This window comes from Spermophilus citellus, assembly GCF_964194105.1.
Source record: "Spermophilus citellus genome assembly, chromosome: 11".
In the NCBI taxonomy this organism is placed as follows: Eukaryota; Metazoa; Chordata; class Mammalia; order Rodentia; family Sciuridae; genus Spermophilus; species Spermophilus citellus.
The window spans coordinates 56421904-56493992 of record NC_138192.1 but is presented as its reverse complement, the minus strand read 5'-3'; the positions used below and the strand labels follow the sequence as shown (position 1 = coordinate 56493992).

Genomic DNA, 72089 nt, shown 5'->3' with positions numbered 1-72089 from the left:
CAATAGACATGTAGGCTGTTTCCAATCTGGGGCTATGCTATATAATACTGTTATAAACCTTCTGTTCAGTCCTTTTATAAACTTAAGTTTTACTTAAAATTTGTTTCTTATAAATGGCATACAGTTGCAAATAATATTTTTGTTTCCTATATATAATGCTTTTTTTATAGCTAGTTTTAGGAATTTTTATTATTTTTGTTTTCGGTAGTTAGACTATAATATTCTCAGGTGTGTTTTCTTTATATTTATTCTGTTAATTTTTACCTAGTTTCTTGGATATTTTTTTAAAAAAATTATTATTATTATTATTTCAGTACTGGGGATTTTAACCAGAGCCTTGCACATGATAGGGAAGCTCTCTACTAATGAGCTATAACCCCATGCATAATTTTGAAAAAAAACTTTAAGCTTATAAACAATAAAAACTATTTTCCTTCCTCTTTTATGTTGGGACTGCTGTTGACACTATCAAATTGATATTTTTTAGTTTTTAAATTTCTAATATTTTCCACTTGGTTCTTTTCTACAGGTTTCATTTCTCCAAAGAATTTCCCCATCTATTCATATACATTATCCAACCTCTCCACTAAATCTTTGAACATATTTATCACAGTTACTTTAAAGTTCCTATCTTTGAGTCTACAATATCATCTTTGCACTTCCTCTCCTGACTATATCTTCTCCAAATCTTGGGTCACATTTTCTTGCTTCTTTATGTGTCTTGTAATTTTTTTTATGTAGGAAAAGACATTCCCCCTCCCCCCCTGGAAGGCCCAACTTTATTTATTTATTTATTTATTTATTTATTTATTGGTTGTTCAAAACATTACAAAGCTCTTGACATATCATATTTCATACATTTGATTCAAGTGGGTTATGAACTCCCATTTTTACCCCGTATACAGGTTGCAGAATCACATCGGTTACACATTTTGTGCAGAAACCCAGGAAAAACTGAAGTAAACAATATTGCTCCCTGTGTCAAGTTGGTGGTCTGGTTGCTGAGTCCTTCTAACCTGGGGATTTCTCCCTCTCCCTCTGCTCTGCAAGTAATGAATGCAGCTATGGGTTTCAGCTCTTACAGGATGGGCTTATCATTTTTGGGAACTTAGTTAATTGAGGCTTTGGGAGATATACTTAAAATCCTTTGATATGTTTTAAACACCATGATTTTGTGACCAATGTAGCTTTCACTTGCCAGAAGTGTGGGTAAATATTCATCAGTACTTTCTAAGTAATTAATTTAAAGTGGAATTCTCTATTTTTTTTTCTTAACAGATTTTAATTTTGTAAATGACAATGTGGACTTATGTAGTTCAAGAATCAATTTTTCTTTCTCTTTAAGGGATCGAGAAAAATTGTGAAAGATTTTGAAATAGTCAAAAGTACTGCTGGTATTTTCAATGGAATGTTAGGAATTATCTAGTATACTTCCTAAATTTTTGGATTTGATGAGTGTTTTTGTCTTTTATTTTTTAGTTTTTTTCTTTTTTAGCTACTTAGTTGTTTTTAGCTATTTTACAACTTTTTTTTATGGCTTTTTAAGTTATATAAATCTGAAAATAATGCAACTTATTCTTATCTATAGAGTGTAAATTAATTTTGGTCAATGTACACACATACACACACACACACACACACACACATATTTATTGTTCTGGGGATATTGGCTAGTTTTATCTATTAGTTACTTTATTTCAGCATCCTGATTGCTTTTGTCTGTGTTTGCTCTTTCAATTGGCCTTTTTTTTTTCTTTAAAGAGAGAGTGAGAGAGAGAGAAGGAGAGAGAGAGATAGAATTTTTAATATTTATTTTTAGTTTTTGGCGGACACAACATCTTTGTTTGTATGTGGTGCTGAGGATCGAACCCAGGCCGCATGCATGCCAGGCGAGCGCGATACCGCTTGAGCCACATCCCCAGCCCTCAATTGGCCTTTGTACTATTTTATTTTTGGTACTGTGGATTGAACCTGGGGAAACTTTGACACTGAGCCACATCCTCAGCCCTTTTTATTTTTTGTTTTGAGATAGGTCTTGCTCAGTTGCTTAAGGCCTCCCCTATTTGCTGAGGCTGGCTTTGAACTTGTGATCCTCCTGCTTCTGCCTCCCAAGTTGCTGGGATTACAGGCATGTACCACCATGCCTGGCTTGTCTTTGAACTATTTTTTAGTTTTTGTTTTGGGAGGGGAACCATGGATTGAACCCAGGCCTTGCACATGCTAGGTAAACTTCCAACCATCAAACTACATTCTTAGCTCAGTCTTTTAAAAAAATTTATTTTGAGACAGTTCCTTCTAAATTGTCTGGGTGGACTTGAACTTGTGATCCTTTTACCTCCCCTTTTTGATTATAGATGTGTGCCACCATGCCTGGCTATGTTTTAGTTTTAACATTTTTAAAAAAAAAATTTTTACTGAATCCCTGATTAAATCGTGAGTTAAATAAAATCTTTGATATGTTCATTTTACATTTAGTTGATTTTTATGATTTTATCATTTACAAAATTTATTACTTAGCAAGGCGCATCATCCTCTAGTATGTCATCAATCTGGAAACTTATATTTTCTCTGCTGTTCTAAGTCATGAATGTGCCCCTTCGTTGTGTTGCTTTTTTCTGGGCCTCTTAGGCACAGGACTTCAACAGTGTTTATTCCTCTGATTATGCATCAGATGAATGTGCACAAAACATGGCTTCCTTTTACTGATGTATTACTTCATTTTCCACAATGCCTCCACTTAAAAGGCTTTAGACTCTACTGAAGGATTTCGTTGGTAGCAGGCATCTATCATTTGTAATTAACCTGCGTTTTTCAGACACATTCATATTTTAATAGTGAGAATCTTTCCTTTCCTTTTTTTTTTTTTGAGAGAGATTTTTTAAAAATATTTATTTATTTTTTTGTTTTCGGCGGACACAACATCTTTGTTTGTATGTGGTGCTGAGGATCGAACCTGGGCCGCACGCATGCCAGGCGAGCGTGCTACCGCTTGAGCCACATCCCCAGCCCCAAATCTTTCCTTTTCAATGAAGAATGATAACCAATGTCCAACTTCCTTGCTCCTGGGTGCAGATGTGAGATATATTGTACCAATCAGATGCATCACATTAAACTGGCTCAGACATTAGTTTCCTGGTGAAAGAGACAGAACACAGAGCATCCATTCTGTAGGCATGAAGTGAAGCAGAAGCTGTATTGTGTTGGGGCTGGCTGCTGTGACCAATTTCTCAGTGCAGCAACAGCCTGTTTTACATAGGACTGAAGGGAAGCAATAAATCATTATAGTAACACCCTTCAATGAATCATGCCTTTCTCTATATCCTTGTTATTTTTGGATCTGAAATGTCCTCCAAAAGCTCATGTGCTGAAGGCTTTGTTCCCAATGCAGCAGTATTCAGAGGTAGGGCCTTTGGGAAGTGATGGATCATGAGGATTCTGACCTTATGAATGGATTAATCCACATGGACTCATAGCTGAATGGGTTATTGGAACATATTGGAGATTTTAGGAAGTGGGATCCAGTTGGAAGAAGTAGGTTGCATGCCCTTGAAGGGTATATTTTGCCTCTAGCCACGCCCCCGCTTTGTCTCTCTCTCTCTCTCTCTCTCTCTCTCTCTCTCTCTCTCTCTTTCTCTCTTTCTCTCCTTTCTGGTCACCTTGAAGTAAGCAGCTCTGCTTCATCATGCACTCCCTGCTATAGGGGTTCTGTCTCACCAAAGGCCTTGAAACAACAGAGCTAAGTGACCATGAACCAACCTCTTAAACTGTGAGCCAAAATAGATCTCTCCTCCATGTAATCTATAATCTCAGGTATTTTATCACAATGACAGAAAGCTAACTAATATAGTCCTTATGTACAGTCTAGCTGCCACTCAATTTGAGACAGATGAGGAAGGGCCCAACCCTCTCCAGAAGATGTCTTTCTGCTTTTTCCTGCTTGGACATAAATTGTTTTTATAGACAACAGAAGCTGCCTGGGGCCAGCGAAAGTGGAAGCTCTCATGACCAGTTGCCCAGCTGACACTCACTGCTGCTTTCCCAGGTGTAGCCAGCTGGCACCACTGGGGCTGCACATAGCACCCATCAGGGTCATTATTCTTGTAGTGACAGCCACTGCTGCTTCTGCAGCTGCATGGCAACAGTTAAGGTTGTCATCATTGCCATGACAACCACAGTTTCAGCTGCTGCTGCTGCTCTGGAGGACACCACTGTGGCTGTTGCTGCCCCCCAATGTCCAGATCCAGCTGCCACTCCAGGAGATATTGCTGTAGCACTGTTGCTTCTGTGACATCAAGGCAACCGCTGTAGCTGTCATTGTTGCCATAGCAACTGCTGCTTTTGTTGCCATTGTTCCAAGGCCACCTTTTTAGCTGCAGCCATTTTGGATACCTGTGTGGCATGGTGCCGCTGGCTTCCCTTAGGGCTGGCTGGGAATTTCCTTATAGATTCCTTGGGTGGTGGTAATGAACATCTCTATCACCCCATGACAACTGAGTGCAAAGGGACCCAGCAGACATGCACACATCTCCATGACTAGCACAGCTGTGCAGAAATTATGTGGTCTACAGCTGACCGTGCACCTGCAAGTGCCCCACTCTTCCTGCCTAAATAAGTTTCCCTCCTCTCATCCTCAGAGAGCCAATCTGGGAATTTTGTCCTACATACAACCTCCCTTGTGCTGCAGCATAAGCCCCAATAAAGCCTCCTTCAGATGGTTTTACTTTGTCTATTTATGATTTCTAGCTCAAATTGAGCAGGATAAGCTGGTAGCACAAGACCTGGTGACACTGAAAGAGCTGTTAGCACTCAGAATTGAGTTAAAGGGACCTGTGTTTACCATTTTGTAATTTCTGTCCAAATTGAACTCTGAGTTAATTGGTAACAAATTCATCAAGAATTGGAGTCTATTTCTCTATCTTTTGGAACTTGGGATGGTCTTGACTACCATACTTTGAAGATGTACTCCTGAGGGCCATTGCCAAGTAGAAATGACGCATCGAAATTTCCTTGCCAGTGTACCCCATGTTCAATGGACTTGCCTTGGAATTTCGCTGTTGACATTGCATGTAAGGTGACCTTGCTCGAGGACCAGGGCGGATCCGGGTTTAGAGCTGATCAGGTTTGAGGAAGTATCCCGCTCCTTGAGTTTAAGGCGTTCCCGGTTTAAGACAATATGGGTTTTAAGGAAGTTGGAGGTTGAAGATTATTGCTGTTGGGATTAGGGTGTTCCCGCTGCTTGTTTTCGTTGAGTTCTCATGAGATTCAAATGGGATTTGGAAAAAAGCCTCGTGGAGTAGGTGAATTGGGCGGCAGCAGAACTTGGATTTCCCTAGAACGTGTGTGTAGAGGCCGGTGTGAGTTCGGGAATAAAGAATTGCTGTTTGAATCTACAAGGTGTGTGGTGGCTCGTGATTCTTGTGCCCAGCGGAGACATTGCCAATGTACAATTTAGTTTGCTGAAGAATGATGGACCATGTGGAGGAGAACAATGCTCTCCAGCCAATAACCAATCCTGAGGTCTTGGAACATGAGTGAGGTCATCTCAGATCTTCCGGGCCACCCTGGTTTCCACCTGAACGTAACTATGACGAGCAGTCCAGAGGTCATGTAAGACTATCAGAACCATTGAGACTGCCAGCCAGCAGAATCAGACGAAAAAATAAATTATTGTTATTTCAAGTTGTTATGCCAGATTCATGGGACCCCAGTAGACCTCCAGGAGCCGAATCCGATGCAATCACACAAGAGTCTTTATTGCAAGCTCGAGCCTGGACTCACAACTGTTCCGGATGCAGTGGTCCCAGGGAATGAGTCCCGGTGCTTTGTTCAGTAAGATTTTATAGGTTTTGGGGGGGATACTCTATGCGTCACAACATCACACAGCAAATCATTCCATACCGCGGGAAAATCAACTCTTAATATTAATTAGCACCTTCAATGGCGGGGACAAGTTAGGTAGGGGTGATTGGTTAGTACAATAGGGGGATTCGTTTGAACTGATTGGTTTAGGCCACGAGGGGTATATGTGCTAAACTACATGGTTTCCCAACACGTTATCAACCACCACAAACTATTTGGGGGTCATTTGTCATCCCAGGTATTTTCCCTGTTTCATGCTGATTGGAGGTTGCTAGGGGGGTTGCTATGGGTCTTCACCTAGCCTCAACTGAGTCAGGGGCACCTGGCGCCACAGACCTCTCCTGTTATTTACAGAAAACAACTCAGCAGGGTGGGTATGTGCTTAGGAGTGCTCTGTGGGTTTTCCCAAGGACAAGGGTCACCCCCCAACCCCTTGGACAGGCTTTGCTCTGAGGTAGAGGCTGGTTTCTCAAAAATGGAGTCACATTAGTTTCTCAAAGTCACTGTTATGGTTTGGTTATGAGGTATTCCCCAAAAGTTTCTGTGCTAATGCAGGAATGTTCAGAAGTAAAGTGATCGGATTATAAGATCTGTAGTCTAATCAGTTCATCCTGGTTTGAATGGCTGGGTAGTAACTTTAGGCAGGTGGGGCATGGTTGGAGGACGTGGGTCATGGGCTGTGCCCTAGAAGAGAGCATCTTCTGTATTGTGTCCTCCCTGCCCCTACTTCTGCTTCCTGTCCCTTCCATGAGCTGAGCAGCTTTTCTCTGGTGGGTCTTTCTCAATGCTGTTCTGCCTCACCTTAGGCTCAGAGTAAAGAAGTTAGCCCTCTATGGACTGAGATCTCGGAAACCATGAGCCTCAAATAAGCTTTTCTTCCTCTAAGTTGTTCTTGTTGGGTATTTTGGTCCCAGTAACACAAAAGCAAACTAAAACAGTCACTAAAAATAATAAGGTGGTTTTAGGTGGTTTTGTTATGTAACGATAGATAACTGAAACAGAAATTGGGATATTCCTGCAATAAAAAAACTGAACCTTAACTTTGAAATTAGGCAGTGAACAGAGACTAGAAGGTGAGAGATTGTTAGGGCAGGCTGGAAGGACAGTGAGGATAATTGCTATTGAGGGTGTAAAATGACAACTGATTTAAAGTCCTAGTGGAAAAAGTGATGCTATCACCTGCTGTTACTTGGAAAAGGAAAAAAATGTACCTAATAAAATTATAATTGGCTTATGAAAACAGGAAGGTGCCAAAAGGCTTCCTTTAACTTTGACAAGAAGGTATTATAAAATAAAGGACTAAATAAGGAACCATTCTCTTTGCAAGAAGAATGCAGAAGAAATATGGGATCCCAAGATTTATGGTTGAAAACCAAGATGGTTTCTTAACCCTAGCTTCTAGAAGGGAAAACAAAACAAAAAAGCAGGTCAGAAAGAGTAAAGATAAAATCAGAAGGTGCCTGTAAGACTTCTTGTTAAGAACCCTGAAAGCTTTTATTATGGTTTATGGTAGAATCTCAGCTAGAAAAAAGGTTTGAAAGACTCTTAAGGGTGTTGTTCCATTGCAGCCTCACGTGACACCATAAGGAAGGAAAAATCATTTTCTTAACTGGTGCTTGTAATATGCAGGGCCTTTCCTTTCAACATGCTGGCATTGGTGTAACTAACGCACATCACGTTGGTGCCTTTTATGTGTATCTCCCCTCTGATCCCTCCACTGACCCAAGCCCAAAGATTTTTGAAACAAGAAATGACCTCCTTTATATATATATATATATTTATTTTGCTTTTCAAGTCACACATACCATTTTTAGGTCTGTGAAAATATTCAGGTGAATTTTTGAAATTTAAGCCTGTAAAATTCTTTAAAAATTTTAGGCAAGAGATCTGTATGTATTATATACTATTTATTACTGCATTAAAAATTATCTCAAACTTAGCAACTTATATCAACAAACATTATCTCATATAATTTTTAATTTTGTTTTTTCTTTTTGGTAACGAGGATTGAACCCAGGGATACTTTACTGTGGAACTACATCCCCACAGCCCTTTTTATTTCTTTTTTTGAGACAGGGGTCTGTCTCACCACACTGCCGAGGCTGGCCTTGACCTTGCAATTCTCTTGCCTCATCTTCCTGATTAGCTGGGATTACAGGCTGTGCCACTGTGCCAGCTCTCATATAGTTTTTAGAAAATATAGAAATGCCTTCACTGGGTCATTTTGGCTCAGAGTCTCTGACAAAGTCGAAGTCAAACTGTTGGCTGAGGCTGTAGTCATCTCAAAGCTCAACTTGGGCTGCAAAATCTAATGCCAAGGTCACCTGCATAGTTGTTGATTGGTCATAGACATACTCACTTTTGTTGTCTGCTACTGATCACTCAGACCAACCCTGGCACAATGTGAGCAGGAACTACACAGGTGTGGGAACCAGGAAAGGGGGAGCATTGTGTGATTTTTTTCCCCCTCTAGTGACATTTATCTGCCTTCAATATTAGTAATTGAGGATCATATATAGACTGTTGGTTTCTTCTTCTCATCATATCTATATCCCAAACTCCAAAATCCAGCATAAATTCAGACCCTTGTTTCTTTCCTGAGCATTGCTGAATAAAGAAAATAATCATGATGCTTGGTGCCACTAGAAGTTTCTGGACTTCTAATCTTTCTTTGGTTCTTGTTGTTTCTCAACAAAACTTTCACTAAGCTCTGTTGAGCTGCTTTCATTCATGCTTCCATCATGGCTCCTCTAAAATTCTCCTCAAGCTTTCTATTTCATGCTTCTGTAGATAACTTGGCCGCCTACATAATATAAGCAAACAAAAACCGATAAACAAAACCAGATTATTCAGAAGTAAATTTCATCACTTTTCTGCCCAGGTCCCTTTCTTTTTTAAAAAAATTATGAATTACTGCTCATATTTCTGCTCTCCCTAGTAATTAAATCTAAAATCAGAAATTACATATCTGAATGCATCAGCAAGTTTAATAATCCAGTATTCCCAGTGAACAAAGTCTTATTGTCGACTGCATCATTGAATCTCATTACTATAGAATCAACATTTCCAAAATGAAGGAACCAGCTCTGCCAAATACCGTCACTTACCATAACCAGCATATTTCCTTAAATTAGAATTGTAAACAAGTGGCCCAAGAAGCAGCTGCATCTTGTTATTGAGTGTGTTTTGTCTCAACAGCACAGTGATTTAAAATTTTGAAATGTGTAAGGCACAGTGACACATACTTGAAGTCCCATCTATTTGGGAGGTTGAAGCAGGATGATTGCCTGAGTCCAGGAGTTCAGGCCAGCCTGAGCAACACAGGGAGACTCTGTCTCAAAACTAACCAACCAACCACTACCAGCACTACCACAAAAATTTTGCAATGTCCAGAAGTAACCACTATATTCCACTATACTGATTTTTTCTTTTTTGTGTGTGTATATTTGTGTGTTACTAGAGATTGAATCCAGGGGGATTCTACTATTGAGCTACATCTCCAGCCCTTTTTATTTTATTTTGAGACAGGTCTCACTAAGTTGCTAAGGCTGGTCTTGAACTTGCAATCTTCTTGCCTTAGCCTTCCAAGTTGCTAAGATTATAGGAATGTGCCACTGCAACGGGTCACTATCTTGAATTTTGATAAATCTTGCCTTTGCTATTTATTGTTTTGTTTCCCCCCTGGAAAATAAAGTGATTTTGTTTTACAGGATTTTTATTTGGTTTGTTCTGGAATTCACTGAATTTCTTTAATTTGAAGGTTTATAGTCTCAATAAATCTTTAAAGAATTAAAACATTTTTAGAATGTGGATAATTTTAGATATTGGATGTATAGCTGAGTTTGTCCACAGTTCCCATGGCCTTATGTAGACCTCCCAACTCATATGCACTCCTCCCTGCCAGCTCCTGACACTACGGGGGTTTGGACACTTCTTCTCTGAATGAATTTCAGTTTGTCTTTGAATTTTTTTAAAAAGGAATTTACTCTTTTGTTTTTTTCCTCCTTTTGGTAGGAGATATACCCTCCTGTTGTCCTCTAGAGAAATCCCATCATTAGTTATCTTGTCCCAAACCTGCCCTGTCAATTTCTCCTCCACAAGTGCATGTAAGCATGTTGACTTCTTCACACAACTCTAAAAGTCCTCCTTTGCCTTTGACTTCTATTTATTGCTTAGTTCCTTGCTTCCTATGGTAGCCAAACATCTTTCTCTTCCATAGCTCATATCACTGCAAATTGGAATCTGCTGAAATGTTCCATGTTTTAATTTTAAGTCAATTAACCACAATAAACCATATTCTTCCTACTTATAACTTTATTTTCCTTGTTCTGGTAAAAAATTATAGAAGTTGGATAAATTCCCTAGATTTTCATTAATTTCCCCCCCATCTGTAAGAAAGAAAATGAACCAATTATCAAAGGCTGAAAGTGCAAACTATTAATTTTCCTCCAGGCTTCTCATCTTCAGAGTACTCAGATATGCCTTATAATATTTTCTTATTTTGAAAGCAGAATACAATTTATTATTCCCTAAGACTAAATGGCATCATAGTGTAGTAGTTACTTGATTTCAAAGTTTGGAATTTCAGCTCTGACACAAGCTGCTCATCTTCTCTGAAATTTACTTTTCCCCTCTGTGAGATGAATGTAAAAAAATCTAATTTAGTGGTGGTTTTGAGAAGCAAATGAGATAAGTGTTGTAAAACCCTTAACTTAGCACAGTCTTGGGCATGTAACAATATGAACTTATATTTATTCCTCATCAGTTGTTGGTATTATTGTAGCTGTTGCTATTTTTATTGTAGCTACTATAATTATTGTTATTATTAATAGCAGTAGTGTTTGATTCTCTTCTTACCTTTTTGTTCTTTCACAATTTTCTGTTAGGGCTTTTTGTCTGGTTATATAATAACAGCTCATATCCTCTGAGTTTTGTTCATGACTCACTTTTCTTGCCCTTCTACATTTTTGCTTCAATTGATTCCATCCTTTTGGAGAATATTGACTGCCAATTGTATGCAGCCCTTTCTGTCAAGTTTTGGATGTACACACCCAGCTACCTATCAGAGGCCACACATTGGCTATTTCCTAACAAGTATAAATTTGCTTCTTTCCAAGCCTACTGCTGTTCTTGTGCCCATATAGAGGTAATAGTACCAGTAACACCAGATGTCCACATCAGAATTAGGAATAACCTTAGCCACTTTTAATCTACTTATCAATTCATTACTCATGAACTCAAGATACTCTGTGCTAGAGAATATAACTATGACAAGATTTCAATCCTATGTCCTTACAAAACTCATAGCCTAACAAGTTCCAATTCACAAAGTCCTATTATTTCTAAACCTTAACTATTCCCAGAATCTACTCTTCCTTCTCTTCTCTTACTCCTTACCTTATATAGTTGGTCTTCCCCTGACTAGTTTGCATTCCTCTCTTTTGGGTTACTGGGGATTGAACCTAGGGGCACACATCCCCACATCCCCAGCCCTTTTTATTTTGAGAGAAGCTCTTAGTAAATTGCCCAACTAACTTTAAACTTGTAATCCTCCTGCCCCAACACCCCAAGTTATTGGGATTACAGGTGTGTACCACAGTGCCAGGCCTCAGGTTCCCCCATTTTTTATTTTTCACTTTGAGACAGGGTCTTGCTAAATTGTCCAGGCTGGACTTCAATTTACCATCCTCCTGTCTCAGCCTCCCAAGTTGCTGGGATGACAGCCGGGTGCCACCCGTCTTCTTTTAGTTTTAATTAAAACTTTATGTGTATGGTAAAATACACATAATAAAACTTACTTTCAACCACTTTTAACTGTACAGGTCAATGGTATTAAACACATTTGCATTGTTGTGCAGTCATCACTACCATCCATCTCCAAATCTTTCATTTCACAAACTGAGACTCCATGCTTATTAAACAATTCCTTATTCATCCCTTCCCCAAACTCCTGGCAAGCACAATTGTGCTTTCTCTATAAATTTAACTTCTTTAGGTACCTCAAGTAAATGGAAACATACAATATTTGTCCTTTTGTGAATGACTATTTCACTCAGAACAATGTCTTCATTTACTCACATTGAAGCCTCTGTCAGAATTTCTTCCTTTGAAATAATAATAATAAGGCTGAATAATATTCTACTAAATGCATATGTCATGTTTTGTTTCTTTGCTCATCTAAGTAAACTTATTTGGATGATAATCCTATAGCCCACAGTCTTATTAAGAGTTCAGACTGCTTTGCAGACCTGGAAAAGTTATCACTGTACTGCTTGAAAGTTTCCCAACATTTCCTGATTTTATTTGACAGCCTATACTTTGGGATGCTTTTTATTCTCAGATATATCTGATGTTCTCCCAGGGAGCAGGGCATCTTAGGGCCAGCACTATGGTTAGATAGGAAAAGTGCGATAAAAGTCATAAATAGGTTCACATTACCTTACTCAACACGTATTTACAGGTCTCTCCTGTGTGGAGTGCACTGCCACAGTCAATGGGGGTTACCCACTCCATCCACACTGGCAAGATGGCCCTTGGTGGCGAGATTGGATGAAAAGTACTCAAACAGTGGGCATGGCCTCCCTTACATCCTAGCCCAGTAACTAAGATAGGTGCCTGGGCTTTTCACTCCCATACAGGAATGGCCTAGAAACAGCAGAAGATGGACAGGAGGCTCCTTCCTCCTCCCATCCACCTCATTCATCTCACTCAGGTCATCCCAGCTCCCTGTTTTCAGCAGCTTCGATTAGAGGGAATGTTGTAAATTAGCGGTGGAAGAGGACCAGAGAAGATGCTTCTAGTGTTCTTTCTCTGCACTACTTAAACCCCACGGAGTCTCACATTACCATCACAGTATTTTCAGTATAAAGGATCTAGCCAAGGTGACAAGGGTGCAGCACTGTATGGACTGACGTAGAGAAAAGGAATTTCCTCCTTTCAGATGCTTTTGTGTATGTTATCACTGTCGTCAAAGCAGATAGAAAGCCGAATTGTCTCTGAGTCACAACCCTCTCAATTGTACACCCTCTCACTTAAATCTATCCAGAGAACTGATGTAATTTCTTGGAAAATAGTGACTTTTTTTTGTGTGTGTGTCTCCCAACAGTATTACTTTGGTTTATTACCAGCAAGGCAGAGATTGGCTGTCATTTTTATTAGCATGGATTAAATATATTTTTTTCCTAATAATTCTCTTCTGGGATTCTTTTCAATTATGTTTTTGTCATAGTAGTGCGATCCAAGAAGTTTCAGACAATGAAAACAATCCAGAGATTTATAGTATAGGAAAGATTTTCTACTTTCTCCCCAAAGCGAACCCAATGAGAATGAAATATGAGAAAGTAAAATTTTTCTACATTTTCATGTCTCTACCATGGCAGGGAAATTCCCCTGGTAAACTAGTTGTCTTCTTTCTTCCAGAAAGAGGTTTATTATAAAAAGTCTTATGAACTGCCTCTGGGAGTTGATGAAATTTCCATCTCTTTGACTCAGCGTAACTCAGTGGGAGGGAGTCGATTCTGAAGAGTTTTGGTGGTGATGATCTCACTGTTTTTGTATTTCATGTCTACACTTAAGTTTATATGCCAAGGTTGATTTCCCTAATGGAAAAGATCCTAAGACAAAGTTTTTCTCACATTTTCATGTGTCCCTTTTCCCTCCCAGACATGAATCACACTCTTCGTACTCTGGCATGTGGCACTTACAAGTTAGCTCAACCCCGGCAAGATGGTTCGCCTCCAGATCCTTACTGGCACTTGTTATTTGTACATCCAAGGGTACAACTGGTAATGAGTGTGCTTAACTGAAACCCTCAGTCAGCAGGACAAGATTCCAGAAAGGGACTGGATGGCCACAGCCAATATGTGGGTTCCTCTATTCTTCTGTCTCCCAGGTAGAGGCCAGGAGATAACCCACTTAGATATGATGATCTAAGGGGTAAAATATGGATGTGCACTCCTGAAGTGTCTCCCTCGGTGGACTACGGGGGTGACACTGAAGTCTACTCTTGAAGTTAGTGTTTTAGCTCAACAAAACTCCATAAGACTCTACTTAAACCAGGTTCTTAATCTAAGTTCCATGGACTCCCATGAGTCTATGACTGGCTAAGAAGATAAGTAAAACATCTGAAATCTTATGCAGAGTTTTGTGTGTTTCTGGAAAAAGAATCCCTAGTTCTCTTCACCTTCTCCAGATGTCTGTAATGCTCTTGCTCTTTGAGTGAGCTGGGATGATGGCACTATAATATATGCAGTTTTCAATTATTTAGTCAATCAGTTTTTATTGAGAAATATAGGGTAAGTGATCACCTGAGAAAGGCACCATAATAGGGTTCTCAAAACAAAACAAAAACAAAAACCAAACAAACAACAACAACAAAACCAGAGCCAGTAGGGTACACATATGGATGTATAGAAAGAAATTAATTATGAGAGATTACCTTACATGGCTATGGAGGTAAGAAGTTCCATGATTTTCCATCTGTGAATTAGGGGTTCTAGAAAAACCAGTGGTGTAGTTCTAGTTCAGACCCAAAGTCTTGAGAACCAGGAACTCTGATGTCTGAGGGCGTGAGAAGATGAATGTCTCAGCTCTGGAGAGGAAATTCACTCTTCCTCTGATTTTTTTGTTCTATTTAGGCCCTCAATAGATTGGATGATGCCCATCCATACTGGAGAGAGCAGATCTGCTTTGCTCAGTCTATTGATTCAAATGCTGAACTCTGTCTGACATATTTCACAGATATACTCAGAAATAATGTTTTATCAACTAACTGGGCATCCCTTAGCTCAGTCAAATTGGTACATAAAATTAACTATCATTAACATTTTTGGGAGAAACAAATATACAGTATAATTCTTATTTTGGAAAAGATTATCATCTTGGAAGGATGAATTGTGTATTATGAAGATGGAGATATGCCTAGTAAATGGCATGGATATAATATGCTAAAATAATTTGAGGGAAGGATCACTAGTGGCCCCTGAATTGTTGGAAAAGGAGCTTCAGTTGAGCCTGGAGATTCATCAGACAAGGCTGATATTGTTGTTCAGCAGGTATGTTCTGGATGTTCATACCAGTTGTTAAACAAGGAAATATTTTTGTAAGTAGCAGCACTCTTCTTTCCCACTGCCACCCCAGTGCCACCATTGTCCTGGCTCTCTATGTCCCTCCATCAGAAATTCCCAACTCTTTTCCTCTCAGTTTTCCTAGGATCCAACAACTGAAGAAGTAAAACCTGGATTCCCTGGGACACTGCTACAGAACTCTGGCTAGAGCCATTCTGATGGCTCAACATCCTTGTTGACCAGTTGTGCATATTTTGACTGTCACCACTGCCCTTGAAGTGTGTGGTGTGTATCTGTTGAGAGTTCACTTGTAGGGCTGTGTGACCGACATGATGGTTAGGAAAGGAAGGAAGAACATCACCAGAGAGGAAACAGTGAGAGGGAGAAGAGGCCCCATTTATTCTTGAATTTGATAGCTGGCGAATTCAGCTGGATGTAGAGAAGGGGAGTGATGGATGATAAAAGAACTCCAAGCTCCAGCCAGCCTGTCATGGTAACAATTTGGCATTGGGAGTGTGGGAAGGGAAAGTACATCTAAACGCTGTGGAGTTTGGACTATGTATTGGATGTCAGTAGTAAATGCTTAACATGTGGGATGACATGATGAAAGTAGCATTTTTTTTTTTTTTTAGATGAAAAATCTGGCAGGAGTATGCAGGATGAAAGGAAAGAGAGAATCATTAGCAGGGTAGATTCCAGATGTCAGTTAACCATCATGAATAATCCTGTGGGCATGAAACCATCAACTATGAATTTTCATGCAATAGGATGTAGGGGGAAATGGATGTTGATTAGGCATGAGGAATAAAACTGGGTGGAATAATTGAAATTGATTCTCAAGAAATCTGGACCATCTGGTCACCATGTTCTCAGGAAGAGTGCAGAGAAGCTTAGTGGCCACAAAGGGGCTCTGGGAAGGGCAGGGAAAATCACATTGCTTTGTCAAGGTAGTAGGATGGATAAAGATTGCCCCCAAATCACTCCATTACCTGTCTCTCTGATGTATAGTTGACATAAATAATTCAGAGAGAGAGAGACTGATAGAGAGAAATAGCTTAGACTTATTGTTTGACTTACTTGCTTTTCCTCCTTCTAATTCAATTCTAGATCAGCAACCAACCAAATTTTGGCAGCCCAGAATTTGTCCCTAACATGCATTCCACAGTTCCAGGGGACGCCAGGTGGCATTCTGCAGTGCACATCCAGTGTCATTTGGTATGATTGCCTTGGTGAACCAACTCAGGACCTAAATTTAATTGTTATGTAGTTATTTTCTCCTATCCAACAATCTCCCCTTTCATGATCATATCTTAAAATCAGAAGAAAACACATTAATAATATTGTTAAATTTTTCATTTTCTGTTCAAAAAATACTTTTATGTACATTAACTCATTTAATCCTCATAAAATATCCTATAATTATTAGGTAAATGGGTGGTGCTATTAGGAGGTAATGGAGCCTTTAAGTGGTAGGGCTTAGTTATATCAAGTTACATCATTGGTCATTGGGGTTGTGCCCTTGAAGAGAATATTGAAAACCTGACTCCTTCCTGTCTCTCTCTAGTTCCCAGGTATCATGAAGGGAACAGGTCTCCTTCCTGACATAAGATACTGTGCTACCACAGACCAAAGCAACTGGATAAAACAACCATGGACTGAAATCTCTGGAACTATGAATTTTAAAAAAACCCTTTCCTCTTTTTAAGTTGATTATCTCAGGTATTTTGTCACAGAGATGGGAAGCTGAGTAATACATTTAAACGTGAGGAAACTGAGAAACTGACCTTCAGAAAGCTAAAAGGAAATATAATCAGCAGTGACGTGTTCATGAGCACCTGGTATGTGTCAAACTCATTACATATCCCATGTTCACAGAACTAGTAAGGGTCAAAGTGAAGACTGACTTTGGTTCTCCTGGCGATTTTGAGATACTATAATTTCCATCACAAGTCAACCTGTCAGCTGTGTTTATCCACCCAAGAAAACGTTGAGTATTGGCACCAAATTTAGAGTTCTATTCTTTAAAAGGTTGAAAAACAGCCTAGGCCAACATCCCAAAAGGCAACAGTGTTTCCATTCCAATTCATATAGTCACAAAATGATAAGATCTGAAGGGCACATTTTTGTTTTATCTTCACTGGGGATGAAGCTTGTTTTTATTTATAATTTCCCTGGAAGAGTTTAAGTCCTTAGAGGGATAAATTAACACTGGCTTCATATATCAGACATCGTCCAACTGCCCCACGCTGATATTTTGTTATTAAAATGACTCTTGTGTGTGAGATCATTCTATCCTGTTACATTGCACACCAGGACAAGCTGCTTAGAACAAATGAAAATGAATAATTAATGCAGGAGAAAAGAATATTCCTTTTAAGTTCCCAGATATACTAGTCTTTTTTTTTTTTTTTTTTTTTTTTTGGTTTGTTTTTTGTTTTTTGTTTTTGTTTTTTTTTCCCTGGATTCTCCTTACTTCCTTTTCTGCTCTTCTGTGTCATTTTGAACCATTCACCCTCACAGTTTATTCCTTCCTCTCCATTTCAGAGTAGCTGAAGTGGTGACCCAGTTACAGGCAAGGAGCCAGTGCTCTCTGAAGGAGATGGCATGGGGGACTAGAACAGATATTGTTCTTTTTTTCCGGAAAAGGGCACCTTGGACTCCTAGAGATACCTCACTTTCTATCAGTGGGCCCGCTAATCAGGTTGGTAACTGGAAGGCCCTTAACTTCCCAGGAGAGAGACAGGACGGGGAGAGCTGGGTATCCAATAGAACCTTCCCACTGGAGTGACCATTTGTGGTCATTCTTTGCTTTAGTGCACTGGTAAGTCCAGCCTTGTTACTCAAAGTGTAGTTCAAATCCAGCATCATCAGCGTCAGCTGGGAACTTTAGGTATGCAGAATCTTCACTCTGTATCTACAAAATCAGAATGTATATTATGACAAGATATCCAGCTGAATTGTGTGGACTTTCAAGTTCCAGAAGCCTTGTTCTCCAGGATGTCTTCCTGTCTAGAAACATGTCTTTTCCCCTTTCTTGTAACTATGTGCACATTTCAAGGGAAATCAAGAGAGGCCACATACTAAAATAAGATAAATATTAGTGAAGCTGTGTTCTTACACGTAACTTGGCTGGATAAGACCAACTAGAGGGCTGGGGATGTGGCTCAAGCAGTAGCGCGCTCGCCTGGCATGTGTGCGGGCCGGGTTCGATCCTCAGCACCACATACCAACAAAGATGTTGTGTCCGCCGAGAACTGAAAAATAAATATTAAAAAAAAAATTCTCTCTCTCTCCCCTCTCTCACTCTCTCTTAAAAAAAAAAAAAAAGACCAACTAGAAAACAAATCTAACTTAGAACAAAAAATTGAGTTGTTTTGCTTGTTATGTTTTTGACATTCTGAATACATGAGTGACTTTGTTGTAACCATTTGTTACCTCTTTTCAAGTACTGTTCAAGACAGGGAAACAAACAGAAACAACTTACGCAAACTCCAACCCCAATCTTGCTTCTTGGCAATTTCTAGAACACCCCACGTAGCCCCTCAGGCGGAAACAATCTACACATTCTCAAATCAAACACAATGATAAGCCAAGCAATGGCACAGCCAGTTACTCCGGAGTCTGAGGCAGGAGGATCACAAGTTTGAGGCCAGCTTCAGCAACTTAGTGAGGCCTGTCTCAAAATAAAAAGGGCTGAGAATGTAGCTTAGAGGTTGGGTTTTCCTGGGTTCAACCTCCTGAATCACAAAAATCAAAACCCACAAATAAAAACAAAGACATTTAAGAAAAATATTTTCTTCTAATGTTTCTTTAACTGTTTTCACTGTAGTTTTGCAGGCTTTCTTAAAAACTGAACTTCCTGCTGGTCTTGGTGTTGCACATCTGTAAACCCAGTGGCTCGGGAGGCTGAGGCAGAAGGATTGCAAGTTCAAAGTCAGCCTCAGGAATGGCAAGGTGCTAAGTAACTCAGTGAGACCCTGTCTCTAAATAAAATACAAAATAGGGTTGTGGATGTGGCTCAGAGGTCAAGTGGCCCTGAGTTCAATTCCTGGTACCAAAACAAAAAACAAAAAAATGAACTTCCTGAAAAGCTGTGTTGATTCATTTGGATGCTTCGCTTGATTGTCTATCGGAGTATTTGGTGATAACAATAAGTACTTAATATTTCTATTTTCCCAACCTTTCAGGACTATATTATCTTTAAATCTTGTGACCCTTAAGATTCTTTGAACAATGATTTTTAAACTCAAACCAAATAGTTAAGTTTATGCTAGCATCAATCATGCTATGTGAATTCTGTCATAGCAGACTTCAGTTTGCAATTAGATACATAAAGCAAAAAATCTCAGCAGTACTCTCAGATTTCCTTAAAATAATATTAATATAATGTTGAATTTTCCTGCTAGATAAATGGGCTTGAATATTTATTTCTGAACCTTCTGTTCATGAGCAAAAACACTGTGTTATTCCCTTTTATAGCATTTTTATTTTTTAATTTATTTTTATTTATTTATTGCTGGTCAGTTTTGTTTTTATTGCTTTGTCTTTATCCTCCCCCTCAGAATGATTCTGCAGGAAAAGGGATTAGGGTCAGGAAAAGGTATGGGTCAGGGCAGGCTAATCTCCTCAATAACAGTACAAAGTGCATTAAAGCATCAAGAAGGGCTGAGAGGTCTACCTTATGCAGGATTCTGGCACCCTTCAGGGGTAACAAATGCCTAGTCCCCTCATTATACAAAGCTATTCATTTCCTAGATTATTTTTTTAAAAATCAAGCTCATCAAACCTGTGCTTCAACACCTTAGGGAAAAAGAAGCCCCACCTGTGATAAAGACTGGGCCTCCACAGCACCAGAAGCAGCCTTTCCCCCAGAATGAAGCCATCCCTGTGGGGCTCCGCTGAGGAAGGGCACTCAGCATAGGGCCCAGAGGGGAATGTGCTTAGCAGGAGGAGGGAGGCTGGTCAGCTCACCCCACAACAGAAGTAGCTCCTTGCTGGACAGGAAGGGAGATGGATCTGGTAGTGCTCAACAGTCAGGGCCAGGGAACGGGCCCTTCCCAGCCCAGGCCCTTGATTTCACAGGAAGGGCCTGTCATGTTTCTGAGTGCTGGAGCAGACAACCAGGCAATTGCAGTGTGGGGCTGCAGAGGGCAGGAGACAGGGCCTCCTGTGCCCCATCTCCTTGAAGGTCTTATCACTCACGATGGGCAGACTGGTGGTCGAGCTGCTGGTCATCGTAGGTGCCATAGCGCTTGACGTGGATGCGGCGCACACGATCCCGCAGTTCATAGGCTTCCTCATCTTCACTCGGGGGAAGCCTGGCTGCGGCTCGGGCTTGTGGCCTCCAACAAGGAGTTGTCAGGGACTTGGGGGGGGGGGGGTCTCGTAGAGTAGGACATTGAGTGCCTCCTCATAGATTCGGGCCTCTGGAAATCCCACCTTGGTCTGCTTCTTCTCTGTGGCATACACGATGGAGGTGCAGCACACCTCTGCCAGCTTATGACCCTGGTCATAGAAGGACCAGCAGCAGATCTCGTCACTGATGACATCCTTGATGAAGAGCATGGGGCCACTGAAGCGCAAGGACAGCTTGTCAAACAGCTCTATGTTTTTCAGCAAGTGGTCATCGGAGTTGCTGGTGTAGGAATACTTGTTGTTGCTTCTATTGTACAGCAGCTGCACCACGGGCTTGGTGGAGGATTTGATGAGCCTGTCCTCCTCCCTCAAGGATGTGATGATGGGGATGTGGACACAGGCTGGTAGGAGTCCTTCTTGTCCTGCAGGGCAGTTTGGCACATGTTCACCAGGCCCTGAATGAGGTAATATTTTTCTTCAGCCATCAATTCTTTGATTTCTTGCAGGTTTTGAAGGAGGGTAATAGTGTCATCTTGGAGGTGATTCAAAATGGTGCCAAAGTGCTTTACACATCTGTCTATGAGGATCCAGCCTTTTTTTGTCGGTCAGCACCTCCATGCGCCCACTGAACATGGCCTTGAGCATGATGTCATGCCGGGTGAGTGCCCGCACCGTGGTGTAGTACAGGGAGCCGACTACATTGAGCTGCACGTACTTGTTGTCCAGCCCTCCTCCCTTGAAGCCACTTAGCTTGGGCTTGGCACCTGAGGCTGGGCATAGACATGTGTGCCCCGACATCTCCCGCTGCAGGTAGATCACCACACAGCAGGAGGTAGGCTTGGAAGGCTCCGCAGTGGTGGAAGTGTTCACAAGGGAGTGTCCTGGGGAGGCCAGAGCCTCATACTCTCAAGGCGTCCCCAGGGGCTCTTCTTCCTCTCAGCCGAATGGCAAGCTGACTCCTTGCCACCCCTAACCTGTAGCCGCCTGCCCAACAGCAATCCCGGGCTGGGAGCTCACATCCTGCTCCAGCAGACTCCTCCCAGTGCAGCCGCCCATCCCTGCCTATCTGAGCATTTTTAAACACAATATGTCATTCTCTATATACTTCAATACAACAGACTTTTCTGACTGGTCAGTTATGTTTATATGATAAATCAGTGACTAAGGCAAGATTCATTAAGATAAAATCCTTCATTCTGTAACTTTATGATTATTTTGTTTAGATTTATTTATAAGTGACTGATCTATATTACAATATTTTATTTGCTTATAAAAACTCACTTAAACATGTGAATATGAAAACCTGTACAGGGGACTACAACACTGGGCTCACAGCATTTGACTCCTTGCTGATATTTAATCAATAGATGTAAATATATAGCAACCAGTAGCTATACTAGGAAACTGCAGGTGACATGTGGAAATTTTATAAAAGGGGGGTGTCTTTGCCTTAATACTACTTCTGTAGGTAAGGAAAATTAAAACAAAAAGACAGAAAGAAAGAATATAAAAGGGTTGAAATGTGTTACAAAAATTAAAAGAACAATAAAACCACCCTCCCCATAGTATAAGCTACCATTTCCTGAAGGCTTGCTATGGAGGGGTAATGTGCTTAGTTCTTGATGTGCAGTCCTACCTCATTATGACAGCTGAGAAAACCAAGACTGGGGAACTTTTAGTAACTTAGAATTGGTACTTATAGCCACATCAGACATCATTAAATCCATGCTTTTAACTATCTAGTACTGCCTGCCTGGTAAAGAGTATGTATTTTGTCAGGCATGGTGGTCCAGGCCTGTAATACCAGCAACTTAGGAGACTGAGGCAGGAGGATCACAAGTTCAAGGTGCACCTCAGGAATTCGGAGGGGAGGGGGGAACTAAGTAACTTAGTAAGACCCTATCCCAAAGTAAACAATAAAAAAGTGTTGGGAATGTAGCTCAGTGGCAAAGTACCCCTGAGTTCAATCCCTCATACTTGCCCTTCCACCAAAAAAAGGGCACCAAAATAGACTTGTAGTGCAAAAACAGCATTAAAAAAAAAAAGAAAAAAAAAAAAAAAGTAAGCACCAGTATACTGGCACTCGCCTATGATCTCAGCAGCTCCAGAGGCTGTGGCAGGAGGATCACAAGTTCAAAGCCAGCGTCAGCAACAATGAGGCGAGGCACTAAGTAACTCAGTGAAACCCTGTCTCTAAATAAAATACAAAATAGGGCTTGGGGATGTGGCTCAGTGATGAAGTTCCCCTGAGTTCAATCCCTGGTACTTGGAAAATAAAAGGCGGGGGTAAGCATTTTCCTTTATCATTTGTATATTCCCAAAGCAAACTTCTTGAAAACTAGACTGGTGTTACATGATCACTTTGAATCCCTGAAGATCTTGTATAATGCTGATCATAAGTGTTTCAACTTCTCCAAGGATGAACTGCAACTTTTTGCAAAAGTGTGCAAGCTTGGTATCTTAGATCTTTTCTGAAAGGAAGGGCAGAAAAAAAAATGATATCAGATTGCATTTCCCCAATTTGCATACCCATTAAATTCTTGGTGCCTTGCAAGTTATTTCATGCTTTTTTGGACCTTTCAGTCTGCTATAACAAAACATCGAAAGTTGGTAGCTTTTATAAACAACAGAGCATTATATTGGGTATGATGGTGCACACCTTAAACCCAGCAACGCAGGAGGCTGAGGTAGGAGGTTACAAATTTGACACTGGTCTTGACAATTTAGCAAGATGGTCTGGGGGGGAAAAAAAAAGCCTGGGGATGTAGCTCAGTGGCAAAGCACCCCTGGCTTTATTCCTAGTAACACAAACACAAAAACATAAATTTATTTTTCAGAGTTTTGAAGGCCAGAAGTCATGATCAAGTCATCAGCATGTTCAGTCGTGGTGGTGGTGGGGCAGCAAATTCTCTTCCTGGTTCATAAATGGCACTTTCCCAATGGGTCCTCACAACAATGGAAGGGACCAACAAAATCATTTGGGCCTGTTTCATAAGGGCACCTATCCATGTGGACTCCACACTGTTGACCTAACCACCTCCCATGGGCTCCATCCCCAAGACCATCATCACATTGGGGGTTCAGATTTCAACTTATGAATTTCAATGGGACACACTTGAGTCCATTGCCTTCTGGGACTTTACTCCCAATGATTTCATCTCAGTCCACCTCCTCTACCTTTAATTTTTCCCTCTTTTGTGGAGGAGACATCTTAAATTTCCTCAGGTAGAGGGGATTAGTCTATTCCTCAGGTTAATGGTGAGCTGAGTGGGGGATGCTGGCTTTAGGGGCAAGGGGGAAAATAAAAACAACTAAGGAAAGTAGAAAAAAGAAATAGAAAATGGACCGGTCTTTCAAAATTACTTTCCTTGTAAAGGTTTAAGCAGAGAGACCTCCTTATCATGCTGGTTAAAACTGGCTTGGTTTGGAATTTGGCTATTTTATCTTTCTCTTAATTTTTTGGAAGTTCAGATCAACAACTTAGTTTTTTTCTTGGTGATGTAGAATGTCATCAGGAGTAACTCCATTTTCCCCACATGGCCTCCTCTAAATTTTATTTAACAAATTTGTTAATGCTCCCTCTAAAAGTCCAGGGTAAAACAGAATTAATATCTCCCACCCCCCCAAGTTGCAACACATGGGGTTTTTATACTTTCTATCCAGGATAAACACAAGTCCTTGTCACTCAACATTTTTTTTTTTTTTTCACTTAGACATGCCACTTTAGACTGCTGTCCATAAAAATCCTTTTTTTTTTCTTTTTTTTGGTACCAGAGCTTGAACCAAGGGGTGCTTAACCATTGAGCTACATCCCTAACCCCTTCTTATTTTTTTAAATTTTGAGACACAGTCTCACTAAGTTGTTTAGGGTCTTACTAAGTTGCTGAGGCTGGCTTCCAACTGGCAATCCTCCTGCCTTACATGCACCATGCCTGGCTCAAGATTCTTGATGGGAAGGAATTTTGCTTCTGCCTGTTATTTTGGACTACCACATTGGTTACTACATACAACTACATGTCACCATAAACAGGAATTGATTGATGCCTTGAGATAATTTTGATTCATCTTCTTTCCCCACTTCTGTGTATGAGCGAGTGCAGCTGTGGGGTGGGTTCTTTGTGTAGGATTAGGAAATGGCAGTTTTTGAAAATTAACCAGATGTTTTTATTTTCAAAGGAAAAGTTCACACCTAGTGAAATATTTGTTTACAAGCTTCACAACAAAACAAAAGATTATGAGAAAACTTTCAAGGGACTTGGGTCATAGAAACCAACTCAACACCACGGCTTTCCCAATTTCATAGCCCAGGGGATGTGGCAGAGACAAAGCATCACTCACTGTAAAAACTCATAAACTAAGGTTACAATGTCTAATAAATAACAATTATAATCTGGAAAGATTCCTGCTTTGACTTTGGTTTCTATCCATTTTTTCCAACAGTCTGTGCTGTAAAATACACTTAAAAAATGTGTTTTAAAAATCATGTCCTAAAATTAGTGTTTTAGAAACTTTAGGAATACTTGTTAGGAGAATGTTGGCGTAACAAAAACAAAACAACCATGTCTCAAGAACCGAAAGTGAAATTAGTTCTAACTTTTTGTTTCTGTTAGTGGATAATCACGGGAGCCACAAGCTTTAGTGTTCCTAGTCGTGCTTAAGTTTTAAAGAAAAGTCTTTTCCCCCCTTTCCTGTTCTTTCTTTTTTTTTTAAGGAACCAAGCGGTTTGAGTGAGTGGCACCTACTCGAGGGCACCTAAGCTGTTTCGGGGCGCTCCTGCAGGAGATTGCGCCAGTTCCAGCACCCAGTGCGTCGCCGCCCAGCCGCGCTGGGCAAGGGCGGTTTCCCGGAAGGTCAAGCGCGCTGGAGCCCGGGGGCGCTGCGCTTGGCTGGTGGACGCTGGTGAGTGGCGCGCCCAGTCCCTTGCTGCTAATCCCTGCTACCAGCAGCCCTGGTGGGAAGGGAGGCGGGTTCCACCGCAGCGACGCGCGGGAATTGGGGAGAGCCAGGGTTGGGATCCCCGCGCTCAAGAGCGCTCTCCGCACTTTGGGTGTTTGGGGCCACGTAAATCCCTGCGGCGCACCTGCCTCGAGGGCCATTTAGCCTTCTCTGCGCCGTCGGGCCCTCAGACCCGGGGTCTGTTTGCTTTATTTCATTCGGGAAATTGAAACTTAAAATGATTTATGTCTCCCTACTGTTTTCTTGGAGGGTCTCCAGGAAGAGTTCTTAGGAAAACGGATTTCTATTCTTCTTGGCAGAGTTCTGCACTCATGCCTCACTTTTCAGAACTGGCAAGGTTTTCTTGTAGGAGGCATCCAAAGGAGAATACTATTGTAAAATCAAAACTATAGGGGGCCATTATTTGGATTAAGCTCATGCACTGGGCCCCAAGAGACCAGACTAAAAAATCAATATGGAGTAACCCATGCTAAAGTTCCATGTCACTGAAGTAAAACTAAGTTGTAATTGTCCTTCTGAGAAAGATAACAGCTAAGTTTCCTAAGCCAGGCTAGTTTCAATTAGCATGATAATGACTTCCCTCTGATTTAATTCATACAAAAAAAAAAAAAAAAAAAGTAACCTGAAATAGCCTGTTGGTAACCAAGCAGTTATTTTTCTATTGTTCTGATTTCCTGTCTGTGCCAGCCTTACAAAGAAAGTAACATTGCAATGACCAATCTACTTTTTTGTACAACCCCCCCCCCCCCCACTTCTGCTTTTTAAAACTTTGTCTGCAAAACCAACTTCTACTCAGCCGATGGGAACATTTAAATCTATTTATGAAATAAAGTGTTGTGGGATTCTCCAATAGTAAAATAAAGCCAAGTAAGAGCTTTAAACTGTTGTACTTTTGTCCTTTGACACTATGTTCCAAGTATATACAACATGCATACATTGTATTTCTTCTTCTTGCTGCTGGGCCTGAATATGCAAAGATTCCATTCAAAACCACTATGCAACACAGTGATATGATATTTTAGGGAAACGAGATGATGGTGGTTTGTATTGGTTTTTATTTCACCACCATAATGAATTACATGGATTTAGTGGTTTATCCCTCTCCCTCCTTTTAATTTTAGAATTCTGTAGGTTAGAAGTCCTATGAAGGTCTCACTGGGCTAAAGCCAAAGTATTGGCAGGGCTGCTTTCCTTTTCTGGAGGCTCTTGGGACCAATTTCCTTTCTGAGTTCTAGAATCTGCCCACCACACTTGACTCAGTTGCTCTTTCTCCATCTTCAAAGCCAGCAACTTTTGCATCTCTGGCCATTCTTCAGTCCTCACATCTCACTGGCTCCTCTGTCTTCCTCTTTTACTTTTAAGGACTCTCTGGATCACACTGGTTCCCAGAGATAATTCCGGAAGACTTCCATATTTTAAAGACAGCTGATTGGCAACCTGAATTTCATCTGCAGCCTTAAGTCTCCTTTGCAATGTAATCTAACATTTTTACATTTTGGGATTAAGATGTGGATATTGAAAGGGTCATTATTCTGCCCTCCACATGATTGCACAAAAGGAAAGTATTACCACACATCTGACTCGCTTCAAAGAGGGATATTATTCAGGTGGTGAACATGCCTAAGGAGTTGGGGGGACCATTTACATTGAGAACCTTTAATACATTGTAAAAATGATTTTTTTTTAGGGGGGGACACTTTACTGGGGATTGGACCCGGGAGCACGTTAACACTGAACAATCAATATTCCCTGTCCTTTTAATTTTATTTTGTTTTTAAAATTTGAGACAGGGTCTAAATTGCTGAGGCTGGCTTTGAATTTGTGAACCTCCTGCCTCAGCCTCCAAAATTGCTGGGATTACAGGCATGCACCACCAACAATAATAATTTAAGAAAGCAATTAAATAACAGTGCAGTTTCTGTCTTTTGGAAATATAATAAGAGAACTTCACATGCATTCGAGGTCTGTGCAGAACAAATATGCAAGATACCATACACTTCCATAAATTGAATATTTTCATTGTGTAAAGTTGTGCTTTGAATGGATTGCAAGAGAGAGTGAACATGATTCCTGTCTTCAGTCACAGAAAAAGACAGAGATACAAAAATAAATTCAAGTACTCCTAACCAAAAAATGAAGTGGGGGAGGGGATGTAATATTTTGGAGGAATCAGACAAGTCTTTAAGAACTTTGGGGAGATTTGGAATGGACCTTGAACAGCAGAATTTCTTTGGGTTGAACTTAATTAAGGTTGGGAGGGGTGGAAGGAGGTGATATAGTGGAGACAGAGGAGGGGACCTCCTTCAAGGAACCCTCAAATGTGGTTGAGGAGTTGTTTAAATATGGTAAGTAAGTTGGGGTCAGATTGTGTTAGACTTTGGGTGAACACCATTAGGAAGATTCTGCAATTGTTTATGCAACAGTGATATGTATATATATATTTGTGTGTGTGTGTCTGTAGTTTTAAAAAATGTATATATTTTTCATCTTAGACCATCTCAAACTTGCAGAAAATTTTGAAGTACAGTAGAACAATTTTTGTTTGCCCTGAATTATTTGTAAATAAATTTCCAACTTGATGATCTATCACTGTGAAATACTTGGGCATAGATTTCCTACCAAAAAAATGTGCTTTTATATAACCACAATATAGTCATCACAATCATGAAATTAATAGTGATATTTCTACCATCTAATCATCATATTTAATTCAGATATCCCAGTTGTCCCAATATCAGAATCATGGACTGCGTATTTAGTTGTGATATTCTTTGGTTTCCTTTAGTCTGGAAGTTTCTCTGTTTTTCCTTGATTTTCATGAACTTGACACTTTTATTTAAGAGAACAGGCCAGTTGTATTGTAGAATGTGCCTAAACTTGAATTTGTTTTCTTTTTTGTCTTAGATTGAGAAGATGGCATCTTTAGCAGGAATATCATCAAAATCACACTATGACTTCAGGGCATCTGTTTCATGTTACATGATATTGATTTATCACATTATTTAAATTATCTCAGTATGGTGGCTTTTGCCAGGCTTTTCTGCTGTGAGTTACTTGTTTTTTCCCCTTTGAAAGTAGTATGTATTTTGTGGGGAAGTATTTTGAAACTAATTAAATATTTCTGTCTTCACCAAAATTTCATTTTTTAAATTTATTAGGTTTCATCTCACAGTTTTGTTTTTTACTCAGTGGCTTTAATCATGACTACCATTATTTGTCTTAATCCCTAATTTATTCCCAGATTTGGTCAGTGAAAACCAACTAAAGCTGGATCCTGTGTCCTTTTGACATGTCCTCATCATTCTTTAATCATTTCCTTGCTTTTTGGCATCACAAGATGTCCCAGGCACATTTTGTAGTTTTTCTGTTCCAATCCCTGGAGCAGTCATTTCTCCAAAGAGCCTTGGCTCCTCTGAGTGGAGAATAGCATTAGAAATCAAAGTCTGGGTGCCTGGCAGATGTCACCATAATGAGATGATCAAAGTAAATAGGGGGATTAATCAAAGTCATGTAACGTGTAATAGGGTAAACTGCGATCACAGAGTGACAGAAGATATTCCAAGCTTATCTTATATATTTCCTGTCCTAGGACTAAAATCGACTATTGATTTAAGGAGCTTTGGTTCATTTTATTGGAGATAGTATTAGAAACCAAGATTTGAGTGCTATGTGACCCTCTATTTTTCTTATATTCCTGTATTTGCACTGGGTAAACTAAGGCAAGACTAATTTTTTTGCTAGTCTTCTCTTAAAAAAAAAGCTACACACACAGAGTCTATATATATATATATATATATATATATATATATATATATATATATATATATATATATATATGGATTGAATCCTGGGGTGCTCTATCAATGACCCAGACCTTTTTATTTTTTATTTTGAATCAGGGTCTTGCTAAACTTAGCTGGCCTTGAATTTAGAATTATCTTGCCTTAGCCTCTCTAGTTGCTGAGATTACAGACATGTGCCATGGTGCCCTGCTGTCTTTTATTTTTAAAAAGCAATAATGTTTCTTTTTGAAAATACTAGGAATTTAACTACTTATAGTCTTGGAAAATGATACAGCAGACTGGCTATTAAGGTTCATCTAAAACCAGAAAGACAATCATGATTTTTTTTTTTTTCTTTTTCTTAGAGAGAGGAGGGGGGGGAGGGAGGGAGGAGGGGGAGAGAGAGAGAGAGAGAGAGAGAGAGAGAATTTTTTAATATTTATTTTTCAGTTCTCGGCGGACACAACATCTTTGTTGGTATGTGGTGCTGAGGATCGAACCCAGGCCGCACACATGCCAGGCGAGCGCACTATTGCTTGAGCCACATCCCCAGCCTTCATGATGTTTTTTGTATCAAACAATCTAGCAAGTTTTCATCTTAGTAATCGTACAGACTAGTCTTCTTGACTTTTTTTTTAATACCATTTACTCCTTTGCTAGAGTGACAAAACCTATGCCCCCCCCCCCCTTTTCTGATACTAGGGGTTGAACCGAGGGGAGATTTATCACTGAGCTACCCCTCTAGCTCTTTTATATTTTTTATTTGAGACAGGGTATCACCAAGTTGCTGGCCTTGAACTTGTGATTTTCCTGCCTTGGCCTCCCAGTGTCATGAATTCCAGGCATGTGCCACCACACCTGATGCCTATAGGCCTTTTCTAATAAAAAATGAAGTTTTTTAAGTGTATAAAAATACATAGACTAGGGCTGGGGATGTGGCTCAAGCGGTAGGACGCTCGCCTGGCATGCGTGCGGCCCGGGTTTGATCCTCAGCACCACATACAAACAAAGATGTTGTGTCCGCTGAAAACTAAAAAATAAATATTAAAAAAAATTCAAAAAAAAAAAAAAAAGAAACACTCCTGAGATTAAAAAAAAATAATAATACATAGTCTAACAAAGGAAACCGATTTTTTTCTTTTCCATTTTTATTGGCTTATTATAATTGTACATAACAGTGGGATTCATTGTTACATGTTTGGCACAATGAATAATTTGGCCAATATCATTACCTCCTTTTCTCCCCGGTACCTTTCTTCTACTCTAATGATCTCCCTTTGATTTTCATGAGATCTCCCCACCCCTGCCCCTCTTTTCCTTTTTCTTCTCTAGCTTCCACCTGTGAGAGGAAAATACTACCCTTGACCTTCTGAGTTTGGCCTATTTGACTTAATATAATGTTCTCAAGTTCCATCCATTTTCCTGAAAATGACATGATTTCGTTCTTCTTTATGGCTGAGTAAAACTCCATTGTGTATATATACCACATTTCTTTCTCTGTTCATCCATTGATGGTCACCTAAGCTGGTTTCATTGTTTGACCATTGTGAATTTTGCTGCATAAACATGGGTATGCATGTATCACTATAGTAGACTGAATTTAACACTTTAGGATAAATACTGAGAAGTAATATAGCTGGGTCATATGGTAGTTCCTTTTAGTCTTTTGAGGAATCTCCATACTGATTGAATTTCAGGGTTGTATACATTTATAATACCACCAACAGTGTAAAACTGTTCCTTTTTCTCCACAAACTCTTCAGCATTTATTATTGTTTGTATTCTTTTTTTGTTTGTTTGATTGTTTTTGGTACCAGTATTGAACTTAGGGGTGCTTAACCATCGAACCACATCCCCAGCCCTTTTTATTTTGAAACAGGGCCTTGCTACATTGCTGAGGCTGGCTTTGAACTTATGGTCTTCCTTCCTTAACCTCCCAAGTTGCTGGGATTATAGGTGTTTGCTACTGTGACTAGTTACTGTTTGTATTCTTGATGGCTGCCGTTTTAACTGGGGTGAGATGAAATCTCAGTGTAGTTTTGATTTGCATTTCCCTAATTGTTACTGATGTTGAGCAGTTTGTCATGTATTTGTTGTTCATTGTATTTCTTCTTAGCTCATTTGCCCATTTATTAATTAGGGTACTTGTTTTTATGATAAGTTTTTTAAAATATTGTATACCTATTCCGGATATTAATCCTGTCAGAAGCATAACTAGCAAAGATTTTCTCCCATTCTCTAGGTTCTCTCTTGACATTCTTAATTAAGAAAACCAATTATATTGAAATATGGTTATCAGAATATTTAAACAAACTTTTGATACTAATATGTATTAATATATTACAGTATTTCACAAGATCTATCAGTGAGTTTAATAACTACTGTAGAAGCTGTGTTAAAAATGATATTTCAGTATATTTGCAACAATTATAATATTCTATGAAACTATCTGTACTTTCTACTAGTGACTTTGTTACAGTTGGTATGAACACTACCATAATTGCCTATATTTATACTTGAAAAGAATGTTAATTTTCAGTTAGTTAGAGGTTTTAAAAACACATGTAAATTAATTGACCCCAGGGAGCGTTTATTAAAACTCCAAGTGAGATCACCTGTGTAGAGAAAGAATGCATTGGGGGGCCTTTAGACCTGGTTTACTTTTGGGAAATACAGTAGCGAGAATTAAATGTTTAAATCAAAACCTTTAGAAAGGTTGGAAGATCAAAATAGTAGTCTTTTAAAATGGAGCATAATATTGTAATTGGAATGTGAACTGTAAGGAATGTTAATACACATTATTTTTCTATATATCCTTGAAAGCAAATGATTTTAAGAAATTTTTATATACTTATAGGTGTGAAAATTATTTGAAATGTAGACTCTATAAAAGTTGTTATTTCTTTCTTCTTCACCTTGTATGTGTATGTACTATTTAAAAAGTATTTTAAATTAAATTTCTTCTCCTCCTCCTTCTTCTCCCCCATCCCTTCTCTTTCTCTTCCTTCATTTTTGTGGTGCTAGAGATTGAACCCAGGGCTTGGTGCATGCTAGGCAAGCATTCTACCACTGAGCTACATTCCAAGCCCTGAAAGTTTTTTTTTTTTTTTTTTTAATCTTTGATAATTAGAAAATCATGGAAGCTGATAAAGACAACAACAAACAAGTTCTCAAGGAACATCAGACAAATGAAGAATTGATGAAAGACGACCAAAATGAGGTAAAAAGGAAAATAACTAGATATTAATAAAAAATTTAATTTTTAGTAAAGCACTTTTACATGTCTTTGTCCAATATTACCTTGCATTTTGGAAGCTATTAGGATCCAACATTTTTGGAAATTTTTTTTTTTTTTAAGTTTTGTTGTGTTATTTAAGCCTTGTAAGAAGGTTTGTATTTCTAATCTTTTGCTTACAGAGTTTACAACAGAATGTAGCTGCTTTCTCATGCATTCCCTCATTTCTTGGATTTGCACCTGGAAGTTCAAAGATTAATTAGCAATTATCTGATCTAACCAAAGAGAGAGCAGAGGCCCAGGTAGTTTAAGCCTGTTACCCAAAGGCTATGTGTTTGACCTTTTAAGGCAGCTGTAGACTATGGGAATCACAGCTAACTTATTTATTTATTTATTTTTTAAAAATATTGCCACAGATTAACAAGTTGACAGTTTTGGTGTAATTTAAAAGTCTTTTAGTAGTCACAAATAGCAAGGAAGCGAACTAGTCTCAATCCCTGCCTCAATTATAAAAATGTCTTTGACTTTGGTCCTGGCTGAAAAGCAGTTTCCTTATTCATATTATAGAGATAGAAAAATTGAAAATGTTAGCAGAATCACTGGTGATAAGGTAAAATATACAACGAAGATATTATTCATGAGAGCACAATTAATTCTGAGAGTATCTGTTACCTTTCTTTGTCTTGCTCAGGTGGGGAAATTTAGCATTTTTAATTAATTTGGAAAAATGAGCTCATTTTAAACTTTATGAGTTTTAAACTAATGAGCTCTATTAAACTTTGCGGGTACCATCTGATATTTTTTTAGGGATTAATTGATGAAATTACAAAGGAAAATATCCATTTAAAGGAGGAGATTCAAAAGCTTGAAGCCGAGTTACAAGAGGCTGCCGGAGTCTTCCAGGTACTCTATTTTGTGTTTCACATTTTTTATGGACATGTACTTTAAGAAAAAGTGATGTAATTACACGAAGTTCATTTTAAAAACATTCAGAGCACCAAAACAATGTAAATGTTCTTCCAAAATAGGATAAATTAATAAATTAGGGTATATTCACACACAATTGAATATTGCACAACATTGAGAATGACCAGACCACAACTACATAAAATAAGACTGATGAATCTCATAAACATGGTGTTGATCAAAAAAGACAGTGGAAGGTTGTTAATTAACTTTTTTTGTTTTGTTTTATTTTGTGGTGGTGGGGTTGAACCCTTGTGCATGCCAGGCAACCACTTTACCAACTGAACTATATCCCCAGCTATTGTTAATCAGCTTTTAATTCTTGTCACCAAAATACCCAACAAGAACAATTTAGAGGAGGGAAAATTTATTTGGGCTCCGAGTTTCAGAGATTTAGAACATAGTGGGCCAACTCTATGGCTTTGGGCCTGAGGTGAGGCAGAATGTCAGGGCAGAGGGCATGGTGGAGAAAGCTGCTTACCTCATGGAAGCCAGGAAGATGAGAGAGGGCAAGGGGCCTCAGGAAGATGCACCCTTCCAGAGCACAACCCCAGTGACCCACCTCCTGCAGCCATGCCCCACCTGCCATATGGTTACCACCCAGTCAGTCCATTCAAACTAGGATGGGCTGTTTAGTGACAGCTCTCACAATCCAATCATTCTTGCATTATCACAGGAGCTTTTGGGGGGATACCACATATCCAAACCATAACAAGGGTATACCATTTGTTTCCATTTAAATAAAGCACAAAAACAAGATGTTCAGAATTAGGCTAGTAGTTGCCTTCAGAGGCAGGTAAGACCCTTGTGGAAACCCAGGAAGGTTTCTGGGGTGTTGTCATGTTCTGGGTACCAGTCACACAGTGTGTCAGCTTTGTGTGATTTTTATCCTGATATATACTTAGGATTCATACACGTTTCTTTTTGGGTAGTGGGGACTGAACTCAGGGGTACTTTATCACTGAGCTATATCCCTGGTCCTTTTTATTTTGAGGCAAGTTCTCACTGAGCTGTCCAGCTAAGCTTGAACTTTTGATCCTCCTGCTTCAGCCTCCCAGTTGAGATGATAGGTGTGTGCCATGGTACCTGGAGGATATATGCACTTTCTGTTACTTATATACACTTTAATAATACTTACAACCTCCTCCCCCCCCAAAAAAAAATGAACAAGATTTACAAAGTCAAATAAAGTGATAGTTATTACCTATCGCTTTTGGATCAAATACTTGGTCTTCTCACTAAATCCATTTATCATCTTCCTCATCCAAGGTGCTAGTAATTTGACTGAATTTTAGTTTAAAAAGTTGGACTTATATTAATCCTCACCATTTAAATTCTTTCCTAAATTTTCCTGTAGTTAAATTAGATGTACCTTTCACTCCTTGTTTCTTCGTAACAGCCCTGATAGTTAGAAAATTAAAACATTATCACTTTGTTGTTGAAACAGGAGTTAGGGATTTGAGTACCTGGAAGTGAAGTTGCCCCTGCTCATGAGATGGGTGAATTTCAGCAGAAGATGTTAGGATTCTGGTTACTTCTCAGACTGGGGCCAGATCAAAGACCTTTAGAAACCAGCCAGTCCAGTAGACCCACTTTGCAAGGACCTAAGTTGAAATCAAGAGAGCCTAAGTGAGTTGTTCTCTGTCACAATAGAGACTAGCCAGGACTAGTACTGGGCTTTCTCAGTCACCCTGGAAAGCTCTTGCCTTCTCAGGGTATACTGAGAAACCCTCTCCCCCCACTTCTGCCCCATATTGTAGGGGTGTGTGTGTGTGTGTGTGTTGATGGGGATTGTACCCAGGACTTTGCCCATGACAGGCAGGCAGGGACTGTAACACTGAGCCATATCCCCAGGTCACCCTTCTCCCCACAGCCCTATTTATTTTATTTTTGAGACAGGGTCTCACTAAGTTTCCCAGGCTGGCATGGAATTTGTGATTCTCCTGCCTCAGCCTTTGGAGTAGATGGGATTACAGGCATGAGCCCCTGTACCCCTGAATACAGATATGCAGATGCAGATTGTCTTGGTTAGCCTATGGTAATCAGATTTATTTTTGGTCCTGGAGATTGAATTTGGGGGGCACTTTACCACTGAACTATACTCTCAGACCTTTTTATTTTGAGACAGTGTCTCTTTAAATTGCGTCAGGCCTTGCTAAATTGCTGAGGTTGGCCTCAAATTTGTGGTACTCCTTCTGAGTAGGTGGGATTATAGGCATGTGCCATGGTACCTAGCCAACAGAAATTTTTACTGAAGTTAGATGTAAAGATTAAAATAAGTGTCAGGTTAGATCAAATGACTCAGTGAATGTGTCTAATCTTTAGTGATACACCTTTTATGCAAAATAACCATGAAAAATAGGAATGTAAAATAACCAGGGGAAATAGAAATGTAAACATTTAACTCATTTGTGCATTTATGTGTGTTGTGTATGTCTGTCAATCCCAGTGATTTTGTTTTTTATTTTTATGATGTGAGGATCCAACCCAGATCCTTGAGCATGATAGGCAAGAGCTCTACTATTGAGCCGAACCAGCCCTTGTTTAATTAATTAATTATTACTGTGCTGGGAATCAAACCCAGTGCCTTGTGTATGCTAGGCAAATCCCCATCATTTTAAATAGTTAATTATAACCACCTAACTTTATCCTTCAGGTTGCAATTCTCCTCTTCCTCTTCCTCTTCCTCTTCCTCTTCTTCTTCTTCTTCTTCTTCTTCTTCTTCTTCTTCTTCTTCTTCATTGTTGTTTTCCTTTGTAATGCTGGGAATTGAACCCAGGGCCTTATGTATACTAGGCAAGCACTGAGCTACATCCCCAGTTCCTTTAATTCTTGTTGTTAGTATCCCTTAACTTTTTTATAAGTCTATGTTGTGGTAATGTTTAAAAGTTGATAGGTAGGTGTGGGGAAATATGGAATTTAAATGTGATAAATTTCATATCATATGATTCAGTAGTCTTTCATTTTAGATGAAAGTCTCTGGGTTTGTCATAAACATAACCACAGTACACCCAGTCCTATATTTCACACTTCTTTGCAGTGAAATTAAACATGTTATCTAATGATTTCCTTGTGAGATAGTGCATTATTGGCACAGTTATTTAGAAGGTCCTTGTCTACATGAATGATGTGGTCTTTAGAGTGGAACACATACTGACCAGTTTAAACATTGACTAGAAAAAGTGAGAGGATTATGTATTTATAATTTCATTTGTGAAATTATATTAAAGGATCAGTATTTGATTACATTACTGAGTACTTGCAGGGGAAAAAGCAATTACTAAAGATGTTAAATAAGTCTACAGTCAATATTCTATGAGGTTCTAAAATCAGTGGAGAATGAATTATTGACTGACCAAATCTTTTGTCATTGGTGGGACTAAAGTTATTTATTATCTTGATTTTAAGCAAACATTTCTATTTGAATTAGATTAAAGAGGATATTCCAGAGACAAAGATAAAATTCACATCACTAGAGACTCCTGAGGATGTTAGCCAGTTTTCAAACATTTCCTATTCATTTGAAGTGAAATCACAAGTGCCTTATGAGCTACATAAAGGACAAGCACTTATCACCTTTGAAAAAGAAGAAGGTATGACTACTCTTCTTTTTTTTTTTTTGAAGAAAAATAAAAATAAAAATCTTTAATAATTAAAAGTAAAACCATTTTTTTCTGATATCTAACTCTATTCTGCATTTTTGGATGTAGTTTCTTTTTCTCTTTTTTTTAAAAAAATATATGTTCTTTTTAGATATAGATGATAGTAGAGTATATTTTGATATATTTATATACATGGAGTATAACTTATTCTAATTATGATCTTAATGTTGTGGTTGTACATGATGTAGAGTTTCACTGGTCGTGTATCCATATATAAACATAGGAAAGTTATGTCTGATTCATTCTACCATCTTTCCGATTCCCATTCCCCCTCCCTTCCTGCATTCCCCTTAAAAAAATATATATGACCATGTTATCTTTGGAGAGCACTGGAATTTTGACAGGTCTTTCCAGATTTTGAGATAGTGCATTATTGGCACAGTTATTTAGAAGGTCCTTATCTACATGAATGATGTGGGCTTTAGAATGGAACACTGTGCAATACTGACTAGAAAAAGTGAGAGAATTATGTATTTATATGTTATATATTTATTTCTTAGATATTTGGTTATTGTTTACAATGTTTCCATATAATATTTTTTCTCATCCTTGTAGTGACACTCTGAAGCAGATATAATATCCCCATTTTATAGATGAGAAAACTGACTATAAGACATTATGTGTGTTAGTTAGCTTTTCATCACTGTGATAAATACCTGAGAGAAATCCACTTAAAGGAGGAAAGGTTTATTTTGGCTTATAGCTTTGGAGGTTTCAGTCCACGATCACTTGCCTGTGTAATTTCTCGAGGACCAACATTCCTCTGAGCAGGTTGGCCTTCATTCTGGTATTTGTGAAGTTATAGGGTGGGACCTGGTGGTCTTCAGGGCCATTCAATGTTTATATTCCGACATTCTAAATCATAACCCCTATCTCCTGACTCCCGGTCCTACCATGGTAGCCTAAAAATAAATGTTGACAGGAAAGACTTTCCAGAAGGTTGGTGAATGCTCAGATGAAGCCCTCTTCCCCAGTGAGCTTCTGTTTACCCTGGTGCCACCACTGCAGCTGAGGAGAGGTGGAGGCCAGGAGCCACATTGGCAGTGGACAGTGGTAGTCGGGATGGAACTGGCAGACATAAATGAGGATTCTGAGCCAGGTTTCTGCACAGCCTTTACCTGGAAATGCTGGGATTAGGATTTTCTTCAGATAGAGCCACATCGCTGTTTCTACTGTTGACATGGCTCTGAGCCCCTGATCTCCTGGGACAGTGCTACATTTGAACGTAATGAATCAGGAGTTGGCCTTTGGCTGTTCGAGTCATAGAAGTTGAGACATAAGTGGTCTCTCTCCACTGTGTCATATCACCAGATGTTGGGAGTTTCTTGGGGGGGGGGCGTGAATGGGAAAGAGGATCATCTGAGTATTACTTCATTGATGTTTTGTGTAATTGTTGCCCTTAGCAAAAAAAAAAAAAAATTATCCAAGTTATAAAGTCATGTTGTGGTACAGTGAGTCTGAATTCCCACAAGACAACGCCCTGCCTTCTAGTCCTGTTTCTCTCTCCCTCCAGCTGTGCTATCTGGCTGTCATAAACATAGTGAGGTTTATGAGACAGAGAATGAACATCTCTTGTCTTCATGATAAATTAGAACAAGCAGTTCCAAATTGTAACAACTGAAGTGTTATACACTCATGCCCCACAATTAAAAAAAGAAATACCTACTCACATACATTTTAAATTTGCATATAGTTGCTCTTTGGATTTTTAATGTTTTCGGCATAATTATAGTACTGAGCCTCACCCATTTGTGTGAAAAAATTAGATCTGACGGCTTTGTGATTGGTATAGTGGGGTTCTCTGATTTTCAAAGGAATGATTTCAAGAGCATTTTAGTGAAATGAAATGCCTCATTAAATATGACAAAAAAATAAAAATCACCAACAAAACAAAATAAAACATTCTCACTCTGATAAGCAAGTGTACATTGTGAAGTTATAGGGTGGGACCTGGTGGTCTTCAGGGCCATTCATTTTTTATTATGTTATCCTTATCAAGACAAAGACTAAAACGACTATGTATTTCTATGGTGCTTGTAACATGGGAGTGACACATGATTAAGTTAAATACAGTTAAAGTTAATTGTAAAAATGACATTGGCCTGCAAAAGTTTTCCTAACTTACTCAACATGGAAGAATTTCTGACTGAGATCTAATGTATTAGAGGAATTCTCTGGTAATGCTGTCAGTGGTGGAAAGAAGGGTGTGTGCCTGATGGAAATAATATATGAATAACATATGAATTTCTAGAGGATTATCATTGGGCATGTCTCTTAAGATAAATCAGAGGAGAGATTGATCCCTTAAGATGAATATGGAATTTGAGAAAAACTCTCATTTTTGCTGATGTATTGCAATATAAATATATTCTGCTTTGATGACAAGACCATTAGCATTTGGAAATCCCAAGAAAAATGTTAAAATTATATCATTTGCTATTAAAGAAAATCAAAACATTCATGAAAATTTATTCTTAAACAAGCACAAAAACTTCAGAGAAATTGGAAATTAATACTTTCAAAATTATTTTCAGTTGCACAAAATGTGTTACAAATGGAGAAGCATCATGTACAGATGGAGGACGTGATTCTGGAGGTTACAGCCAATCCAGTTCCACTCAACACAGGAGTCAGATTCCAGGTAACACAGTAATTTAAAGCTTTGAGGAATTCTGTTGAACACAGGCTCTTTTCTCATCCATATTTCCAAACATGAAACCATTTCCCAGGTTCATGTAGAAGTTTCTAAAATGAAGATCAATGTTACTGAAATTCCTGATGAGTTGCCGGAAGATCAGATGAGAGACAAACTAGAGCTGAGCTTTTGCAAGTCCCGACTTGGAGGTGGAGAGGTGGAAAGTGTGGACTATGATAAGCGATCCGGAAGTGCCGTCATCACATTTGTGGAAGCTGGAGGTACTTGCCCACTGAGAAGTTTAGTACTCTGTCATTTAACTCTTTTCTGCCATTTCTGAAAGTATTCCTATTCTACTTCCTTTACTTCTAATTATCATGATAATTGGGGATTTTACTTCACCTTATAAAAGGGTAGAGTCTAGAAAATAACTTTTTTGACTACTACTGAGAAGGCTAATGTTGCTACAAATAACACTCCCATGATCCTTAAACCATAAGGTCACCATCAGACATGGCACTGTGTGTACCTTGTACACTGACACTCTATGTATTATCTCTTCTGATTCTCACACGACTCTGGAAGTAGGTGATATATTTATTTTACTGACGAGGAAACAGGCCTAAAAAGATAAGTAACTTTCTTACTAAAGTGTAAGTGTAATCTCTCTTCAACCAGTAACTTAGGAGGTGAGATAGAGGGATCACAAGTTTGAGGCCAGCCTCAGCAACTTAGTAAAGTTTTAAGCAGCTTAGTAAGACCCTGTCTCAAAATGAAAAATGAAAAGGGCTGGGGATGTAGCTCAGCGTAAAGCACCTCTGGGTTCAATCCCTAGCACCCAAAAATGAAACAAAACCAAAACCAAACCCTCAAAAAACCCAACTCTGACTTTCATCTCACATATTATTACTGACAAAAGTCTTATAGGTAGAGGAAATCTATTCCAGGAGAGATGAGCTAGACATTTGTTCTTTTTTTCTGGTAGAATGGAGTTTTACTAGCTGGATGTGGTGGTGCATGCCTGTAATCCCAGCAACTCAGGAAGCTAACGCAGGAGGATTGCAAGTTTGAGGCCAGTCTGAGCAACTTAGGGAGACCCTGTCTCAAAATAAAAAATAAAAAAGGTCTTCAATGTAGCTCAGTGCTTATAGTAGAGTGCTTTGCATAGCATGTCTGGGGCCCTGGGTTTAATACCCAGAATCTCTCTCTTTTTCTCTCTCTCTCTCACATGCACACACATAAAAGAAAAAGGAAAAAAATGGACTTTTATCAGATCATATTAGGAAGGTTTACATACTTACAACTGAAAAGATTCTACAGTTATATTTTTTTAAAATATGTTCAAGTGATTCTCTATGTAAAATACTCAAAATACTCTTGTTCTTGTTAGTGAAATACTTGGGCTTCTCTTGGGTTTATATGTATAGTAAAAATCCAACTATATAATTAAAAAACATGGATTATATTTTTTTCATACCAATGTAATAAGTACTTCTTAAAAAATTGAAATACTGCTTTGAAAGCATAAATTTAGTAAAAAGTGAAGCATTTCCTCTGGACCTTTGGACAAAATTTAGAGCTTTTTTTTTTTTTTTTTTGTGTGTGTGTGTGTGTGGTGTGGTACTGGGGTTGAACCTAGGGGTGCTCTATCATTGAAGTGCATCCTGTACATTTTATTTTTAATTTGTAGACAGGGTTTTACTAAGGTACCTAGGCTGGCCTTGAACTTGTGCTCCTCCTGCCTCAGCCTCCTGAATAGATAGGATTACAGACAAGTGCCATTGTGCCCATTTGCAGGTGTTTTATAGTTAAATAGAGACACAAATGGAAGAGGTCTTAGAAATGGATCATAACTTGGTAGAAATTTCAATAGTTAAGGACCCAGATTTTAATTTTCCAAGTTCTTATGTTCAATTTCTCTGCTTGATGTTAGTGGTCCATGTCTTGTATTAAAAACAATCAACAAGAGACTTATCTGTGCATTAGAATATAATTAAATACTTTATAGTGGGTGCTAATATGAGCTTGAGAATCTGAGCTCATGTCCAAGGGGTTATGTCTGGCTGAAAGGAGATAAAAATATTGAACCTTATAAAAAGTAACTTCTGAAGGATATAAAAGTATCTGAAGGTGAATATTTCAAGTAATTCAGAACTCTGGTTTTACAAAATCATCACGACAATTTATGAGATGGATAATATAATTATACCCATTTTGTAGAAAACAAAACCGAAATGTCAAGAAGTAAGCAAAAAAAAATCCCATTGTTAATAAGTACCAGAGTCAAAACTGAAGCAAGTCTATTTGATGTAGGGCCTGAACTTGTTAAAAATTGTTTTTAAATGGTGATTAAAATATACATAATATGAAATTTATCACTTTAACCATTTAAAGTATATAATTTAGTGACATCAAGTACCTTCAGAATGTTGTACAACTATCACCACTATCCATTTCCATCATCTCATACTGAAAGTCTATCCCCATTAAACAAGATCTCCCTCTTACATTCTCTTTTAGCTCCTGGTTAATAAGGGCAATGACTAGAGTCTCATTGTGGGGATCTTCTTCCTGCCCAGGAGGGTGTAAGACACCTGAACACTTAAAGTCTCAAATAACTAGTGAAGAACAAAACACAAATAGTCAGAAATATATTTACAAAAAGCAGAGCCCCTGATAGATCTAGTCCATATGGGTGCTGGCATTAGACAAAGGAAAGGTGGCTCCAGTGGTTTATTTAAGAGGGTACATCAAAGTCAGGGATAAGGTTTCAAGAACAAAGTCTTGCTTTGTGATGTCTTGCAGTCAGCAGGTTGATTGGCATCTTGGCAGGTCACACCCATCTCAGGTGCTGGGTGGGTCAGGGCAGAATGGGATAGAAATTCTCACTGTCCCTGGGCAATTGACCAGAGAAAATGTCCACTGGTCATTCCCAGAAACCAGATGTTTCTATCCTCTAGGCTTCCATGCGTGGTGACCCACATGCAACCCACGGGTGGCTCATGACACCTGGTGACCACAATTCTAATTTCTTCTCTATGAGCATGCCTTTTCTGAATAAGTGGAATCATAATACATTGTTAGTCTTTTCGTGTCTGATTTAGTTCACTTAGTACAGCTTTATCTGTATTGTATTATAGTCAGAATTTCATTATTTAAAGCTGAATAACGTTCTGTTATGCCTGTGTGTGTGTGTGTGTGTGTGTGTGTGTGTGTGTCTAGTACATTCATCTGTTGCTTTTACCTTTTGGCTGTTGGGAATAATGCTTCTGTGAATATTGGTGGGCAAATATCTATTCAATCCCTGCTTTCATTTTTTTTTTGGATATATAATTGTGAGAGGAATTGCTGGATCATATGGCAAGTCTATTTAACATTGGAGGAATTGCCATACTGTTTTCCACACTGCCTGTACCATTTTACGTTCCTTCATGCAGTGCTTCAGGGTGCCAACTTCACATCCTCACCAAGAAGGCCTGTACTTCTAACCATTGTACCTTATTGCTGACCCAAGGTGGACTTATGAGAGGAATTTTTTAAAAAAAATGGTTAAATATTCTCAAGGATTGTTTCTGTTAAACCTTATCCAGTTTTGACATATGACTTTTCTCCACTTTAGGGAAAAATGCTGCTAAAAAAATCAGACTGTCCTTTCTATCATTTGTGTTGGAGAAAACTGATGAATTTTTGTTATTTGTCTTCCTTTAGTACCCTCCTTCTCCACATTATTTCAGTTTCCTGAATAAGCTATACTGGGATGACCAAATAATTTACTATATTTATGTATAATGTAAAATAAATTTATAACTTACTGTATATTTATGGTGTTCTAATCATAGTTTTCATTTGTACTTATTTTTTTTTTTTGATACCAGAGGTGGTTAACCACTGAGCCATATCCCCAGCCCTTTTTAATTTTTTATCTTGAGACAGGGTCTCACTAAGTTGCTGAGGGTCTTGCTGAATTGCTGAGATGGCCTCAAACTTTTGATCCTCTTGCCTCAGCCTCCCTAGACACTGAGATTGCAGGCATGTGCCACCATGCCCAGCTCATTTATTCTTCTTGAGAAACAGAAACCCTCCAGTCTTGTCAGGATGAGTGCAGATGACTATTGTATTTTTTTTTTTTTTTTATGGTACCAGGGATTGAACCCAGGGGTTCTTTACTACTTAACTATATCCCCAGCCCTTTTGAAATTTTGAAACAGGGTCTTGTTAAGTTGATGATTGTCTTCAAACTTGCCATGATCTGGCTTCTACCTCCTGTGGGATCACAGACGTATGCCACTGTGCCCAACATGACTATAGTTTTTTATGTAACTCAGTGTCCATCTGAGAACAATCAGCCCTCTGTGCATTGATGGACTGTAGGGGATCGTTTAAGGCAGAAGGAACTACTTAAAATTATGTACTGTGAAGTCTCCTTGTGGGTGGTAACATTTCTTAGAAATTAATCACTCAATTCACTATTCACAGTGATATTATTTTGTAGGAAGGAAGTTTTAAGTTTGATTAAAAATGTTTATGATATTAAGAAAAACCTTTTTGCTTACTTTCAGTTGTTGACAAGATATTGAAAAAGAAAGAATATCCTCTTTACATAAATCAAAGCTGCCACAGAGTTGTTGTTTCTCCATACATAGAAAGACACGTGAAAAAGTATCAGGTAAAGTTATCTTTTTTTGTTTGTTGGTTTGTTTTTTGAGATGAGAGTCTCACTAGGTTGCCCAGGCTTCCCTCTTGAGCAGCTGGGCTTACAGTTCAAAAAGTCGTCTTTTCTTTCATTTTGAGAACGTACTTGCACAAACCTACCCCCCCTCCCCACCACAGAGAGACACACACAGAAAAGAAAAAAAAAATTGTGTCTGTTACTATTTGAATTTTATCAGTGAGGGATTTCAAAATAGTTTTTTCATTTTTTTCTTGGCTCAGAATGAGTCTGACTTTTTAAAGAATATTTTAATATAAATCAGTGCCTTATTTTACTTTATTTATTTTTAAATGAAAATTACTCACATAATAACAAAACATCTTTATTTTTATATGTGGAACATAGCTGCATTTCTCTTGTGTATCTGTTATCACTGGGTATTAGAAATCATTCTTTCTGCTGTTTTCATTGAACTCATTATTTTTACCACAAACCCTCTTCCTGTTCCTTCTAAGATGGTACCACTATCTACCGAGTCCACAAACCTGGTGGCAAGAACTCATACTTAACTCTTCATTTTGCCTCACCTCTACCATTTCAGATTCACTAAATCATGTCAGTCCATTTCTGACTACCTTTTTACCTGTCTCTTGAACTGCCCTCCTTTCCTCCATTCTTCGTAATGCCACCAGAGTTATCTTTCTGACACTCAGATCTGACTCTGACATTCTCTTTGAAAAATCCTACAGCCTTCTATTTCTACTGACATAAAATCCAAAATTCTAAGCACAGCTTTTGGACGAAAGGTTTTGAATTCAAAACTTTTGGCAATTTTTGTATTTATCTGTTTTTCTTTCTTAGGTATTTTCAGGAATATCTAAGAGGACAGTGCTTCTGAAGGGAATAGAGAACATTCAGATGGAAGAAGAAATTGTGGAGGATTTAATTAACATTCACTTTCAGCGGGAGAAGAATGGAGGTGGAGAAGTAGATGTGGTCAAGTGTTCTCTAGATCAATCTTACATCGCATATTTCGAAGAATAAACTGATGGAATCATATGAAAATCATAGCTTTTAATACAAATCACTGTAAACATTTGGCAAAAATGAATATCCTTTCCTTTAAAAATAGAAAATTTTAATTCTTTAGTGTCCATTTCTTTTTAAATAAAAAAATATATTTCCAAATTTTTGAATTCATCTTTGTTTTGAACTTGGCTGTATGTTTATAAATATGTAAGTACACTGTGTTAAAAACACTTTTGTTCATAAGTTATGTGGATGAGTTCCATGTCTGTTGAAATCGACCTTAAGTGATCCAGATGTCCCTCTGCCCATGTTGGCTCATTCTGCCCCAGTCATGTTGGCCAATTCCATTTTGGCCCTGTGCCCACCAACATGTAGACTCGATACTTAATATTGTCCAGAGGAAATGCAGTAACATTGAGCAGTTTGGGATTTCTGTAGACTTTACCAAAAATTCAAGGAACTTCAAGAGTGAAGGAATAGGGGTTGGGGTTGTAGCTCAGTGGTAGAGTGCTTGCCTTGTAGGCATGAGGCCCTCCCTGGGTTCGATCCTCAGCACCACATAAAAATAAATAAATAAAAATAAAGATATTGTGTCCATCTGCAACTAAAAAAATATTTAAAAAAAAAGAGTGAAGGAACATAGTTACACTTGGTGGTTTGTGATTTCTATAGACTTTACTCAAGATTCAAAGGACTTCAGGAGTGATCATGCCCCACTTTGCATAGCAATTAACTCCACAGACCCAACGTTCTCAGAGCTAAGTGTGGTCTTTTTCTTGAACTGTCCTTCTCTGAGCATGCCAACTGTCCCCTGACTCCTTCCAATCCCTCTCCTCTCCAAAGAGAGCTTCTAAAGACTAGCATTTTCTTTCTTTAACAGTGACATTAAAAAGAATCAGTCTAAGATATGGAAAACCTTGAAACACAGGGAGAAGTAAATGCAAAGCTAGGGGCTCATTACTTCTCCCTCTAGATACCAAGAATGGCTGAAGGTAGCACATGGTTCCTGCCCTCTCTGGGTTTAAGTGTAATTTGGAAAGAGACCCAGTTTATTAGCATTTCATTGTTCTTAATTTGTGGAAACTTTAAGCATAAAATTTAAAATCCTATTCAGAGAAGGTAAAGTTCTTTTTTTGGTGAAGGACATTTATTCTGACATTATATGTTTCATGAAGAGCTGGAAAGTCGAATTAAGTCATATTTAGACAAGAAATTTAGAAGTTTCTAAACCTTTTAAATGCTAGCTTCCACCTGAAATTAAAAGGGAAAAGTTTTTTTTCCCTGATATTTTTAGGTTTTAGTACCATCAGAAGTATTCATTATTTTTATATTTTTGTTAGAAATGAAAGCTGGTGTCTAAAAATGTTAAAATTCATAATAAATATATTTACCATTTAAAAATCCTATGCCTATTTTTCTTTGGAAATAGTCAGATTAAAGCTCTTGAAAATGTTGAGAGTGTCTTATTCTTTTTTTTTTAAATTTTTTTATTATTAGAGAGTGAGAGAGGAGAGAGAGAGAGAGAGAGAGAGAGAGAGAGAGAGAGGGAGAGAGAGAATTTTTAATATTTATTTTTTAGTTCTCGGCGGACACAACATCTTTGTTGGTATGTGGTGCTGAGGATCGAACCCGGGCCGCACGCATGCCAGGCGAGCTACCGCTTGAGCCACATCCCCAGCCCGAGAGTGTCTTATTCTGTTATCTGTTGCTATTATAGATAATCTCAGACTTGATAATTTATAAAGAATAGAAGTTTAGCCAGGCATGGTGGTGCACAACTGTAATCCCAGCTACTCAGGAGGATGAGGCAGGAGGAATGGAAGTTTGAGGCTGGCGTCAGCAATTTAGTGAGACTCTGTCTCCAAAAGACAAAGGTGGGGACCCTGGGGATGTTGCTCAGTGGTAGAGCATGCCTGGGTTCAATCCTGAGTTTGAGGATAAGGGGGAAGCCAGTTTTACCCATCATGCACAATGTCTAGTACAACTTGGCAGGGGAGTCTCTGTATCCTTATCGCTTGGAAGCCCCATCTTGAGATATACCTCCAGAATCACAGAGCTGGGTAAAAGCAGAGTCTGGAGAGACTTGGACTATTAATTAAATGCTGTGATCCAAAACTGACCCTTGTCATTTCTTCTCATATCTCAGTCAAGAAATAGTTACCTAGCCCCATTCAGATATAAGGAGACTAGAAAATCCTTGTAAAGTTAGGAGAACCAGGTTTGGCTGGGCCAGAATAATCACCAGCATAGTTTGCCTTGTCCTTTGAATCACTATCATTTGGTTCATTCTTCTTCATACACAAAATATATTTACCTCATCCCCGAAAGAATAGAACCCCAAATTCCATCCAATCAAGACATCAAACTCAGAAAGTGTGAGCTCTCAGTGACACATGGCAGTTTCTCTATCAGGTCTGAACTGTATCTAGAGACTGCAACACACCCAATATTCAGTGATGGAACTGAAAATGGTAAGTGCAATAAACTCTCCCACGTGGAAAGGGAAAGAGTGAGAGACACTAAGCCAAAGCAATTCTGAAATCTCATTGAGTAGATGTGTGCACCATACCTGTAATGTATTGAATTTTGGTTTCGGCCCTGATTTCATTCCCTGGAAATTCTTTTCTTGCTGATTGTCTTAATATTTCCTGGACATTCTTTTTTTTTTTTTTTTCCAAATATTCTTCTTGGCCAATTCTAGAAAGGGTGTTCAAAATGTATTCTTCTGGAGTCTGAAACCCTCAGTGCACTTCCTGGAATCAATATTTGGAGCCAAAGTTTATATTTATCCCCTCTCTCCCCACCCACCTGGATTGAACTCAAGAGTGCTTTATTACTGAGCTATATACCCTGTCCTTTTAGTATTTTATATATATATATATATATATATATTTTTTTTTTTTTTTTTTTTTTTGAGACAGGGTCTTGCTGGTTGCTGAGGCTGGCTTTGAACTTGTGATCTTCTTGCCTCAGTCTCCTGAATCTCTGGGATCACAAGTGTGTGCCATTATAGATTTTAAGATTTAAGTTCTGGCACCAAAGATTTTAAGATTTTCAATACTCCCAGCTTCTTCAGACCGTCTTTCACCCATTAAATGGTCTTGATACTCTTATTGAAAATTATTTGACCATATGTATTAGTCAGGGTTCTTCAGAGGAACAGAACCATTAGGAAATACATAGATATTAAGAAAGAGATTTCTTATGAGGGACTGGCTCATGAAGAGAAGTTGCATGATCTACTTGCAAGCTGGAGTCCTGGAAAAGCTGGTCCTGTAATTCCAGTCTGAGTCTGAAGGCCCAAGAATCACAACTGCTAGTGTCTGAGAGCAGGGGAGGGATGTTCCTGCTCCAAAAGGAAGAATGTATTTACCCATCTTCTCCCTTTATGTTCAACAGATTGGATGGTGCCTATCCATATTCATGAGGGTGGATCCTTTTTACTTCAGTTTTCCAATTCAATTGCCATTCTCTCCTAGAAACATTCACAGATATACCTAGAAATAACATTTTACTGGGCATTCTCTAGCCCAGTCAAATTGACACATTAACTATTACATGTGTTGTCAGCTTTTCATTTTATATCATTAAATTTTAGATTCTTATTAGGCATTCAAATGGGTACCTGAATATATGAATATGGAGATAAACTATAAATTTTGTGTAAATCTACCTCATTCTGTTTTAAAATCTTCATAGCCTCATGTCTTGTAGAGATACCATCATCTGTACAATAGAGAGCTTCATTCATTGAGTGGATCCATTTTTAAAAGAAATTATTATTACCTGTGTAACAAGAGACATACAATTAAAAATTTTATACAACATCTTAGTATCACTTGCTACTTTCACTTCAGGTTTACTACTAAAAATGAATCGCTAAGTCTAAGGATATGTGCATTTTATTTCTTGCATTTTACGTGTTCATAGTGTAGAATTGAGAAGGTGTTACATTTTCCTAAGCCATCATAAAGGTCACACTTCTATAACAACAACAACAAGGTTATCAAGAGAAAAAGCATAATTTATTTAATCAAAGTTTTATGTGACAGGAGCATTCAGAATTGAAGACCCAGAGAAAACTATTTTTATGCTTATGTTGATGAAGGACAGCTGTGCAGAAACGTGACTGCATCAAAGGTATTATCTAATGATAACAGACTGGCCCAATACCAGGGGCCCAGCAAGGCCGGTTCAGATTCTTCTTGGCTTCCCTGTGTAGCATTCCTTCGTCCTGTGTATAGGGGAGGACTTCTCTAGAACGAGGGTCTCAAAGGAACAGGGAGAAGGCGTAGAGTGACCTTTCTAGGTTCTATGGCTTGTTTATTGGAAGGGGGATTCTAGTTTCCTTCACCCACCTGGAAGAAGAGAAATTCCAGTTTCTTTGATTGGCTAAGGGCAGAAAAGGGGAGGGATACAGGAGGGCCCAGGAAGAGACTCTTTTGACCCAAGTCCTTCATTTAAAGTACTCAGCATACTGAGCCATGTTGGAGTGCTGTGGTCTGAGATCCCTCTATAGGGGTCAAAATCCTTCAAAATGTTCCCATGACTTGCAACAACATTGATGTTCTTTACAGACCGGCTAACGCTGGGAAAAATGGTATTGCGTTGTGATTTCAATGTGTATGTCTTTATTATGGATAAGACCAAGCATCTTCACATTGGCCATCCATTTGCCTTTTTCGTGTTCTCTTTAATTTTACTTTGAACTTGTTACATATGTGGATTCCCTTTGCCCCAAGAGCCAGACTCAGAAATCCAGCACTTCCTGAGTCCAATTCTACAGCAAAGTTTAATATTTTTCATAGACAGCATTTATGTTGGCATTTTACATTTGCATATAGGTGGTCAGCTCCCTATTGGCAGGGACTATGCTTTTCATCCTGTGTATTTGTCAGGGGCCCCAATCTGGGAGAAGAGACCACCCAGGAATACTATAGGGGGAATACTGAGGGTTCCGGAAGGAGCATCCAGAGTCCATTGAGCGCAGGACTGACGTATTACCGGGAGAATCCCTAAATTTCTGCCAGGGAATCTCCGGGCCTGTCTTTGAAAGCGTGCTTTCAAAAGTTGCAAAACTACGGAGGATGTCTGGTCTGGTGCCAGCGGCCCTTCCAAGTCCAGGCTCCCACCTAGAGGCCACCCGCTACAGAGCAGCCATGTGGGATGGAAAGGCCGTCCTTTTTCTGTATTGTCTCCAAGTGAGCGGGAACAAAAAAACGAAACCAAAACCAGCTTGCCGGGCCCTCTGCACCGCCCGCGCTCCGCTGGGTTTGTGGCTTCCTCGCGGCCGCCAAGGGCGAGTCTCTCCTCCACCATGGCAAGTCATTTTTCTTTGGGTTTTGTGGTGCAGGGGAGTGCCCATGCCGTCGCCTAGGTCCCCCAAGTGGGCGCAGAATCCCTTGGGCAGGTCCAGGGTGCGGGGCTGGGCGAGGCGACGCTCTGGAGGCCCTGGGGCGGCCAAGAGCCACCAATCCCCGCCGCCGGTCAACCCCAGGCGCGATCTCTGCACCTGCCCCTGCTGCGACGCTGCGCGTTACTGGAATTAACCTCGGGCTGCGAGAGGAAGGGCCCAGGCACGGACTGCGACCTCCTGCGCCCACTGCCCCGCACCGCTGTTTCGTGGAGGAGTTGCTTTGCACGCTGTAGGGATCAAACTGTTGTCCTCCCACGATTAGGGGGTGGGGGTTGGGGGCGAGCAAAAGTGGACAGATTACCCAGAAATGGAGGTTACAGCTTCTTTTGGAAAAGAGCTAGTTAAGAATGGATTCAACCAAGGACACAAGTTAGGGAGGCATCCTGAAGTCTGTCCTGGTGCGAATTCGCTTTTGTGGTTTTGTGGTCTTAGTTCTTTATCCAGAGACACAAAGGGCTCAGTGTTTTCACCATCTGTGCTGGCTAGGAACAACAGACAGCAAATTCAAGACTGAGTGAGAGTGTGTGTGTGTGTGTGTGTGTGTGTGTGTGTGTTTCTCTAACAAGCATTTGAAACTGTGGCAGAGCCTTTACTTTCTGATCTGAAATCCCTGAGTCCTGGTAATGTAAAAGCAGTTGTGAGATGCAAATGTGCTTTTGTTTACCTGGTGAGAGTAAAGGTATAGTCATTGAAAATAAATAACTGATTTTGAGAAAAGAAATCTAAGTAAACGCAGCGAATGAATCTTCCAATTATTTCCTAGTCCCTTACTTTAAAAAAAAAAAATAGTTTGTCTTTATACCTTTTTGGATCCTGACGGCCAAAAGTTTCTTAAAAGATAACGTTGATATGGGAAAAAGTGCCATCTTAATGTCTCTTGATTTCAGTGCTGTTCTTGTTTCAAAATCCTTGGGAGGAATTTCTTTCTCCAGATTATTTTTTTTCCTCCCTAATCGTGGATAGAAGAGCTTAGTTATTCTCATTGTTCATAACTGTCCCCAGCAGAATTATATATGTTAGCAATACTTTCTCAGACATATGAAAGAAAGTTAAGGAAGAATCCTGGCAGGTCATTGAAATAAATCACAAGATAATTTATAAAAAAATTTAAATTGTTAGAAAACAAAACTCTTTTGTTTTTCTCTCCTAAAAATACCAGCTCAGAAAGTTCTTTTGATTAAATTATGTACAGACATTTGGATGAAGAAATATGGTATTAGTATTGATGAGGGCATAGAGGTAGAGTGATTTTTTGAATTTAAAGTGATTGATAAATTTTCTTTGACATTGATGCAGAGCAAAAAAGAAATTAATTCTCTATCCACTGACACACTGAGGCTGGTGGGGGTTGTTAGAGCAGGATGTCATCATTACAAATCTCAAGAAATAGAGTTTTCTGAAAAATCTAAAAAAATCTATTCAGTCATTTTTTTTTCTCTCTCTCTCTTGTAAGGGAGAATTGTCTTGGGGAAATTGCATTGTACCACTTGGGAATAGGTTGCCTATAGGCACACTTACCATCTGGTATATTTTTGCTGTTTCATTGTACAATCTAGATAAATGATTTTCATCCATAAAAGTATCTCCTAAAACAAATAGCCAATAGAGTTTTTCTCATTTTATTTTCTGGAGACATTCCCTTTGTTCTATATATGTATCAACATGAGCCAGTTTCATGCCTCCCCCCTTGCCCAGCTTTTTCTTGGTATCTTTGTCTCATCAATTCAAATTTGACCTCAGCCTTAAAGACCTCTCTTTTGTGGAACCTTTTTCAGACTCCGTTAGCCAGAATTAATTAATCTTGCTTTCTAATTTTGGATGGCATTTATTGTAATTTTAGGATTTTATTGTGGATGGTCTGTGTCCTTCTAAAATAGTGTGTTGGACTGCTTCCTCCTTAAAGCAATAAATAGATCTACTTCTTTCATGAATACCAAGCTCTTTTGAAAAGATTTATTTATGTGTCTGCCTCCTCTTTCATGTATAGACCCTTCCCACCTCCCCCGTTTTTTATATTAATCCTAAAGCCTATACATAACGATTTACATTCTTGTGGGGGAACTGAATTTCAGGACAAGGGACAAATTTTATTTCTTTGTATATATCATTATTTCTGAAACTCAGCATATTGCCAGGCATGGAGCACATATTTAATAATACAGTATTTGCTAACTGATTAACTAATTGACAAAATAGTATATATTCTAAAAAATTCAGGTGCATTCAGATGCACCTGATTTAAAGTGAATTAAAATCACTTCATCAGACAGGTACATTTTGCTACTTTATTTCACAAGCTGCCAGCTGAATACCAGAGATGCGTTGGGTGCATATGCTGGGGCAGTCAACATTGACTTAATCATTGACTTAATCATAGTAGGATTCTGTCAAATCCTACTATGATAAATAAGGATCTCATTCAGGTAACTTCTGACTTCTTTCTTTGCCTTTTAAGTCTGAAAGTAATGTAATATTATTTTTTATTCTTCTTTTTCTTCTTCTATGGATTATTTTTGTAACTTCTGTAAAGGACTTAAAATGGGAGTACTATTACATGATTCTCTTCAATGTAGGAGATTTTTAAAATTTTTTTTCTCAACTGCTGTTACCTCTGCATTGACAGAGTTGTGTATTTTCATTTTATTCTGTAACCATTATTTAAGTCTTTGATATTTTGAAGACAGCAAGTTCAGTTGAAAAATTAAAAACCAATAATACTGCATTGTAAATAGTAATTGCTGTTTATAATGGGGCTTCATTGCATGCTGTGATTACTTTTTCTCTTTTTGGTCCAATATCATGTGTATTTTTCCTTTTCTATGTACAGGAAAATGTTTCTAGCGGCTGGATGAAATGGATTTCCCTTTTTCTTTTTGTATGCTATAATTTACTCAAAATCTTGCCACACGGTAGTTTGTTTATGATCGTTAGGCTGGGGCTTCTTTAAATGCCAGAAACAGGAGGAGGACTTGTCCACACTGGCTGGTCAAGTTTTCTCTAGAGTGTTCATTTAGTTCCCCCCTTCCCATCCCCCTCTCCCTTCCCCCTTTCCCTCCTATCCCCCCTTGCCCCCCTCTTCCCCTTGCTCTTACTCTTTTCCTTCTTCTTCAGTAAAATAATTCTATTTCCCACCATGTTCTGTACCAGCTGCCTTTGTCAGAGTTTGTTCTGTGTAGAAAGGTTAGGAGCTGGTAACATGGGAGACACTGGAGCAGTTTTTTTTTTTTTTTTTTTTTTTAACCAATAGCCTTTCAACAACGCCTTGTATGGGTACCTTTTATCATTTCTGAGATTCTGCTGTGCCTGTTGTCACCATTGGCCCTGCAACATCCATTTGCTTATTCCAGGTTAGCTTCTGCTCTCTGTCATAGTCTTCCATATACTTCTGTGTTTTTTCAGTCTTTCAGAAATTTATTGAAATCTCTGACATTGATTGCTTCATTGTAACTGAGTTTATTCTTTTATTTTCATCTTAAGGAGTTCTTGGGATGGACAGGACACTGTTTGTGTGCTTAAGCTCTTTTCTTACCTCTGGGGAGGACAGAAGTAGTTTGCCAATCCCTGTGGAATCGGATTGTAAGTACAGAGTCCTGTGGACTGAGAGTCCTGAGCTCCTGAGTGGTCTGTTCACCATTGTTCAGGCCCTTGGGCCATCCTGTCCACCCTCAGGTAATTCTTTTGTTGCACAGGCTGGACTAACTGTGTAAGCATTGGGAGAAGTTCACAAATCTACTTCCCTAAATGGGATTGGGGAGCAAATGAGGGCATTATGTGGATAATTCAAGAAATTCAAAGAGAGTGAACCCAGCACAGTTGGTACTCTGTGCCCAGCCCTGTGGCTACAAAAGCATGCACTCTTTTTAAGGCTGGATTTAATTTCAGATACATCTGCAAGGTGGGATTTACTCCACCACAGAATCCATGTTACTCCTGGGGTTTTGTTTTTTTAATGGTAATTTCCCCCTGATTCTGATAATAAAAGGGATGTATTTTTTACTAGCTTATTTACTTTGGAATCTACAATCCATAAAAAATACAGTCACTTCCACATTACTGTATTTTGTGACTATTTGATTATCTTATTTTACATTTTAATTTTCGAAATTTATATTTCCTTTTAAATTATTTTTAGGCTTTCCTAAAATGAACAATTAATCAACATTTCCACTTATTAAAAAAATAAAGGGATCATTTTTACATTTAGCTTTCAAATTTGGCTATAATTTATGTTAGTAGATGGTTATAAAGCAAAGATCTATTCCCTTTTTAAAAAGTATCTACTAGTTACACTGTTGCCTTTATTGAGTAATATATTGTCTTCTATTTTATGTGATGGTACTTTCATTAAGTATATTTTAAAATATATTCATAATATAACTGTTTCTCTTATAAGCATTAGCTTTGACTTTCAAGAAATACAAATCTTCTGAAAGAATTATTGTAGTCGCTGGTCTTCCTTTTGGCTTTTTAAAAATTCTTTTTATTTTTTAAAAACCTTTTTTTTTTGCCCCTTGTACCAGGGATTGAACCCAGGGGTGCTTTACCACTAAGCCACATCCTCAGCCCTTTTCCTGTTTTATTTTCGGACAAGGTCTCGCTATGTTGCCCAGGCCCTCACTAAGTTGATGAGGCTGGCTTTAAACTCACAATGCTCCCGCCTTAACCTCCCAAGTTGCTGGGATTACAGGTGTGGGCCACCACACCTGGCTAAAAACTTTTTAATTTAAACATTTTTAGTGCATTGTAGTCATATATAATAGTGGGGCTCCTTTTGACATATTCATAAGTGCTTAGAGCATAGTTTTCTCCATCTCAGTCCCCAGCACTATCATCTTCTTCCTCTACTCTATTGGTCTTCCTTGTATGTATTTATTTTCTATTTGGTGCATTACCATTATATATAAGTTGGAATGCATTGTGATACAATCATGCATGCACATGGCATAATTTGGTCAACTCTATGCACCAGTTCTTTCCTTTGCCTTCCCTCCTTCCTCCCACTTTTTTTTTTTTAACTTTATGTGATCCCACTCTTCATTGAGTAGAGCTTGTATTTTTAAATAGTATTCTACTTTTTCTCTTACAGGCATCAGTTTCGAATGTCAAGAAATCGAGAGCTCCTGAAAGAACCATTGTCGTTGCTGGTCTTCCTGTTGGCCTTTTGAGTGATCAGTTGCTGACTACATTAGTGGAGAGTTACTTCCGAGACATTAAAAATGAGGGTGGAGATATTGAAGATGTGATATATCCAACAAGAACCAAAGGAGTTGCATATGTAATATTCAAAGAAAAGAAAGGTATTTCCAAATCAAAGTTTTATAATTTGAGAAATACTTAGTGAAATTAAAATTAGATTTTGTTGAAATGATTCATGGAATTAATAACATTTGAAGTAGATTTAAAATTATTCTATTCTGAAACTGGCCAACATTATATGAGCAGAAATGTATGAAAATGACTCATGATAAAAAGTAACTGGTAAATTTTTGAAAACTCTTAGTAACTGGCAAATTTTTGAAAACTTCTTTTTTTCCTATACTTTAAATGTATCTTGGGATAAAAGTTTCATAGAAAACTTGCAAAATGCAGAAAAATTTAGAAAATCCCCCTGCTTAAATGATATATAATTCCACAAACAAGATAACTACTTTGGGACTTTAAGGTGGCTTCAACAATACAATTATACCCTCTGCTGTTCTGTGTTCAAACTATCATATGGATATTCTAACATAGTATCTGCTTTATTACTTGCCAAATTGAATTGAGAAATACAGTTTGGATCTGAGATAAGATGGAGCCATCCTGTTCCCTAGCCCCATCCCTGACATAGGGGATAGATACAGTTGGGTCTGCAGAGGACACTAACTTGCTATGAAAAAGTATACGGGAGAAGAGAAAGAAAACATGATGGATGGTGCTATTTAAATAGGAAAACACTTTTAAAAAGAATATATAATTTGGTGGTGCTGGGAATCAAACCCAACGCCTTGTACATGCTAGGTAAGTGCTCTACTGCTGAGCTATATCCACAGCCCTGATGTCATATGTTTAGGTGACATTTGAGCAGGGACCTGAATGAAGTAAGAGAATGAATCATGCAGATAAATGGGAAAAACATTTAAGACTAGGTGAAAGACAGGTAGAAATTCCACAGGGGAAACATGCTGGATGTTTAGAGGAACACCAAGGAGGGCTGTGTGGCTGGAGTTTTATGAGATTGGGCTGTGTGTGTGTGTGTGTGTGTGTGTACAATAGATGTGGTTAGACTGGGAGCTGGGGCCAGTTTTTGCTAAGCAGCTATGGGTCAAGGCAAGGTGTCTAGATTTTATTCTGGTAGAGGATTCAGTTCTGAGCAAAGGATTGACACCTTTTCTCAGATGGTCAAATTGGTTGCTGAGGAACAGGAGATACTAGTCATTGCTGCCTTGGAGAGGTGCAGTAGGGCAGCTGATGGGCACTCGTGGGTATTTGTGAATTTTTGAGTTGGGAAGATTGAATGGAGTATGTTCAGGAGGGGTATAAATATCAAGTTGATTTTGGGTCATTGAGGCACCTATTAAGATAATGGAGCAGAGATAAAATTTTGGAAGCAATGCATATAGGGTTGGTGTCTAAAGCTGTGGGAAGTGTTGAATTGACTAGGAGGTAGACATAGGTTAGCAAAGAAGTTTGAGGACTGAGGTCTGGGGCTTTCTAACATCTAGAGAGTGGGAAAAGATGGAGAATTAGCAAAGGAGCCAGTGAATTAGGAGGAAAACCAGGACAGTGTGGAACCCTGGATTCACAGACTGAGAGTTTATGTGACCAGTATTAGCAGAGTGGGGGATTTACTCTTGGGTTTCTGTTTTCTATTCATGTATGTACTGTGTGTGTGTGTGTGTGTGTGTGTGTGTGTGTGTGTGTTTTGGCATTGGGAGTTTAACCCGGGGTTAATTGGGAATTTAACCCAGAGAATTTAACCCTGCTTTACCACTGAGCTACTTCTCCAGCCTTTTTTATTTTTTATTTTGAGACAGGGTCTTGCTAAGTTGCTTAGGGCTTTGCTAAGTTGCTGAGGTTGGCCTTGAACTTCCTCAGCCTCCTGAGTTGCTGTGCCTGGCCTATGTGTGTTTTCAAAGAAATATGATTAAGAATATATTAATACATGAAATTAACTTTAATATGTGAAAATGCAAGGAAAAAGTTATTTGAATGTTGGATTTAGAGGAAAAATATAGGAAAAACTCAGACTTTCTAAATAACAGAATCAAGTTTCTCTACTTTTAGGAGTTAAAGTAATTATTAGTGTTATGCCACAATCACTTTTGATGTTAATGTTTCCACTTAGTTGCAGAGAATGTTGTCAGACAAAAGAAACACCATCTAGCAATTCAAAAGACAGTACATGCTCAACTCACAGTCTCTCACTTTAGTGAAAAGGTAAGGTGTGAGCTGAGGGTGTGCTGGGAGTTCTGGGTCCCGTTTGTCCTGTGAAGTCTTTCCTGTGTAGAGACACACAGTGCTCTCACCTCATGATTCAGCTCTCTAACCTGAGTCATGTCAGTACAAAAGACCAAACCTGCTTCTTGAAGTTTTTGCTTTTATATTTCTCTGTTCCTACTTAATGCTTTTAAAGTGACAGTGAGCTTTTGGGTTGTTATAGATAACATCAGGTACCTACCTAGAGATTTATTTTGGATAAAAAATTAAGATGCACACTAAAAGGGAGTTTTGAAAGGGCAGGAAGGGTAGAAATAAGAGGAAAAGTGAAATATTTCAAGAGTTGGTTTATAAACCATATTCTGCAAGAAACCTGGCATTCTCTGTAACCATGTGATGAACTTCAAACTGGAAGGGAAGGGTGGGGATGACTCTAGAGGGACTTCTGGAGCAGAACCAGAACAGTTTACACCTATGTGTTGCTTGAGACTTTGTTTCAAAATAGCAATTTGCTTCTGAAAATGATGTGACTGCCTCTGTTTTAGGGTATGTAACAAGGGACTGTGAATCTCAAACTGAACCGCCTGGGTACCACAGATGGGCTGCCTGGGTGTGAGAAGCCAGGAAGTCTGGGTTTGGCCATTAGAGTCTGATTTAAAGTGACTGCACGATAAGAAGTTGGTTAAAAAATGAATTTGTTTATGTTTTTTTTTTTTTTGCCTCAGTAGGCAGTGCTATTTTAATTTTTCTTTTTAATTTTAGGTCTTCAGCTCTGTGAAAGCTACCCTTGATCTTTCTGTTTTTCGTGGTCAAATTATACTGGAAAGCCTGGTAATAGACCTGAAAAAGAAAATCCCAACTTTAAATTTCAGTCCCTTGGGACCTGGAGGAAGAATCTCTGTGGAAGGACCCTTTCTGGCTATCAAGAAGCTCAAAGAGTCTTTGCTATCAAAAGCAAGTTCTCTTTTAGAAAAAAACAGGAATTTTATGACTGAAGGGAGAAAACAGAACAGACAAAGCCCCGAAAAGAGTCTACAGAGAAGTGATAACTTGGTGGAGACGCTCAGGCCCTTAGTACCTGAAACTGTTAGAAGCCCAGAAATGCTTGTGATGGACACAGATGTTTTCCTTTACCTGAAATGGAAGTGTGAGTTTTATGAATTCACACTGAACAAATTTAATATTCTAAGTCAGGAGAGGGTGGATGGTGACGTCACCACCATTTGTCTAGCAAGTGCTCAAGGTGATTCTGGGCCAAACAGTGCACGGTACGTAAAGGAGCTCATTGAGGAATGGGTCCAGGCTCTTCACTCTGAGCTTAGGAAAGAGACATTTATTTTGGAAGGAAAGGGAAATAGAGAGAAGAGAAATATTGAACGGGCATGTGAACAACTACAATCAAGACACCTTAGGGTTCTGATTAATTTTCATAAGACACACATTGACATTATAGGTTCTTCTCCTGACACTTACCTATTTAAAAAAGAGGTCATGAAATTAATAGGGCAAAAGGTTAGTTAATAAAATCTCAGTCATAGATGTTAATAGTGCCCTTCCCTTACCGAGTAGTGACTATACCTGTACCACTCTATCTAGCTCACATTTCACCTTTGGTCACCATCTTTCTTTGTGAGCATTACTATCCTTATGTTGTAGGGGAAGAAACTAGGATTTGGGGAAATTAAAACTCTTGTGAATTTATTCAGCTAACAAGAAATGAGACTGGGAACCTAGGAATGGGAACCTAGTCTATCTGATTACAAAGATAATATCTAAATAAAACTTTGGAAAAACTAAACTTCCAAGAAATCTCATATTCTCTGGAAATCCAAATTATTAGAAAAGAAGTAGCCTGAACACATGGGAGTTTGGATGATCATTATGCCTGTTGGCAATTTGTTAATAGTTACCAAGTCTGTATTTACTCATAGAATTAGAATGATATCAAAAAACTTGGGAAACTACTTGGAAAGTATTTTTAATGGAGGTATTATATATATCACATATATGTATCATATATATATATTATATTACTATATATATTTCTGAATTCCATTTTTATAAGTTTGCTGGATAGGTGAGGCAGTTCTGCTATTACTTATTTAGCTTATGTGCTTTTATAAAATGTTAGTTCTCCTGTTAAGTTAGGAATTTTGAATGAAATCTACAATTGCTATTTACATGCTCCTTTTCTTACATGGGATTATACCCAGATAAGCTATATAAGTTGAAAATATTGTAAGTCTAAAATGTGTTTAATACATGGAACTCACTGAACATCCTGTGTAGAAACACAGCACACTGAAGATTTGCCTTCGTGATCACATGGCCAACTGGGATCTGTGACTCACCACAGCTGCCCAGTATCACTTGAAAATATGGCACTGAATATTGTTAGTTAGAAAATCAAAATTCAAAATATAGTTTTACTGAATGCATATCAATTTTATGCCAATGTAAAGTAAAAATTTGTAGAAAAATTAAATTGTAAGTTGAACAATTGTTAAGTCTACATCTGTATTCTTAACGTCTGTGATCTTATTCAAATGCTACTACTTTGATGATATAATTATAAAATAAAAAAAGAAAAAAGAAAAAGCCACAATGATTTATTTCAAAGTCTTTAACTTCCTTAAATTTAACTTCAGATTAAATTGATTTTAAGTATCTGGGCCACTGCATAGATCTTCCTAGTTGCTCATCTCAAACTAAACAACGTGATTATAATCGTTCAAACTATTGTGTCAGTAGAAAAAGAATAAGAAAAATGTCCCTTCATTTTCCTTCGTCATCTAAATTCTAAATGTGTAAATAATTTCCATTTCCTTAAATAGTGTATTTTTGACACCAAAAATATAGGTAACAAAAGCAAAAACTGACAGATGGCACTGCATCAAATTTAAAAACATTTTTGTGCATCAAAGGACACAATCAACAGAGTAAAAAGAGCTATTCAGCCAGTTCAGACAGCTATAACGAAAATTGCCGGGTGACTTAAACAATAGATGCTTATTTCTTACAGTTTTAGAGACTGAGGGGCTGGAATCTGAGAACAGAGGGAAGGCATGGTTGGATCCTGAGGAGAACTCCATTCCTGAAGAGAGGAAACATCTCTCTTAGAGGGGCTCTTCTCCATCATGCTATACTTTCATGTCTTAATTATCTCCTGAAGGCCCTACCTTCAATTATCATCACATCAGGGATTAGAGTTTCCACAGATGAATTTTGAAGGCACACAAATATTTAATTCATAGCATTCTATCCCTGGCCCTCCAAAATTCATGTCATTGTTAAGTGCCAAATACCTTTATTCTATCCCAACAGCCCCAGACATGAACTGATTCTGGCATTAGCTCTAATAGTCTAATAACCAAAGTTTCATCTAAATATCACCTGAATCAGATACTGGTGAGACTTGGGTGCAATTCAATCTGTGCAAAAATCTTGCCCATGTATGAAGCTAACAAGTTTTGGGCTTCCAAACTATAATGTTGGGAAGGGGATAAGACAGATAATCCTGTTCTAAAGGGAGAAACAGGAAAGAAGAAAGAGGTTATGGGTCTCAAGCAAGTTGAAAGCCTGGCAAGGTGAACTGCATGAAAATAATCTTTGATTCAATGCAGGCTCACTGGGATCACCATGTGCAAGCCCTTACCAGAGAGCAAACCTACTAGTTATTTGATCTTGGATTTCTAGCCTCCGGAAGTGTGAGCAATAAATTTCTGTTGTTTATAAGCAACCTAGACTAGTATTTTGTTATAGCAGCCTGAACAGACCAAGTTAGTGGCAGAGAGAGGAGTGATACAACTATAGCCAAGGATCTGCAAGGGTTGCCGGGAGCCACCAGGAGTGGCAGGAGGCAAGGGAAGGTTTCCCTGGAGCCTTCACAAACAATATGGCCCTGCTGACATTGATTTTATAATTCTAGCTGCTGAGGGCCATTACCAAGTAGGAATGACGCATCGATTTCCTTGCCAGCGTACCCCATGTTAAATTTGCTGTGACCTTGCATGTGTGTTTGAGAAAGATGACCCTACTCAAGGACGAGGGTGGATCCAGGATTAGGGTGTATCCTGCAGTTTGAGGAAGTATAGTATCCCAGTCCTTGGGTTTAGGGCGTTCCCAGTTTAAGACCTTGGGTTTTAGGGAAGTTCGATGTTGAGGATTATTGCTGCTGAAAATAGGGCGTTCCTGCTACCTGAGCTCCCGTTGAGTTCTCGTGAGATTCAGAGAGCATTTTGGGAAAAAAGCCTTGTGTAGTAGGTGAATTGGGTGGCAGCAGAACTGGGATTGCCCCAGAACGTGTGTGGAGGCCGGTGTGAGTTCGGGAATAAAGATTTGCTGTTTGAATCTACAAAGCTGTGTGGTGGCTCGTGATTCTGTGCCCAGCCAAGACTGCGGCACTAGCCTTCAGGGAACTGTGAGAGAATATATTTCTGTTGCTTTAAGACACCAGTTTGTAGTAATTTGTATGGCAGCCCTAGGAAATGAATAAACCTGACTTTTTTTCAAAAAAGATGATTTTGGGTGTGGGTCTCTGATGTATACTCCTATATCACCCTTATCCTTTAGGGCAGAAACTTCTTTTTCTCTTTTGTTCATCCCCAGTTTATAACAGAGCAGCTGGCATATAGTAGGCATTTGTACTTGTGAATATATGCGAATACTTGTGAAATATATGAATTATTTTTTTAATATCCATAGAACTTAACACAGGGGTTGGCACTTAATAAGCATTTAATAAATGGGTGTTTATTGGGTCCAAGTATTTTCTGTCTCTTTTGTGCTATATAGTCTAACTTATCATCATCATAATATTGTTAATTTTAATTTTTTTTCCCTTTTTAGGATGGGTTTACATTTTTTCTAGTACTGTTTTCTCCAATGTAAGAAATTATCTCTAGAAAGACAAACTCAAGTTTGATATGCCTCTTTTATAGTCTTGTCAAGCAGGTTGGTCAGTAATTGCTGCTGGTGGAAAGGCACAGGGTGTCTTTCCTGGACGTACCTGGGGTGCTTCTCTCCACTTTGTCTATCTCTTGACTAGGTTGCACAGGGAAACAAAAAGATATTTGATAATTATGGAGAATCTCTGGGTCTGTCGACTCTGGTATCTGGTTATTTTCAGGTATTAAGAGGTCACCCAGGAATTCTTAAGGTTGATAAGGAGTCTACCCATTAATGCTTGGTACCTTAAAACATTTTACTAGTAGAAAATACTGTGTGAGAATTAGAATGGATTCTACTGTCATGTATAACTAAGAAGAACCAAGAAAAAAAAAAAAAGAAAAAGAAAATAGTGTATAGCAGGTGTAAGTAAGTCTGTTGAGACTGTCCTCTAGTTAACACATTTCAAGTAATGCTGACAAAAGCAAGAGGGGTGGAATATACATCCTTTTGATGTTTTTTAATGAGATTTAATATTGGAGGAAATTAGCCTAGTAAGTATTTTACCGATTCAGTGCTATAAAAGTGTTGACTTAAAAGAATAGGGAATTCTAGAGGTGGATGGGAGGAGGAATATAGAGCATTATATAGTATGTCCCCCCTCCCCCCTTTTTTGAGAAAGCTGCCTGAAATAAATAATAGGTGATTTCATGAGAGGAATAAAGGAGCTCAGCATTTCCAAGGGATGCATACGAAGGTCAGGAGGAGCAACTTCCTTCTGATGAAGATGGGTATTTATGGATTGTCTATAAAGTTGGTTAAAATTTCTTATCCTTCTTCCTTTTATACAGGCTGACTCTTAGAGTGAAACCTATATATTTTCCTTCCTTCATCTCTACATAGCAGGCATTTTGAATTTTATCTTCAGACCACCCCTTCTTTTCCAATCTCTATGACTCTCATTAGCTCATGCTTGGGTTATTGCAGTGTCCTTCTAACTGGTCTTCCTGTCTTGGCTCTACCCAGCCCGGTGCCTTTAGTTCATCCTGAACACCACTGGAAAATAAATGTGCTGAAATGATCAGTGGTATTTGGGAGGATCAAAGTGATTCACTGGTGTTGATCGTCCTACCTTGAAATCTCACTGTAACATTTAATCTTATATTCCTCTTCTTTTCCATTTTCAGCATGTATTTTCTGAAAGGTATTCAACCTTTTCTGTTTTTACTTAATGTGTATTTTCAGGTAAGAATAGTTTCTTTTGATTGTTCCCTGAGCTAGTAAGCATGGCTTCCTTACTGGCAGTCCTGTGTGTCAGGATGATGTCTGTGTGGTGGTATTACTGTGTAGCAACCGAGAACAGGGTTATATAGCTTGATAAGTCTGAGACTGACTGTTAGCAACACTACTTACTGTGACTTTGGGCATTCAGTTTCCACATCTATGTATTGGGGATAATAACTGTGATGTCATACAATTTTGTAATAACAAGATGGAGTCTTCAGGCTAGGGCTTGGCTCTTTGTGGCAAATAGTAGCAATTCCCCCCATTCCTGTCAGTCATAGTAGAAAGTATGATGTAGTTCCCAATCAATATAATAAGACCATGTGGTTTTGCTTTAGGCCCTTTTCTGTAACAGGAAGCAAGGAAGGCCATGCTAGATACTGCAAAACACCTTTCATACGAGAGAAAGGGCTCCTCAAATGGACAGATGTATGACCGATGCAGGGTTCATTGTTTCACAATACCATTTTGGGTGAGAGTATCAGAATTCTGTTCTGATGCTGGGGCAAGATAGGAATTTTCTATCCAGACTGAAGACAATAGATGAGTCCACCCTTTGATCCCTGGAGAGAGCTGGAGTTTTGTTTGGCTTTATTATATTAAGGGAACTCTTGACTCCTCTCTAGTTACTTTGAAGGAATCACTGCTATGGCTCTACGTGGAGTTTTGCCCCAAGGATGCTTTGGACCAGACTGTGGAGTACCTTACAGAGAAAACACTTGTATTAGTTAAGCTTCTATCAGGCATGAGTTAGGGCTGCGGACCGTGAATTCATTGTTATGATCAACTAAAGCCATAATATGGTTTTCCCCTTTATTGATGTGCTTCCTGCCTTCTCCCCACAATGTCAGTCACTTCTACCTCCCCACCCTACTTGGAGAGGATAGAGAAAGTAGGGTTCCTGAGCCCTTTGAGCAATTGGAAAGAGAACAGAAATCAAAACAACCATGTGACAGAGATTGACAATCAAAAAGTCTGAAGTGGAGTGGGAAAGGAGGGCAGAGAAAGGGGAAGAAGGAGGGAGAGCTCTAAGAGGCTATCTCCATTACCCTCTGGCCAAGAGCAACTGGAGAGAAGTTCTCCCACACTGAAGTGCAGGTCTGTAGAAGGCAGGTGGCATTGGAGCCCGAGGAAGGAGGAGGTCCAGGAAGGGGACCGCTGCTCTCCTTGTAGAACGGGCCCTCCTGCTTCTCTCAGGGGCAGCAGAGTCACAGGCATGCATATTTTTGTCACTATAGGCAGTGCAGTGCGTGGTGTTTCTGGTCTAGCTGACCCACAGTGGCACAGGTGGGTGGAGTGACATGGTTGACAAGGAGAAACCAGACATCCTCAGCTTGAATCTGAATTCACTCCAGGTCCAAAAAGTAGAAATCCGAAGGCATCGAGTATTTCCTTTTGCCCAAGTGTCCTGTTCAAGCTTTGGGGAGGCTTTTCTGCTGTCAATGGGACCTGGCCTTTTTCAGATCTTCTCACCCTCAGAGAGACATTTCTGCAAAGGATTCTCCCTTTATATTTCAACTTTGACATCCTGGGAACTGTGTTGGACAGGGCCAGGTTGCAGGAACCTGGAGTAAGGGTTTCTGGATGGGCAACAATATACATTAAATAAGATGTTTTTAAATAGAGAGACACAAAATATGGCGATGTATTGACCGATTTCCAAAAAATGGGGCCAGGGGCATGTAGGAATTTAACACTATATTATCTGCTAGGAAGTAGGATGGCTCAGTATTTGCTAATTCTGTAGTTTCCTTCAGTGTTTATGGGGCATAGTGCCAATGATCAACTGTACATACAGTCGTTTCCCTAAGATGGGCTTATAACATCAGGGAGGATGATAGCAGTTGTCCTGTAAGGACTTGTAGAAGGAACTGACACTCCTCATTCCCAAACGGCCATCCCTGCTCCTATTGCTGTTCTCCAGCAGCCTTGTACTTATATATACTCCCTTGACAAGGGGGCTCTGTCCTTTCGTCTCTGCTATTAGTTAGGGAGGGGTGGTGGAGTGTGGCACAAGGCGGGAGGAAAATCCAGAGAGGCTGTGGTGTAACTCACCTTTGCCCAGCTCAAGTCAATTACATGGTCTCTCTTTTGGGCCAGATATGGCCTCAGAATAATTTGTGGTGGGAATACTTATTTCTTGCTCTCATTCCCTCAATATATAATCACAAAAATTAAGAACAATCTGACACTGGTACATTTCTCAAGATCTGAGCTGTCTAGTGGTAGCCAAGGTCACCCCGATAGAAAGTGATGTAGACACTGAAAACAGTTGTCTGTGGGCTCTGCTTCCGTCACTTCTAGAATAAAACATCAGGGGAGCAAAGAGTAAATCAACCCTGCCCACGGTCAAGTCAGGCTGCTCTGGCGGGAGATTGAATTCATGTTTAATCAAAACTGTATTGGATTTTGTTGTTCAATCTTAGTTTTTTGGTGGAAAAATTCAAAGGTGGCAGTGTTCTCCTAAATTTGACAAAGAGTTGAAAAGATTTATTACATGTGCAGAAGACCAGTCTTGAAGAGTTATATTATTGCTACCCTGAGAATTGCTATAAAAGGGGTTTTAGGTGCACTCATCTGTGTTTAAGGGATGAAGCTCAATTTATACCTTGTGTCTCTTTTGACATCAATTCAGCTTTATTTTTTCATTTTTTTGACATCAATTCAGCTTTATTTTCAGGAATGTAACCTTTTTTTTTTAAAATGGCTTGTGGAAGAGTAATGACAATTTTAAAACATACAAATACAAAATTGTGTTTAAAATTTAACATTGTAGCAGAAAATGCCTTCATTTCCCTATACTCAGAGATGTGGAACTTATTCAAGGTCACCAAGGCTTCCTGGATTAGATGTATCTTTTCTTGCTTTTGCTTTTTCTCTTCTTAAATACCAGTTACAACACTTTGTATAATCAATTACCATTTAAAAATACATTGATTTAGTGTATGTCAGTTATTTCTGATATTTTCTACACTTCCCTCCTCTTGCCATCCGGTGGTATGACCTGGTTTTAAGGATTATTGTAAGCTCGGTGTGTTTTTCTTCCATCTTGTTTCTTCCGTTCTTTTTTTCAATCATTCTATGCCATGACAAAAGTGGTCATAGGGTACTTTACTGCTTTTAGAGAAACCCATGTTTACTTCTCTAATTGTAATTCAAATATAATAATGGAAAAAATGAAATAGTATCAGTTTGAAATAAAGGGGCTAGGGATATCTTGGAAACACTGGCATAAATGATGATTATGTTACTTTGAGTGATAAAATATGAAATCTCCATGTTAGAGTGACGAATTGGGTGAGGAAATAAACATTTAGCTTCTGAGGCTGAGGTCGCAGGGTCATGGCAAAGAGCTTGCCTGACTTGCATGAAACCCTGGGTTCAATTCCCAGCACCCCAAATACCCCCAGCTCACTCCTCTAAATAAGCCATTTAGCGTCTGACTCTGCACTTAGCATTCAGTGACTATTATCTCTCATTATTAAAACTACTCATTGTTGAGCAAAGTGAAGTGAGTAACACTCAGCTAAGAAGGTATTCAGCTGGAAATATTTATATCAGGATCGTTTCTCAATTGGTTTGAAAATCAGAAACAGTTATAATCTGAAAAAGCACTAGAGGGAGCCAGATCCCTTTGTGATGAATTCTTCTTTGTCCTGGAGCTAGAACACAGCTTCTGCTCATGTTTCAGCTCAGCTTGTAGACTTGTGAATTTAAATCTCAGCCTGAGTCCACAGACACAATTACATGTGCATTAAAAATTAAACAATCACAGGCTTTAGAGGTAAACTGTTCCACGTTAGAAGGGACTTGAGACCTATTATCTAAATACAGTCTATGGGCATTGTTTGGATCATGATTCAAACAAACCAGCCTTAAAAAGATGTTTGTGAGACAACTAGGGAAATTTGATCAGAAACTAAATATTACATTATATTATGGAATTATTTATTTTATTAGGTGTGATAATGGTATCTTGGTAATGCTAAAAATCTGCTTGTCTAGTAGAGACACAAGAATTTTTGCATGAAATTATATGATGTCAAAATTCATTATAATATATTCCAAAACAAAGAAAGTGTGTGTGTGTGTGGGGTGGTGTGAATGGGTATTGAGTGAGGGGATAAAAGAAGAGATAAAATTAACAGCATCTTGAAAATTGTTGGAATAGGAGTTTGTTATACCATTTACTCAGCTTTCCTGCCTAAAATTTTTCATTAGAAGTAAAACACAAAGTACAGATATTATATTTTTACAAAATATATTTATAGTTTAGGTTATTGTCATTTAGGCTCATGCATATTTATTTCCTAGGTTATAAACTCAATTGTGTGAGAAAAGATTACCCTTTCCCCCAAAGTTGAATTTAATTCCAGGATAGAGCCTCTATTTCTATGGGGTGTCTGAAACTAAGCATCATATAATTCAGAGTAATCTCATATTGCACTGTCAAAACCTTAATTGAAGATAATCTGAATTTCCCCACCTCCACTTTCCCGCAGAATTGCTGGGTAAAAGCTGGTAGTGAGACAGGATGATGATGAATTGGGGGCTGGATCTTGTTTGACACCTCTGGAGGCAGACATCTAGTAGGACAACATTAACCTCCTCCTCTTGGGTCAGTTTGTTCTTGCAGATGACAGCCACGTTGTCCAACGAGCATTCACAAGAGCTCTTCCTAGTATTTCTGTACCTCTTTTGGCATGGGGGAACAGCCAGAAATTTACACTCTGGCTTTCTCAGCCCTGCCTACTTAGCTATGTCTGCTGTACTTCTAGACCACATTTGCAGTAGAAGGCCCTGAAGGGCTCCTCTAGGACATTTGCCACTTCTGCAGGTTCTGCTTTCAAATCCCTTAACAAATTTGGGGTATTTTGGGTTCAGTCCTCAGAAGAGAGGGACTTACATAGATTACCTCCTTAAGGGAATATTGCAATGTCTGATACCTGTCTCTGAATCCTGTGGTATCTCTGTCTGTTCTGGTAAGTAGACCTAGCATGTCATCTTCCTTAATGATTGATTGTGACATAAACATGCCAAAGTCCTTTAGAGCCCCAAATGCAAAGAAGATTCATGGGCTCACAGGATTATGAAGAAAATTTTCTTCAATTAATATAATAATAAAAATTTTCTATTGAATAATTTTAATTTTAAACAACATTTCCTTCTCATATAGAAATAAATGAAACAATAGTAAATAGTGGTTCAGAATGTGGATTCTGGACTTAGTAGACCAGTGTTCTAATGCTGTCTCTATGTCTTCTCAGTGGAGATCAGCACAAAATTTTTGAAGATTTTTAAACTGCAATTTTCTTATTTATAAAGCAGACATTGTAACATTTATCGTGCAGTGTTTGGGGGAAGGTTAAACAAGAACATGTATATAAAGTCAACAAGAAAATTTAGCCCTTTGTCTAAAGCCTATACATGGCAATCATTTGTTATTATTAAGAATAACAAAACCAGGAGGCAAGGCCCCTTCTTCACTTTTCACATCTGGTTATTAAATTTCTCCCCTAAGACTTCCTAAGTTATTAGCTCAGATCTTAAAGGACCACATGGGAATTTGGGTGCAGCCCCAGGCACTGAAACTACTACAATTTGGAAAAAATTCTGTCTGGTTCCACTCCCAGGTATATGGAACCTAAATTCCCTTGGTATTTAGAGAAATAACTGCTTGACTTTCATTCCCAGTGTGGCCCATCCTTTATGGACTGTCAGTGGAAAGGAAGCAGATGAAAGGAGGAATTCCAAGAGTATAATATCACCATGGCCTTGTGAAGTAGAGGAAAAGAAACCCAAACAATTTATAGTGGACAAGCTTCCAGATGTTTATTGCCTTTTGCTCAGAGTGAAAAGAAAACCCAAACAAATGCCATGTTCTGCCTAGTCAGTGTCCTCCCTCAACTCCCAGCCTTGATGGCTTTGGTATTCTGGCCAGGAGAGGAAGATAAATTACTACTCAGTTTCCCTGGGCTTCCTTGACAGTGATTCCATGCCGAACTGGCTTCTGATTCCTCTTTGCTTGTGGACATTAGGTTCCAACCTCCCGGGTAGAGATGTCCAGCTGTGGAATTAGCCTCCTTCTAGAGGAAGTATGGTATTGGTAAGATACCAAGAATTGGCCTGGAGTAAGAAACCCCAGTCTCACATATATATCTGCTCTCTATCCAGAGGCAATCTGTTAATTAATCTTCTGACATACATTTTAATGCTTTTGTGCTTCAAGTATGTTCTGTGAAAAAGCATGACTCACATTGAGAAATCATTGATCTCATCCTACTATTGAACACAAACCTCTCAGACCAGAGTATTTTTAAAAAATGTCTGTGGTGGGCACCAGTATTAGTTTTTCCACCAGTGTTAGTAGTGTTGCTACTAACCCAACGATTATACTGGGTTTTCCCAGATAATCTGGATAATTCCTTAATCACAAGATTCTTAACATATTCACATCTGTAAAGTCAGTTTTGCCATGTAAGTAACGTGTTTATGGGTTTTGCAGATTAGGATATGGACATCTTTGTGAACCATTTTTCACCTCTGTCCTCCAAAGATTTACTTCCATCCCATCTGTAAAATCCATTCACCCCATTCTTATCTCCAAAAGTCTCAACCAATTATGGTATCAACTCAAAATCCAAAAAATCTTGCCTAAATCTCATCAGCTCAAAAGTCCCAAATCTCATTAGGCATGGGTAAGGATCTGGGTATAGTCCATCTTAAGGCACCATTCATCTCTATCAGGGAATCTGGGAAACTCGAGAAGTGAGTTATCTGCTTCACACATATAGAGATGAAATAGGTATAGGAAATCAGATACAAACACTCCTGTTCAAAAGAGGAGAACTTGGGCTGGGCATGGAGGTGCAAGCCTATAATCCCAGAGTCTCAGGAGGCAGGAAGATCACAAGTCCACAGCCAACCTCAGCAACGGTGAGGTGCTAAGCAACTCAGTGAGATCCTGTCTCTAAACAAAAAATAAAAAGGGCTGGGGACATGGCTTAGTGGTTAAGTGCCTCTGAGTTCAACCCCTGGTAACTCCTCTTCCCTACCCCCATCCCCCCAACCCCAAAAAAAGAGGGGAACCTGGAAGGAATAAAGGAGTCACCAGTCTCAAGAAACTTCAAAATCCAGCTAGGCAAACAACACTAGGTTACAAGGCCTGGGAATAACCCTGTGTTTTGCAGTTCTACCCTCTAGGTTTCTGGCTCTATGCTTGGAATCATCTTTCTTTCTTCATGAAGATAGTTTTGAGTTTCTTTTTCTCTTTAAAAGAGAAAATGGAATAGGTATCATATTTATAAATTATGTTAGTCAGCTTTCTTTTACTATAACAAATACCTAAGATGATCATCTTATAAAGAAAAAAGGTCTATTTTTGCTCACAGTTTTGGAGATTTCAGTCCATGGTTAGTTTTCCCTGTTGCTTTTGGGTCTGAAGTGAGGCAGTACAACTTGATAGGGAGTATGGGGTGGAGCAAGCTGCTTACCTTATGGAGGCCAGGAAGCAAAAAGAAAGAGAGCAAGAGACCAGGCTCTTGTAATTCTCCTCAAGAAAGGCCCTCAGTGACCTAAGATCTCCCATTAGGCTCCATCTCTTGTTCCAACTTTCAAAGTTCCACCACCTCTAAGTAGTGCCACAGGCTGAGGACCAAACCTTTAGCACATGGGTTTTGGGGGGACATTCCATCTGCAAACTATAGCGGTCCCCTTTAGTCCAAGCTGGCAGAGGTTCTTAAGAACCTTGTGGGTCTCCAATGTATAAGATGGGGATTTACTCTGTTGGATCAAAGGCTATTCTTTTTTTTTAAATTTTTTATTAGTTGCTCAAAACATTACAATGATCTTGACATATCATACATTTGATTCAAATGGGGTATGAATT

General features: G+C 38.9%; 2 protein-coding genes and 1 pseudogene across 3 annotated transcripts; 2 read left to right on the top strand and 1 right to left on the bottom strand.

Moving 5' to 3' along the window:
- Positions 1-20118: 20118 nt before the first annotated feature.
- On the bottom strand, positions 20119-21277 carry LOC308631202 (BTB/POZ domain-containing adapter for CUL3-mediated RhoA degradation protein 2-like; annotated as a pseudogene). The gene has a single exon. The product of its transcript is annotated as a BTB/POZ domain-containing adapter for CUL3-mediated RhoA degradation protein 2-like (transcript).
- A 3622-nt stretch (positions 21278-24899) lies between these two features.
- NMI (N-myc and STAT interactor) lies at positions 24900-45366 on the top strand. Its single transcript, XM_081261848.1, has 8 exons — positions 24900-25178; positions 32148-32237; positions 33060-33155; positions 36649-36811; positions 39415-39521; positions 39610-39796; positions 44075-44181; positions 45028-45366. Exons 2-8 carry the CDS (start codon positions 32154-32156, stop codon positions 45208-45210), a joined length of 927 nt encoding a protein of 308 aa, XP_081117974.1. The 5' UTR covers positions 24900-25178; positions 32148-32153; the 3' UTR covers positions 45211-45366.
- Positions 45367-47651: 2285 nt separating this feature from the next.
- Positions 47652-60641, top strand: RBM43 (RNA binding motif protein 43; the record flags this gene model as incomplete). The annotated part of the gene is made up of 5 exons (XM_081260626.1): positions 47652-47666; positions 50252-50515; positions 55698-55908; positions 57939-58030; positions 58793-60641. 5 exons carry the CDS (start codon positions 47652-47654, stop codon positions 59549-59551), a joined length of 1341 nt encoding a protein of 446 aa, XP_081116752.1. The 3' UTR covers positions 59552-60641.
- Positions 60642-72089: the final 11448 nt, after the last annotated feature.

Bases quoted from the DNA above. Each gene is read 5' to 3' on its own strand.
- NMI (XM_081261848.1), top strand. From the start codon at position 32,154: ATGGAAGCTGATAAAGACAACAACAAACAAGTTCTCAAGGAACATCAG. The intron at 39,797-44,074 runs GTACTTGCCCAC...GCTTACTTTCAG, and splicing joins CACATTTGTGGAAGCTGGAG to TTGTTGACAAGATATTGAAA. The intron at 44,182-45,027 runs GTAAAGTTATCT...TTTCTTTCTTAG, and splicing joins GACACGTGAAAAAGTATCAG to GTATTTTCAGGAATATCTAA.